The following is a 72,089-nucleotide window of genomic DNA, read 5'->3' as shown; positions in this document are numbered from 1 at the left end:
GTGCTTCATCCAGCCTAGCCTTTCTCATGATGTACTCTGCATATAAGTTAAATAAGCAGGGTGACAATATACAGCCTTGACATACTCCTTTTCCTATTTGGAACCAGTCTGTTGTTCCATGTCCAGTTCTAACTGTTGCTTCCTGACCTGCATACAGGTTTCTCAAGAGGCAAGTCAGGCGGCCAGGTATTCCCATCTCTTTCAGAATTTTCCATGGTTTATTGTGATCCACACAGTCAAAGGCTTTGGCATAGTCAATAAATCAGAAATAGATGTTTTTCTGGAATTCTCTTGCTTTTTTGATGATCCAGTGGATATTGGCAATTTGATCTCTGGTTCCTCTGCATTTTCTAAAACCAGCTTGAACATCTGGAAGTTCACAGTTCATGTATTGCTGAAGCCTGGCTTGGAGAATTTTAAGCATTACTTTACTAGTGTCTGAGATGAGTACAATTGTGTGATAATTTGAGCATTCTTTGTCATTACGTTTTTTGGGATGGGAGTGAAAACTGACCTTTTCCAGTCCTGTGTCCACTGCTGAGTTTTCCAAATTTGCTGGCATATTGAGTGCAGCACTTTCACAGCATCCTCTTAGGATTTGAAACAGTTCAACTGGAATTCTATCACTTCCACTAGCTTTGTTCGTAGTGATGCTTCCTAAGACCCACTTGACTTCACATGCCAGGATGTCTGGCTCTAGGTGAGTGGTCACACCATCGTGATTATATGGGTCGTAAAGATCTTTTTTGTACAGTTCTTCTGTGTATTCTTGCCACCTCTTCTTAATATCTTCTACTTCTGCTAGATCCATACCATTTCTGTCCTTTATTGAGCTCATCTTTGCATGAAATATTCCTTTGGTATCTCTAATTTTCTTGAAGAGATCAGTAGTCTTTCCCATTCTGTTGTTTTCCTCTATTTCTTTGCATTAATCACTGAGGAAGGCTTTCTCATCTCTCCTTGCTATTCTTGGGAACTCTTCATTTAACTGTACATATATTACATATATGGTGGTGCTAGTGTTCCTAAGTCACGTCAGTCGTGTCTGACTCTTTGCAACCTTATTTAATGTAGCCTTCCAGGCTCCTCTACCCATGGGATTCTCCAGGCAAGAATACTAGAGTATGTTGCCATGCCCTTCCCCAGGGGATCTTCCCAATCCAGGGATCGAATCTGCATCTCTTATGTCTCCTGTATCGGCAGGTGGGTTCTATACCATCGGTACCACCTGGGAAGTGGGAGCCTGGCGGGCTATAGTCCATGGGGTTGCAAACAGCTGGACATGACTGAGTAACTAAACACACACATATATATATACACTATAAGTTTACACAAATATATATAAGCATATATATATATATGCCATTATTGGCTAAGTTCCTATCTTTTTAGATATCTAAATTAACTGTTTTATTTAAGAATAATTGACAAACAATACTATGTTAGTTCCATAATAAGGTAATTCAGTATTTCTTTACATCACAAAATGATCATACATGGCAGTTACATCGCAAGCTCAGTGCAACCAATCATAATGGAGTCTAACTTTTCTTGTTCAAATCCTGGCTCTACCCCATCCACCATGTCTAATCATGAAGTTACTTAAAGTATTAATTTTCTCCTCTACAAAATAAGGATGATGACCATACCTGTGTCATGGGATTGTTACAAATCTTCAGTAAGACAATATATACAAAACACTTAGCATATTCTTTGGTGCAAAGTGAGCATTCAATAATGTCATAGATTACTATATACAAATGAAATAAATACACACATCAAGCAACTTAGACAATAGAATTGGTTTCCTTGTAATTAGTTTACTGTATTTCACTAGCCTGTATAATAATTGAATTATTAAAATATAGAGAAAGCAATAGGTCAACACTTTCTTTTCTACTTGTACTGATTTTTCTTTCCAGATCTGCCATAATTCAAGTCATGTTCATGTAAATGCAAGGGGATTTGTAAAGGTCAATAAAGGTGGTGATTCCCAGTTGTTATAGCTCATCAAGACAGACTTAACATCAATGAGAACTGTATTTTGAGATTCCTGTTATCCACAGTGCCTCTGTGTGATGAATCACCACAGATAGGTCCTCATACCTATAAAAGGCATTCATGCAAATGCAACAAAAACAGGTCATTGCTAGATATTTTGGTTTGTAATTCTTCCTCACAAGACTGTGACCTTTCTGAAGATGGCCATATTTATCACAGCCTCTCCCACAGCAAATGGCAGCACATTTGGCTTATCTAGGACTGTTGCTGGGCTTCCCAGGTGGCACAGTGGTAAAGAATGTACCTGCCAATGCAGGAGATGCAAGAGACACAGGTTCCATCCCTGGGTCAGGAAGATTCCCCTAAAGCAGAAAATAGCAACCCACTCCAGTATTCTTGCCTAGAAAATTCCATGGATAGAGGAGTCTGGCAGATCACAGTTCATGGGGTTGCCAAGAATCGGGCATGACTGAGCAACTGAGCACACACACAGAGGACTGTTGCCACAGATAGGGAAGAAGCAAACACCTTCTTATTTTTGAATGTAGGGCATATGACATGTGACTTGAGCAATTTGACTTAATGGCGCAAAACTACGTGGCCTTTGCCTGATTACGAATCTTCAAAGACTATCTCTAACCAAAGAATCACATTCAAAATTTTAATCTGTGTAGGAAATGGAAGATGTATGCAGTCTTTCTGTAAGAAAGTATGTTAGATTCTGAGAACACAAATAGTAGCTACTCAATATTTGTGTTAGGGAACAGTGTCAGTGCCACAGGGCTTAGAAATGTTATCTTATAGAAATTTGTGAGAAAAAATCCAGAACGTTAGAAAAAATAAAAAGCATAGACACTGAGGCCAGTGATGATAGGGACCATCTTCTTGAGAAGTGTTCAAAAAGAAATCGAAGTATTCATTTAATAAAATTTCCATTCAATACGAGTTTCAAGATATTCCCATTTACATAATGAAGATTTTCTTGACCACCCTGGCCACTGATGAACCCATTCTCCACCTTCTAAATTTCTAGAGCAATGGCTGTTTGTGTGCACCTCCTGCCATAGGACGTAGAGTTTAGAGTTCATTATGTTTTCTGTGAAAATTCACCAGTTCCCAATCTTGATTCTAAGCTGAGTCCAACCCTGAGCTCTATACACCTGTGACTGATCATGACTTAAGTAACACTTTGCCATCACACAATTCCTTGCCAAGTGAATACATCATCCACAGTAGGACGCTTGCAGATTAGAGCACTTGATATGTGGAGTTTTCATGTTTCTTCACTTCTTCAGGAGATACTGGACTTTATTGCTATGCAAGAAATTCCCTCAATGTAGGTGAGTCTACATATGCTGAATGCCAGACAAGAGCCACTGAGTTACTTGAGCTGAGTTACCATCTGCCCAGGGGTTACTCTGGGTGGGAGTGTTTCCAGTTTATGTTGTACGTCTGTGTAAAGATACTGGGCCAATCAGAAAGTAGATAATAAAAATAAGTGAAATTTGTAACATAAATATCTAGATAACATATTTTGAATAAACAAATATACCATAAGGAGATTTCAGAAAGACAAATGTGGGTTATTTGAAAATACTAATAAAATTAACAAACCTTTGGTAAGATTAAACAAAAAGTTTGTTTAAAAAAAAAAGAAGATTTTTCATCCTTCCATTCCCAGCCTAGATGGGAGGAACAGGATCTACAAAACCACCTGGAAAAACAAACACAATAGAAACAATATTTGAAACAATGGTTTTCAACACTTTGGACATCAGAAACAAAAGACAGTGATCCCTAAGAGACACAGAAAAAATAAGATAAGGCCTAGGATTGTTTCATATTTGTACCTTGAAAGAGATTCTAAGCCACAGCATGGGAATGGAGAGCACAGGCAGGTCCCCAAATCGAAGAGCTGAAGATAAACATCTGGATAGGGTAAGGTGGCTGGAGTTCACAGGGCAGCATACAAAGAGGGTAGCTGCATAGACAGAGAACTCCAGAGATCTCTAGAGGTTTTTCTTTATGTATTCAATATAGTGAGCAGTGCATATATGTGAGGAAACTACTCAAGTCTGGGGAAAGATCTTCCCCAGCGACTCAGATACAACAATACCTGGCATGCACACAAGACTGGTAGCAGTGTCTGTTACCGCCAGGAAAGCAATATAATTCATTTAGCATTGAATAGAATATTCAGAAATGGGGGTAATTAGCACTAGACTAAACACTACCCTGAAGAAGGCAATGGCACCCCACTCCAGTACCCTTGCCTGGAAAATCCCATGGATGGAGAGCCTGGTAGGCTGCAGTCCACGGAGTCGCTAAGAGTCTGACACGACTGAGCGACTTCACTTTCACTTTTCACTTTCATGCATTGGAGAAGGAAATGGCAACCCACTCCAGTGTTCTTGCCTGGAGAATCCCAGGGACGGCGGAACCTGGTGGGCTGCCACCTATGGGGTCGGACAGAGTCGGACACGACTGAGGTGACTTAGCAGTAGCAAACACTACCCTGGTCCCAACTGATGAATATTAAAATCAATCTGCCTCCAAGTAACTCAACAGCATCCTATTAGAAAAAAATAAAGAATATTTAGAAGAATGCAAGAATATCCAGCATGTTTGGCATCCAATCAAAAACTACCAGACATACAAAGAAGCAAGAAAACGCAAGCCATAATGATGAGAAAAAAAATCAATCAAAAGATTATACATTGCAAAAGGAAAGAACAGTTGACTTGAGAACATAGCAAGAGACACCATCTAAAGTCAAATACAAAGGAAAAAGTTTCTCAAAACAAAAACAAGAAACAGAGCTTCATTAAGTTGTGAGACCACATCAAGTGACCTAACATGTACAAAATTGAAGTCTCCAAAGGGAAGGGTGCTGGAGAAGACTCTTTACAGTCCCTTGGACAGCAAGGAGATCAAATCTGTTAATCCTAAAGGAAATCAACCCTGAATATTCATTGGAAGGGCTGATGCTGAAGCTGAAGCTCCAGTACTTTGGCCACCTGATGCAAACAGCCAACTCACTGGAAGAGACTCTAATGTTGGGAAATATTGAAACCAAAAGGAGAAGGGGGAGGAGAGGATGAGTGGTTAGATAGCGTCACTGGGTCAATGGACATGAATTTGAGCCAACTCTGGGAGATAGTAGAGGACAAAGGAGACTGGCGTGCTGCAATCCGTGGGGTCACAAAAAGCTGGACACAACTTAGTGACAGAACAACAGCAACAGAGACCCTAGCCAGCCACATGTTGACTTCTTAAGTAGACCATCAGGAGTAAGAGATCCACAGCTAAAAAAGTAGAGAATATGTGAATCACACCCAAACTTCACCCAGTGCCTGGCACAAAGTATATGTTAGTGCCTGGCATGATTATTCTATTATTACTCTTATTCCAAGCCATCCTAAATCTTAGTAGCAATTCTCCCCAAAAATTCTTCCAGCTGTACACTCTGCTTCATCTCTGTAGATGGGACACCAGTGTTCTCTCTGTGAAGGGATTGTCACCAGGTCATCACCAGGACCTTTAGAATGTCTTTGAATGGTATCTGAACTGGGCTCAGTTCGTGGCTTCACCACGTAGTAAACATGTCACCTTGGACAAATTACTTAAATTCTCTGGCTTCAGTTTTTTCATCTGTAAAATTAAAATGGTATTTATCTCAGGGTTGTAATGAGGATTAAATTAGTTAGTGTGTGTAAAATGCTTAGAACAGTGCTTACCACATGGTAAACTATAAATTTTAGTTATCATTACCATCAACAATTTAAGATTATTCTATTAACATCCACAATTTTAATATTGCTTCTTGTCATTGTAGAGACTGCCTCCCTTAGAACTGAAGAATTATATGATACAGTTATTTCTTATCTATTATATAACTGGATTTTTAAAATCCAAAGATATAACCTAGTATAGTTGATTGGAGTTTATTTCATGTGTTTTACTTTTCTCGCTGCCCCCTTCATTTCTTATTTTTCTATTATTGTTCACTACAAGTATGATAAAAATTAACCACATCTGTTATTTATCTTTTCATCCTGGGGCAAGGCAAATGTGTATAGTTCCCTCAGCATAACAGGAACCATATGGAGCCCATGGAATTATATGTATTATCAGTTTACAAATTCAAACTTTTCCAAAGATTGTCCACTAGCAGCCCAGGGTTCTTGGGTGCAAGAGTTTGCACTGTGATGTTTATACTCCGCAAACATGTTGGTATAAAACATGCTTGCAGCTGGCGCCTCGTCAGAGTGATGGGGCTTAAAAGTGGTTTCCAGTGGTTCTCAGACTCTGCTGTACATTAGAATTGCTTCAGGGGCTTTAAAATTCCCTCTTCTCAGGCCACACCTCATAGCAGTTAAATTAAAATATGTTGGGTAGAACAGATTGGCAGTGGCATCAGTATTTTTTTTTCTTTTTAATTTTCAAGGTGATTCCAATGTGCAAGTGATTTTGAGAAGCAGTGAGAACTTTAAAAAAAAAAAAAGACTAAATTATTTGGTCACTATAAGGGGAGAGACCAAAACACACTTTAGCTTGATGCCATCCTCCTTAGGCGATGCACATGTCTGGGTAAAAATTTCATCTCAAATCCCAATTAGCATCCCTGAAGTACAGCACCTCCTGAATATCCTTCTCAGAAACAGCAAGCACTGATTGACTAGGCCCAGAGGACACAATCTTGCTCTATTAAAAATAAGAGAGAAAGAGAGAGACTAAGAGAAGAAACTTAATCCATTTGTCCAATTTTCAAGTCCATTGCTCTTCACTCAACAAGTTACATCCGGGGCTTAACACAAGCTCTGCGTCTGTTATGCTTAATCACATACAGTTGGCCGTCAGACGGAGATCAGAAGGTGACATACAAGGTACGTTCCAGGCACCAGCTGGCTCCAATTCAGTGTCCTGGGAAGAGCTATGCTGAACAGTGGGTCACTTTTCAGAGGATGGCCCACTGTACGCCTCTTAGAAGACAATCTGCTTTGATCTCGAACGGCATGGCATGTTCACTCTCATGAAAATCTCTGGGTCCCACAACTCTCTACAATGGGCTCAGTGTCTACAGAATCCTTTCCCTAGTTGTCTTCTTGTTGCAGAGAAACAATGAGGCACTTGAATTTTCTATGAAAAGCTGTGTTGCCATCAAGAACTGGATCCCTCATCTTGATTTTTTTTTTAAATAGAAATAAAATTTCAAACAATAACTCTCCTTTGATATATAAAGTTGTCTTGCTCCGTAGAACTGACCTCTGGTTGGTTTGGGTTAGAGATTTTAGTGATTATACATTATCTGTAAAATGAGAGACAAGGCTCTGAAATGATATAATCTCTGAGACTACTTCTGGTTCTTAAGTTTAAGGTTATCTGATTCTGACCATCTAGAGGTAGCTTCGTATAGTTACAATTAGACAAAGGTTAAAGTACCAATTTTACTATTTATTTTAGGCAAATTACCTATTTTTCTGGACCTAAACTTTTGCACTTCTGAAAGGTGCTTTTCATTATACTTGCCCACTCCCCCCGGATCTAGAGAGTCAGATAGCTAAAAGCATGTATTCTAGAATCAGACTGCATACTCTGCAGCCCGGCCAAGCAGACTCAGCTATGTCATTTTGAATAAGTTATTTAACATCCCCACGCTTTACTTCCTTTCCTTATAAAATTGGAATGTTTACAATCAATATTTCATAAGGTGATCACGGGGATTAAGTATGTTAATGTGTGTTAAACCTAGCACAAAATCTGACAAACAATAAACAATTAAATATAAAAACTATCGCTATCATCATATCATCAGTGTAAAATGAGACCGTATAAATAGCATAATTATAGATACAGGAGACATGTACCCTCCCATCCCCCTCGTCTTCCCTTATTTCCAAGAAGCCTCGGTCCTGAAAGTTTTCTGTTGGAGCCTCAGTCTCAGTTGAGGAAAGAGGGACAAACAGAAAAGAAACTCTTCATACGTCTGGTTCCAATTCCTTTCTTGTTTCTTCCTATTTCTCAGAAACTCTGTATTAGCAAAATAAGTTAGGGAAAAATCTAATCATTTCCTTTCTTTACTTAAACCACTCAATGCCTAATAAAATATTCCTCAGTTTTCCAGAGGTGAAATATAAATTTTCTCTGCAGGGATGAACAAATGGAAATAAATTACCAGATTTTTAATTGACATATAGTTGATTTACAATATTATACTAGTTTCAGGTGTGATTCGATATTTTTAGAGATTATACTCCATTTAAAGTTGTTACAGAATAATGACTTTATTTCCCTGGCTGTACAATATACCCTTGCTGCTTATTTATCCTACATAGTAGTTTGTATCTCTTAATTCCGTACTCCGATCTCCTCCATTCCCATTTCCCTCTTCCTACTGGTAACCACTCGTTTGCTCTCTATATCTGTAAGTCAGTTTGTGTTTTGTTATATACATTCATTTGCTTTATTTTTTAGATTCCAAATATAAGCAAAAACAAAGTATTTACCATTTTCTGTCTGACCTATTCCACTAAGCATAATACCCTCTAAGTCCATCCACATTGTTGCAAATGGCAGAAGTTCATCTTTTATGATAATGAAGTAACATCTAACAGAGTTTTACCAAGCGAACGCACTGGTCATAGCAAACACCCTCTTCCAAGAACACAAGAGATAACTACACATGTCAATATTACCAGATGGTCAATACCAAAATCAGATTTACTATATTCTTTGCAGTTGAAGATGGAGAAGCTCTATACAGACAGCAAAAGCAAGAGTGGGAGCTAACTGTGGTTCAGGTGCTTTTGCAAAATTAAGGCTCAAATTGAAGAAAATAGAGGAAAAAACTAGGCCATTCAGGTATGATCTAAATCAAATATTTTATGATTATACAGTGTAGGTGACCAATAGATTCAAGGGATTAGATCTGGTAGACAGAGTGCCTGAAGAACTATGGACAGAAGTTTGTAACACTGTACAGGAAGTGATGACCAAAACCATCCCCAAGAAAAAAAATGCAAAAAGGCAAAATGGTTGTCTGAGGAGGCCTTACAAATAGCTGAGAATAGAATAGAAGTGAAAGGCAAAGGAGAAAGGGAAAGATATATCCATCTGAATGCAGAGTTCCAAAGAATAGCAAGGAGAGATAAGAAAGGCTTCCTCAGTGATCAGTGCGAAGAAATAGAGAAAAACAATAGAATGGGAAACACTAGAGATCTCTTCAAGAAAATTGGAGATAACCAAGGGATCATTGCATGCAAAGATGGGCACAATAAAGGACATAAACCACAAGGATCCGACAGATGCAGAAGAGATTAAGAAGAGGTGGCAAGAAGACACAGAAGAATTGTATAAAAAAGAAATTAATGACCCAGATAACCACAATGATGTGGTCACTCTCCTAGAACCAGACACCCTGGAATGTGAAGTCAAGTGGGCTTTAGGGAGCATTACCATGAACAGATACAGTGGAGGTGATGGAATTCCAGCTGAACTATTTCAAATCCTAAAAGATGATGCTGTTATAGTGCTGCACTCACTCCAGCAAATTTGGAAAACTCAGCAGTGGCCACAGGACTGGAAAAGTTCGATTTTCTTTCCAATCCCAAAGAAGTGCAATGCCAAAAACTGTTCAAACTACTGTACAATTGTGCTCATTTCACATGCTAGTTAGGTAGTGCTCAAAATCCTTCAAACTAGGCTGCAACAATATGTGAACCAAGAAATTCCAGATGTACAAGCTGGATTTAGAAAAGGCAGAGGAACCAGAGATCAAACTGCCAACATCCAATGGATCATAGAAAAAGAAAGGGAATTAAAAAAAAAAAAATCTACTTCTGCTTCATTGACTATGCTAAAACCTTTGACTGTGGATCACAACAAACTGTGGAAAATTCTTAAAGATATGGGCATACCAGACCACCTTACCTGTCTCCTGAGAAATCTGTATGCAGGTCAAGAAGCAACAGTTAGAACCCGACATGGAGTAACTGATTGGTCCAAAATTGGGAAAGGAGTATGACAAGGCTGTATATTGTTCCCCTGCTAATTTAACTTATATGCAGAGTACATCATGTGAAATGCCTGGCTGAATGAAGCACAAGTTGGAATCAAGATTGCCAGGAGAAATATCAACAACCTCAGATATGCAAATGACACCACTCTTATGGCAGAAAGCAAAGAGGAACTAAAGAGCTTCTTGATGAGAGTGAAAGAGGAGTGAAAAAGCTGGCTTAAAACTCAACATTCAAAAAACTAAGATCATGGCATCTAGTCTCATGACTTTATGGCAAATAGGTGGGGAAAAAGTGGAAACAGTGACAGATTTTATTTTCTCAGGCTCCAAAATTACTGCAGATGGTAACAGCAGCCATGAAATCAAAAGAGGCTTGTTCCTTGGAAGGAAAACTATGACAAACCAAGACAGCATATAAAAAATCAGAGATATCACTTTGCCTACAAAGGTCCATATAGTCAAAGGTTTGGCTTTTCTAATAATTATGTACGGATGTGAGAGTTGGACCATAAAGAAGACTGAGCACTAAGGCTTTCAAAATGTGGTGTTGGAGAAGACCCGTGAGAGTCCCTTGGACAGCAAGGAGATCAAACCAGTCAACCCTAAAAGAAATCAACACTGAATATTCATTGGAAGGGCTGATGCTGAAGTTGAAGCTCCAGTACTTTGGCCACCTAATGCAAAGAGCCAACTCATTGAAAAAGGCCCTGATGCTGGGAAAGACTGAGAGCAAGAGAAGGGGGTGACAGAGGATGAGATGGTTGGATGGCATCACCGACTCAATGGACATGAGTTTGCGCAAACTCAGGGGCATAGTGAAGAACAGGGAAGCCTGGCATGTTGCAGTTAATGGGGTCGAAAAGATTTGGACATGGCTTAGCAACTGAACAAGAGCATCAACAACATTCTATTGTTTCTATGATTCTTCCACATCTTCTTTCTCATCTGTTGATGAGTACTCAGGTTGCTTCTATAAACGGGCTATCGTAATGCTGCTACGAACACTGGAGTGCATGTAATATTTTCAAATTAGGGTTTTCATTTTCTTCAGATATATGCCCAGCAGTGGAACTTCTGTGTCATTGCTGTAGCTCTTTTAGTTTTTGAGGAACCTCCATAATGTTTTGTGGCTGTTCCACATAGTGGCTGCACCAGTTCACAATACCATCAATGTACTAGGGTTTCCTTTTCTCCACATTCTCGCCAACATTGCTATATGTAGACTTTTTGATGTTAGTCATCATTTTGACATTGTAGCTTTGATTTTACATTTCTCTGATGATTGTTGTTGTTCAGTCACTCAGTTGTGTCTGACTCTTTGAGAAAGCTTTATTTACCATTCGTAAGTGAAAGTAACTGAAAGTCATCTTCAGGAGTGAAAGGCTTCAGAAAACATTTAATACATATACTCTTACTTTAAAAATTGCTCAAAGAATGCTGCAACATATTCAAGAATGGGGAAGCGATAATATTTTCTTCAAATACTAGTGGACAATGAAATTAAAAAATCCACAATTTAGACTAGAAAGTTAATGTATATGAGGCATAACACGAATGTCAACAGTATGTCTAAAAATGGAAAACTATTGATGTATTGTAAAAAAAATAGCAATCTTTATCTTAAATCCTAAACAATATCAGTTAAAATGAGAAAGAAAAAGTCTAGAGAAGAAAGAAAAGTATATCAAATGTGTAATCTTTCAGAGAGGAAAGTAAGAGCTCTTATTTTGGTTTTCACACATTTTTGAGATAAAATTTACATAACTTGAAATCATCCATATTAAAGCAACAATTTAGTGGCATTTAATACATTCACAGTATTGTGCAGCTACCACCTCTTAGTTCCAAAGCATCTTCATCATCACAAAAGGGGAATGGGAGCAATTGATTAATGGCTCTGAAGTTTCCTATGTGTATGGGGTTGCCTATTCTGGATATTTCACATAAATGGAATAATATCACACTTTAACTTTTGAAGTTTGCTTTGAAATTTGAAGTATAAAAGATGAACCTAAAACAATATGATTTATACATTAACAATGAAGAGATGGACCAAAATGTTCTAGGCAGAGAAATTCTGTTTTGTCCTCTTAAGCTACCAAATTACCTAGGGAACATTTGCTAGACTACCAGGGAACCATCATCTGTTAAGTAGTTTTATTTGGGGAAACTTTAAAATAATAGGAAGAATTAAAATTAGCCTCTCAATTCTATGTCTACCTGATGTCCAAAAACCTGGACCGACTGAAAAAATCTGATAATTACTTCATGGAAAATTATGGCATCACTCAAGTCAAGTTCTTTATGCAAAAGAACAGAATTAGATATGACTAAAAGAATTTCTTGGTCTTGGATGTCTGGTTAGGAAAACTGCCTTACAAGTGATATCAAAAGTATCCAAGTTCCCTGTCTCTTTCATATGCTAAACAAATAGATTCAGACATCTCCCCTTTTTTTTGAGTGTTTATAGTGTTTCTGTGGTCTAATGTAGACAATCACAATAATTTGTTTGATAGAAAACCTTTTATTCATGAAATTTCAAGTACTTGAGCAGAACAAGCAATCCCAGGTCCCTGAAGTCCCAGTTACATTGAAGGTTTGCAGTTTTCCAGGGGCACTGGGCCTATTCAGATACCATTCTGCCTCCATCCTTTTTTTTTTTCCCTCTCACATTAGAAAATATGCTACAGGACCATGCACCACATATTTGCTTCTGAGAAGTCTTTTTCTACAAAGGAAATGTCCACAGGGGGTCACCTCTTGTTTGAAGCCTTTTCTTATCCTTCCTCCTTCCCCTGCCCCCACATGACTCAGCACTGGCAGCAGAATTAATTACTTTTTGCATTTCAATCTCCATTTTGGGCTTCCTTGGTGGCTCAGACAGTAAATAATCTGCCTGCAATGCAGGAGACCCAGATTCACTGTTTAAACCTCTACCATGGTTTAATACGGTCTATGAGCTTCATGATTTAAGAAGACCTAGATGTGAATTCTAGCTTCTTCCACTAACTGGTTGTGTACATTTGGGTCTCAGTGTGCTCATCTCTAAATTGGACACAACAACCAGAATGATCAGAAAGAATTTGTATGCAAATCAGAGCAGATAGGCTGCAAACAGCAGCCTCCTAGGTAAGTGTATGCAGCCTGTTGTCTATACAGGTTGCTCTAAGGGACGTTGGAAACAGCCCTTTGTAGTGAACATTCCTGATTGGCATGCTGTCTTCAGTCTAGGCTCCAGACAGTTATGCTAGGTACCTTTGGAGAGTCCCAGGGCACAGTGGCCAGGGTCTACATTGGCCAAGTCATAATGTCCATTTGCACCAAACTGCAGAACAAGGAGCATGTGATTGAGGTCCTCTGCAAGGCCAAGTTCCCTGGTCACCAGAAGATGCACATCGCCAAGAAGTGGAGATTTACTAAGTTTAAGGTGGATGAGTTTGAAAACATGGTTGCAGAAAAGTGACTCATCCCAGATGGCTGTGGGGTCAATTACATCCTTAATTGTGGCCCTCTGAATAGTGGGCCCTGAACTCATAAGAGCCTTACCCTCCTTACTCACACCCACCAATAAATCCTACTTTCCTGTCAAAAACAAAAAAAGAAACAGTGCAGATAAAGAACTTAAGACAAACCTGGTGCATAGGAAGTGCTCAGTCCCTGGTAGCAATGAATAGTAGTGATCCCAGTAGTCATCCTTGTTTCAACATCACTGTATAAGTACAATTTGGGCCATATCAATAGATTTTTTACATACACTTGCTCACATGTCTTTCCTCCTAGGTTGCCTAATCCCAGAATGACAGGCCCCTAGCTTGTTTGACCTTGTTTTCCCAGCACCAAGCACAGGAGCTTCATAAAAGTTGATTGAATTTGTGAATGAATTGCTTTTGCCCACGATTACTATTTTCAGTCTTTTTTTTTTTAACTTTCTAGACAACTTATAATCCTCAAACAGTCAACAAATGGCAGTTTAGACTTATTTCCAACTGTCCTTCCCTTGCAAGCTATTTATCCAGTCAGTAACACTGACAGATTTGAAATTCCCCTCTGGCTAAAAAGATAAGCCAAATGAGCTCACAGGGAGAGAAAAGAAGTGCTTGGAAGGAGAGCTTTACTTATGGTTAAGTAAACTCACTCAATCCTTAGGAATGAGAAGGGTTTGTTTAGTATTGTTTCTTCTTATCTGACTTGCAACACTTCAAATTCAGTTAATTTCAAAATTTTATTTGTGCCTATTGATAATATCTCATGGACTCTCAAGGTGATGGAGTGAAGACCCTTACTAGGTTTGATGGAATGTATGAATTTTGTATGTTACACCAACGCATGCTTAAAGGAAGCTTCCATTTGTCGAGGTCCCCACGGCTCCCCTAGAAAGCCTGTATATTAACAACTATAACAAATGTAAGGTATATGATCGCCAGTTGTTTACTAAGTGACAGGCACTTTCTAGATGCTTTACCTATGTTCATAATTCTCAGATTAGTTTCGAGAAACAGACATCAGAGAATCAGTAACACTTTTAGTTGCAGATGAGAAAATATTTGACTTAGTTTAAGCATTAATTTTCCCATACAACAACAAATATGAAGATGGATGGCCAAAGACTCATTCAGCAATTCCATAATGTCACCAAGAGTCCTTCAAGCTCTTTCCAGACATTCCTCCCACCATTTTCAGCACATTGGTTTCATCTTGTGACTGATACCACATGGATTCAAGATGGCTTCCAGTTCTCCAGGCATCATGCCCACCAGTGGCCACCCAAGTGGGAAACAAGGAACAAATTCCTGTTTCCTCTTGAGGCTCTGACTTAAGAATTTCCTTACCACTTCTTTAGGTAGAAGCTTAAATTATTTTTGCTCATCCTAAAAGCACTCACTGGTGAAGTATGGGGTTTTCATTGCCGTCTTCTATCAGAATTTGTCTACTGGGACTGGATCTTCCCTGAGTTTGAGAGATCTCTGCCAGTTACCTGAACCCAAAATCTAGGTTCCATTGACACCAATCCCAAATGGAATAGAAGAGTGGAGAGTTCTGCCAAAATGTGGTCCACTGGAGGAGGGAATGACAAACCACTCCAGTATTCTTGCTGTGAAAACCCCATGAACTGTATAAAAAGGCAGTCTTCAACACCACCACCAAATTAAGAATATTTGAGGCTTGCAAAAAAAAAACAACAGGAAAATCCTTAGGACCAGGGCATTTCTGAAAAAGCAAATAAGGAGAAGAGTAAAGAGAAATAGTATTTTTTTTATATACCTACTATAAGCCAGGAATTGTGTTATTTACTTTGTCTCAATAAGATTTAGAGCAATTGATTTTTCAGAGAAGGGTCCAGAGAGGTTAGGTAATTAGCCCAAGATCACACAGTATTTCAATGTGATACAGTAATTTGAAACCAGGTATTCTAGTTCCACAGCCCATGACCTTTGCATGTAACTGCCCTGATCTTTTGTATAAACACACAAAATGAGATGTCTGGAATAGAAATGTATACCAGGAGGTAGAAAGTCTGAAATCAAGCAAAGGTTTGCTGGAGGAAGGGAAGTAGAGAGTAGGTGGTTGCCCAAGAAGCCCTTCATTCCTCTAATTGCCTGGGTTTATGTTTTCAGATTGCATCAGTTGTCTTACTGCCCACTGATTGGTCCCTCAGAATCATCTCTGCTTCTGACAGTTTCCCATAAATCTGTCCAGATCCAAATTCTTTCTTATTTAAAAGGAGCCACACATTTACAGCCACATGAACAACTTGATGGCCATGGGATGTGTGGGGACTGGTAGAATAACTGAGGTCACCTACACTGTGTAATTACCTACACTCATCTTCTCAGAGATGTCATCTGGATTTGAAAGCGGAAATTAATTTTGAGCTGATGTATGTTACAAATGAATTCTGCAAACCTCTTACTGTCTTATGTAATTCTTACTGCCATATGTAATTCTCTAATACTAGGGATAATATAAGTGATAAAAAGTTCCAAAGAGTAAGCATCAAAGTATCTTTTAAGAAGTTTCAATGGGGATTAAGAACAAGGAGAGATCCATTACTTATCAAAGCTGTGCAGATAAGTAAAGCTTCAGAGGCAGGCAACTTTGGTTTGGTTTGCCCACTCTGCCACTCACTGGCTTAAGATGATCAACTTATTAATCTGACGTCCTTAATTGTCTAAACAAGACTGACAAAACTGACCTCTCCAGTGTTTGTGACCATGAAGTGAGGCAAAATTCAGCACACTGCCTGGCATACGACAGGCCCACACAGTTGTCGCCTTCCTAGTTTCCCTCCTGAATTGGCACATTTCTGCCCACTCAGACCAGGACTAAAAAGCCAGCCTGCCCCAAGGCTGAGAATCAGATGAAGAAAAATGAGTAAAACCAAAGCCCCTTTCAGCATTTGGTAGTCATCAATTAGGAGCCCCTCATGTCATAGGTCAGAGCACGACATTACGGCTAAGGGAAGCCAGTTGGTCTAGAAGTGGAAAAACCGTCCAGCAATTAGGAAAATTTATAGATATTTCTCAAAACTCCTTGAGTCCTGGGCTGGGGAAAAGTGTAGTGGTATGTGTTTTATCAAAGGCTCAAATAAACCCAGGTCCCATCAGAATCACTGCTTAAGAGATGTAAGAAGACAGGGAGAGAATGAAAAGCAATGAAAAGACAATGAAAAGAAATATTTCGCAAGTTTTATTAGTTGGGATGGCGGGCAGACATGCACTCTATTTTTCTGTCTGCTCAGGCAAGCCTCTGCAGACCAGAGGGAGATTCATCCTCCCCTTGTTTGTTTTATCCTCAGCCTCCAAAGGAAAGATTTTAGAGATCTTGCTTTTTCACAGACGTGGATATTGTCTCACTCTGTAATCCAGAAAGCAGATGTTTTCAACTCGCTCTTGGAAATGAGAAGTGAATGTCATTTCTTTTTTCTTTTCTTTCTCTCTTTCTTCATACAGAAATTTTTGCACAATTTAAATATATTCTATGCAGAGAGTATTTCAATTCAGGGCTTCATTTTGGCTTTTTCTTTCCTTGCATAGATTTCCAATTTAGTAGGGATACTGTAACACTTTGGCACAAATAGCAAAAAAAAAAAAAAAAGTTCTTTTCCAGGACGGAATTGTTTGTACTTTGTCTTGATGGTGCCACCTGACCCCCCTGGGAAGGGTTGGATTTCTGCACATCCATCACACCCACAGAGGCCGTGTCAAAGCCCAGCCCAACCTCTCTTTTGCACATGTATGGCCGGTTATTCACTACATGTAGGCTGAAGATGAGAGCCTGAGGTGGAAAAAGTGGATTCCTGCCCAGCCGCTCAGGACACTGACCCTTTTGTGAGCCAACTCTCCTCTCTTGTTCCTGTAACTATGACATTCCATCACTGTTCAGAGTCGTTTCAAGTGTGAGCTTGTAAGGTATCACTTCTTCAAAAATTCTAGCCCATAACCACTAGCTTTCAGATGTGAGGAAAAAGATAAGTGTGTAATAAAGCCAAACATAACAATTAATGCATCAGGATTCCCAAGTGCATTTTGCAATAGCAGATTGTGTTGCAGCTGATGTCAGAGCTGACGTGTTGTTAATCCAATAAAAGTGCACAGGGATTTCTCTAAACCTTGGCTGGGCACACATGAAAATGCTATCAGACCATTTGACATTTTGTTTGAGTTCATTGTTTATCATCTTGAAAGTACTCCAGCTTGATTTATATATATATATCCTTTAGGAAATTCTTCCCTTACCTGTTGAAGTCAGTATTCTATAAATTCTTAAAGGAGAAAAGGTTTAGCTGATCAGAATGAGAAAGGTAAGTAGGTCTGGAAATTCCCTGTGAGGCACCAATGCCAGTGTTTCTTGGTATTGCTTAGGCTAAGAACTTGGATGGAACGGAGGAATGAACCAAACTATTGGGATTTTTTTGTCTCTGAAATCAATGAAGGCATTCTTGGCTATCATATATGATAAAAGCATTGCAAGTGGCTAGATTCCCTTTAGTACCTTTCTCTAATTAAGCCAGTTCTGAAATGTGTATTGTACACAAGCAGAGTACCAGGGATTGCACACTGGTCCCCTTGGGCCCTGTGGTAGGGTGACAGAGAGGGTGTGAGACGGTAGAGCATATGAAGTCAACAGTGTGAGTGTGCTGTCTAAAGGGCAGCCACGACTCCACTCCCATGGGATTCAAGTGTGGCAGCATTTTCTGATTTATTTTTTCCAAGAAAAGTCGAAATCCTGATGCTTAAGTGGAATGGTTAGGGGAAACACTGAAACCATCTGCGCCATACCCAGGCAAGATAGTAGCCACTTGCATGAGCTGTCTTAACAACAGGAGGTCTTGGTAAGGATCATGGGACTAACAAGCTACCACGAACTAGCAGAATTCAGGAAATGTCAAAAGGAGACTGGAGACGCTAATCCATGTGCCCTACCAACCTTCCAGAATCCTCCTTGATGAAATCCATCTTGGCTGAGCAATGCATGAACCAGCAGGAAGGACCTTGTGTTAGAATGATTGGCCATAAAACTCAAGACTGTCAGCCATGTGGCAGAGGAGTCCTCCTGGGTTCCCTTAGCCTGTTACTCCACCCAGGCACCCCTTCTCAATAAAGTCTCTTGCTGTGTCAGTATGTGTGTCTTCTCAGACAATTCATTTCTGAGTGTTAGACAAGACCCCACTCTCTTGGCCTAGAAGGAGTCCCTCTTCCTGCAAAAGAATCTTTAAATGTTGGAAACGAATTCACATTTAAAAAAAAATTCTATGTACCAGTAAAAGCATCTGAGTGTTCAACTCAGCTCGTATGATATCAGTTTTAACCTCTGCAACGATTAGGACTTGGGCTTTTGTCCCATACAGCCCAGCAGTCTGGGGTTCCATGGCTGGGGAGTCACAATGACCTTTCCCTCACGACATCCGAGAGTCTGTCAGTCAGCCTTCTGCATGGAGGATGATCCAATCAGAGGGCTGCTTTCCCACAATCCATCTTGTGGGCCGTCCACCACAGACAACAGGGCATTGACTAATTACATAATTGTTTGTTTCCTGTGAGTGTTGTAGCAAGTTACCACAAATTGAGTAGCTTGAGACAACACAAATTAAGTGTGACAGGGTTCTCACTGGGCTCAATTCATTCGAGACAGGGCCGTGTCCCTGTCTGGAGGCTCTTGAGGAGAATGTGTTTCCCTGCCTTTTCCCGTTGCTTGAGGCTCCCGCCTTCTTTGACTCATGGCCCTTTCATCCATCTGCAAAACCAACAATGACAAGTGGAGTCCTCAGGTTATATCACTTTGACTTTGCTTTCCTCATCACATCTTCTCTGACTCTTAACCCTCTGCCTTCCCTCCATTTCTGAGGATCATTCTGATTATGTTGGGCCCACCTTGCGTGCATGAGTGCTCAGTTGCTCAGTCATGTCTGCCTCTTTGCGACCCCGTGGGCTGTAGCCTGCCAAGCTCCTCTGTCCATGGATTATCTAGGCAAGAATACTGGAGTGAGTTACTATTTCCTCCTTCAGGAGATCTTCCCGACCCAGGGGTTGAACCTGTGTTTCCTATGGCTCCTGCATTGGAGGCACATTCTTTACCACTGAGCCATAATCTTCCTATTTTAAGGTCAACTGACTGGTAATTTTAATGCCCTGAAGGATGAATATGGAACCAAGTGTTCTCAATGTCTGCTTTAAATGTTTGGTTTTCCAGAATGTGTACAATGGCCCTACTCACCTTTCACAACTCCTGTACAGTAAGTCCCCTATATATGAACAAGTTGAATGATTTCTGTTCTGAGAGCAGTCGTAAGTCCAATTTGTTTGCTAGCACAACAAAGTTAGCCTAGGTATTCAACTAGCACAATCAGCTATATAGTACTGTGCTGTAATAGGTTTACTTTTCATACAAATAGTACAGAAAAAGCAAACAAAAAATAAAGAAAACATTTTTAATCTTACAGTACAGTACTTAGAAAAGTATAGTAGTACAATACAATAGCTGGCACACAGGGACTGGCATCAAGTGAACAGGCAAGAAGAGTTACTGCCTGGAGGAGGGAGAGCAGGTGGGAGATTGTAGAACTGAATGATCTTCAGCAATGAGAGATGGAGGGCAAGTTGCAATTTCACTCACTCCTGTTGTTGATGGAACGCAGGTTCGAATCTTTGAACATTCTCAATGTGAGGGTTAGTCCCCCAATGGTTCAGCGATAAAGAATCCGCCTGCAACGCAGGAGACAGGGGAGATACAGGTTCCATCCCTGGGTCAGGAAGATTCCCTGGAGGAAGAAATGGCAACCCACTCCTGTCTTTGGCCAGAAAGTCCCACGGACAGAGGACTTTGGCAGGCTACAGTCTACGGGGTTGAAAAAGAGTCGGACTAGACACAGCAACTGAACACACACACTCACACATACAACCCACTCCTGTCTTTGGCCAGAAAGTCCCACGGACAGAGGACTTTGGCAGGCTACAGTCTACGGGGTTGAAAAAGAGTCGGACTAGACACAGCAACTGAACACACACACTCACACATACACACACATTGGCATGAAGGGGATTTACTGTATATCACAGGGCATTTCAGGATGACATTTATTCAGTTATTTTGCATTTGAATCACAGGAAATTTTCTTCAGTTATATTTGTTTTCCCTACTCTTTTGAGGCTCATACCTCATCACTTAGCAACTTGCTTTCTCCTTTGCATGAAAAAGACAAAAGTTTCAGGTAGTAAATGCTATTTCCTGTCTGCTCACTTTAAATTCCTAAAACCAAAGACTTGGTTTTAATATTTTTGCCTTTTAAAAAAAAATAATTTACTAAACCCTTATTGAATGGCTTCACTATCTATAACACTGTTAGATCTGGTATGGGCAGACTAAGAGGCTATTCCAAAATGAATCAAGTGCCCTCTCATCCTCAATTCCCTTATCAAATGTATCAGTTGAGTAGTAGAGGTGACAAATGAGGAAGGAAGACTGGCTGTTGGAGAACTGAGAGTGCTCCACAGGATATGCAAGTGAGACATGAGTTTCAAAGTGCCAAATGAAATGTTGCTCTTATTATCTGATTTTCTGCCTTACAATACCATTTCAGGGCTATGATGGAAAGGAGAGAATATTTCAAGTTGAGTGGCAAGTTGAAAGCAGGATGGGAGGTCAGAGTCAGCACTGCAGGTGGGGACAAGGGGACAATCAAGGATGGGGCTCCCTTAGATTTCATCTCATTTTGCCTTGTTTTTGGCCAATGCATGCATGCATTTCAGTGGTCCTCAAAACTTTTATCATGATCCTGTGTGCATGTGTGCATGCTAGGTCACTTCAGTCCGACTTTTTGCAACCTTATGGACCATAGCCTGCCAGGCTCCTTTGTCCATGGAGATTCTCCAGGCAAGAATACTAGACTGGGTTGCCATGCCCTTCTCCAGGGGATCTGCACCGAGGGATCAAACCCATGTCTCTTATGTCTCCTGCATTGGCAGACAGGTTCTTTACCACTAGTGCTACCTGGGAAGCCCCTATCATGGTCCTAAATACACGATGAAATACAACTTGTAAAATTCAAGAGACAAACATAGCCTATCAGAATAAAACCACAAAATTATTAACATTGGTTGTCACTTTGCAAATAGCTTATTGTATCAAAATTATTTGAAAAGAAGTTTGTCTTGTCATCTAGGAGAGACTTTGAGAAAGAAATGGATTCTGATTTACCTCGTGTTTCCAAACGAGTCTTGCTAAGCAACTTAGCACCTGTTTAATATGGACATGATTTGAATTCTACTCTGTACCCCTTTGCTTAATATCATAAAAATACATTACTAGGTAAGACTTGGCTCCCATGAATTCCACCACCTTGTGTTCTGCCTGTGATTGTGTGATTATGTATAAAATTAAACTTGATAATCAGCTGACCTTAAGATAAAGGATAGTATCCTGGATTACCCAGGTAAACCCAAGGTAATCTGGCCCCTAAGAGCAGATGGGAAGACAGAAAGATGAAACAGAAGAGACAGAGGAAGAGGAGATGGGCAGCCTGAGAAGACTGATGCCATTTCTGGTTCTGAAGTTTAGGGATCATGTGTAAGAAATGGAGAGAGGGTTTTAGAAACTAAAAGCAGCCCCAGCCAAACGGCAGGAAGGAAACGGGGACCTCAGTCCTACAACCACATGGTACTGAACTTTGTCAACGATATACATGAGCTTAAAAGTGGATTCTTCTCCAAAGCTTCCAGAAGAAACACAACCCTGCTAACATCTCGATTTTAGTCCAATGAGACCAGTGTCAGACTTCTGACTCACAGAACTTGAAGGTAATAAATTTGTCTTATTTTAAGTCACAGTTTATGGTAATTTTTTAATGGCAGCAATAAATAACTGAAGCAAACACCAGTTGTAGCTTCCTCAAAATCCTTTCATAACCATTACACTCTTGGTTTTTTCCTTATCTTAGCAATGGAACAGCTATTGCTCTTTCCCCTCATCCTGCACTCATAACATGAGATTCATAATAATATTAGCCTTATTTCCTTGTCAATATCCTACCTGAAGCAGTTGATTGTAAGTTCCTTGAAAGTAGGGAACAGGTATTAGTCATCTTTATCTCTTGTTTTGTAAGGCTTAGGAGAAGTTGTTCATTTCTACCAAAGAGATATCTGAAACTCACTTGAGGGAGAAGGGGAAATAGGCCCAATCAGAGGAAATGCTTTTCAGTCTGGGATCTACAGTGGGAAATCTGACAGTCAAGTGGGAGTGCTTAGCTCCAATCCACTTAACCCAAAGAAGAACAACTACTATAGGAATGTAGAACAACTACTATAGGAATGTAGACAGCTGAATTCAGGGAGTGAAGACAAGAACAAGCATGTTGGGAGCAGTGTGGGAGAGATTACCTAAAATATCTGCTGGTGGGAGATTCACCTATTGAGCCCTTTGGGATGTGATTGGCTTGACTTGAAGGATCCAGGGCAGTGTGGGTGATATATATTCAGAGAATGATGCTTCTCTAGCTGGCAAGTGATATACATCTCTGGACCACTATTGAGATACAGCTTCCAGCCAAGGTATTATCTCTGGACTTCTAGAGATTTAACTCCACCTACAAAGAATTCTAGAGCTAGATTTATAGTGGGCCTTGCATTACCTTACTTTGTTCCATGATCTAAGTCTAAAACTTCAAAAATAATGTGTCCTACCCACTTCAATCTCCCCCTCCAACTCCCTCCTTCACCCCCGCCCCCCACCTCACATGAGCACTTGATTTTCACTTGGAAAGTTCTATTGTAGAGCCCACCTTCCTTTTGGATCTCAGCTAATTCCAAGGGCCCTTTCGGTTCTTTCTCAGAAATGCAGATCGCCACCTAATCAAACTTTTCAGCTCACCAATTCCAAGTTAGCCTCTCCAGCCAAGTTACCCCTGGAAATGTATTTTAAACTCTTTTTAGCAGAGAGAAATATTTGGATTTTTGCCTATTTTGCAAAGGCTGAGAGTCAAGTTACAGACCCAGAGCTTCTGTTTTTTTAATATTATGTGTCTGTATTATTTAAACATACATGGAAAATAGTATTTTTCCCTAACAAACTAAAGCTTGCTGGCGCCAGCACTGCATTGGTGACTGTGACCATTGTGTGGGTCGTGTCACCAGGATGCAGTCAGAGGCCTCAGTGAAATAGTCTGAGTGCATGGAATGGAGCCAGATTGGGACATGGAATGTGGGCCTTCCCTTTGCTTTTGTGGAAAGGGATAATTAATGACTATACAAAGACTTTCCATTAATTATTCAAATGTGGCATCCTCTGTCTCTGTGCAGGTCCTGGTAGGCTCTCAGATACTGAAATGTTATTCTCCTTATATTGGTGGAGATTCTTTTCAATTAAAGGACTTTTCCTTCCTCTAATCTTTTTTTTTTAACTTTAAAAAACATTCTTAGCTCATGTATCTAAGGCATGTAAGCTTACATGTGTTTTGTGATGTTCCATATTTCAAAAGGAAAAGAGTGAAATCCTTTCAACATATTTTCCAAGCATCTCAACTGAGTAACAGTCTATTTTATCTTCCATGTCTGTGAATAGTTTGCAAGTGAAGGAGTCTGTTACCCCTAAATTTCTTATAGCATCATTAACATAGACTTCACTTGGGAGTTGATTAACATTTGAGCAGCAGCTGAACTGGTTTATAGTTCCACAGTCCAGAGAGGAAAAGTTAGCTTAATAAATTTATAATGTAAAAAAAAAATCAGAGACTTTTTAAAACCAGTTAAGAAAACAAGCTATTCACAATCACTTTAGGTGAATCATTAACATTCTAAGTTCTAATAACAAATTTATTAATTTGCTTCATTAAGCCAGTCATTTCAATTTTCCCTGATAGTAAGCTCCTAAACAAGACCGGGAGCTGACTGTGGTTCAGATCATGAACTCCTTATTGCCAAATTCAGACTTAAATTGAAGAAAGTAGGGAAAACCACTAGACCATTCAGGTATGACCTAAATCAAATCCCTTATGATTATACAGTGGAAGTGAGAAATCGATTTAAGCGACTAGATCTGATAGACAGAGTGCCTGATGAACTCTGGATGGAGGTTTGTGACATTGTACAGGAGACAGTGATCAACTCCATCTCCGAGGAAAAGAAATGCAAAAAAGCAGAATGGCTGTCTGAGGAGGCCTTACAAATAGCTGTGAAAAGAAGAGAAGTGAAAAGCAAAGGAGAAAAGGAAAGATATTCCCATTTGAATGCAGAGTTCCAAAGAATAGCAAGGAGAGATAAGAAAGCTTTCCTCAGCGATCATTGCAAAGAAATAGAGGAAAACAACAGAATGGGAAAGACTAGAGACATCTTCAAGAAAATTAGAGATACCAAGGAAACGTTTCATTCAAAGATGGGCTAGATAAAGGACAGAAATGGTATGGACCTAACAGAAGCAGAAGATATTAAGAAGAGGTGGCAAGAATACACAGAAGAACTGTACAAAAAAGATCTTCATGACCCAGATAATCACAATGGTATGATCACTCACCTAGAGCCAGACATCCTGGCACGTGAACTCAAGTGGGCCTTAGGAAGCATCACTATGAACAAAGCTAGTGGAGGTGATGGAATTCCAGTTGAGCTATTTCAAATCCTGAAAGATGATGCTGAGAAAGTGCTGCACTCAATATGTCAGCAAATTTGGAAAACTCAGCAGTGGCCACAGGACTGGAAAAGGTCAGTTTTCATCCCAATCCCAAAGAAAGGCAATGCCAAAGAATGCCCAAACTACTGCACAATTGCACTCATCTAACACATTGTAAAGTAATGCTCAAAATTCTCCAAGCCAGGCTTCAGCAATGCGTGAACCGTGAACTTCCAGATGTTCAAGCTGGTTTTAGAAAAGGCAGAGGAACCAGAGAGCAAATTGCCAACATCCACTGGATCATCGAAAAAGCAAGAGAGTTCCAGAAAAACATCTATTTCTGCTTTATTGACTATGCCAAAGCTTTTGATTGTGTGGATCACAATAAACTGTGGAAAATTCTGAAAGAGATGGAAATACCAGACCACCTTACCTGCCTCCTGAGGAATCTGTATGCAGGTCAGGAAGCAACAGTTAGAACTGGACACGGAACAAGAGACTGGTTCCAAATAGGAAAAGGAGTATGTCAAGGCTGTATATTGTCACCCTGCTTATTTAACTTATATGCAGAGTACATCATGAGAAACGCTGGACTGGAAGAAGCACAAGCTGGAATCAAGATTGCCAGGAGAAATATCAATGACCTCAGGTATGCAGATGACACCACCCTTATGGCAGAAAGTGAAGAAGAACTAAAAAGCCTCTTGATGAAAGTGAGAGAGGAGAGTGAAAAAGTTGGCCTAAAGCTCAGCATTCAGAAAACTAAGATCATGGCATCTGGTCCTATCACTTCATGGGAAATAGATGGGGAAACAGTGTCAGACTTTATTTTTCTGGGCTCCAAAATCACTGCAGATGGTGATTGCAGCAATGAAATTAAAAGATGCTTACTCCTTGGAAGGAAAGTTATGACCAACCTAGACAGCATATTAAAAAGCAGAGACATTACTGTGCCAACAAAGGTCCGTCTAGGCAAGGCTATGGTTTTTCCAGTAGTCACGTATGGATGTGAGAGTTGGACTAGAAAGAAAACTGAGCGCCGAAGAATTGATGCTTTTGAACTGTGGTGTTGGAGAAGACTCTTGAGAGTCCCTTGGACTGCAAGGAGATCCAACCAGTCCATCCTAAAGGAGATCAGCCCTGGGTGTTCATTGGAAGGACTGATGTTTAAGCTGAAACTCCAATACTTTGGCCACCTCATGTGAAGAGCTGACTCACTGGAAAAGACCTTGATGATGGGAAGGATTGGGGGCAGGAGGAGAAGGTGATGACAGAGGATTAGATGGCTGGATGGCATCACCGACTCAATGGACATGCGTTTGGGTAAACTCTGGAAGTTGGTGATGGACAGGGAGGCCTGCTGCGATTCATGGGTTCACAAAGAGTCAGACACAACTGAGCGACTGAACTGAACTGAGGAAGCTCCTTATTAACATAGTTGAACTTACTATGTTTACCTGAGTTAAGTAAAATTATATATCTTAAATATTTCACCTCAGTAATGATGCTTGACTCCATCTTTTTTCTATTTTTGTTATTTAGTTGCTCGGTCATGTCCAACTCTTTGCAATCCCATGGACTGCAGCACACCAGGCTTCCTTGTCCTTCACTGTCTCCTGGAATTTTCTTTTTTAATTTGAAGTATAATTGACATATAACATTATATCAGTTGCAAGTATATAACATACAGATTCAACATTTGTGCACACTGAAATGATCACCACAATAAGCCTAGTTACCATCTGCCACCATACAAAGTTAAAATTTTGTGTATGTGTGAATAATGAATATTTTTAACATATATTCTTTCAGTTATTTTCAAATATGCACTGCAATATTATCATAATGTACACTATGCTATACATTACATCCCCATGACTTATGTATTTTATAACTGAAAGTTTGTACCTCTTTACCTCCTTTACTCATTTTGTTCCCCACCGAAACCTGCCCGTCTGGCGAGCATCAATCAGTTCTATAAGTCTGGCTTTGTTCTGTTTGTTTGGTTTGGTTTTTAGATTCTACATGTAAGTGAAATCATATGGTATTTGTCTTTCTCTGCTTTATTTCCTTAGTGCAATACTTCTAGGTCCATCCATCCATGTTTCCATAAGTGGCAAAATTTCATTTTTTATGGCTAAGTAATATTGCATTGTGTGTATATAATATTATATATGTATAAACATAGGGGTGCATATATGATTTCAAATTAGTGTTTTTCTTTCTTTGGATTCCACCCGGAAGTGGAATTGCTGGATTGCCTGGTATTTCTCCTTTTAACTTTTTTGAGGAACCTCCATACTATGTCCCATAGTGGCTGTACCAGTATACATTTCCACTAATAGTGCACAAGTGTTCCCTTTTCTCCACATCCACACCAACACTTGTTATTTCTTGCCTTTTTGATTTTAGTCATTCTAACATGTGTGAGGTGATGTCTCTTTGTGATTTTGAATTGCATATCCATGATGATTAGTGATGTTGAACATTTTTAAATGACCTATTGACCATCTGTATGTCATCTTTGAAAAATGTCTATTCAGATCCTCTGCTCATTTTGTAATCAAATTGTTTTCTTTTCACTTTGAATTTTATGAGTACTGTATATATTTTAGATAATAACCACTTATCAGATAAAGGATTTGCAAATATTTTCTCCCATTCAGCAGGTTTTCTTTTTATTTTGTTGATAGTTTGCTGTGCACAAGGTTTTTAGTTTGATGTAGTCCCATTTACTTATTTTTGCCTTTGCTTTTGGAATCAGATATGAAAAATCTTTGCCAAGACCAATGTCAAGGAGTTTACTGCTAATATTTTCTTCCAGGAGTTTTATGATTTCTGGTTTTATATTTAAGTCCTTAATTCATTTTGAACTAATTCTGCACATGGCATAGGATAGAGGTCCAGTTGTATTCTTTTGCCTGGTCTGTCACCAGTTTGCAGAACATAATCTATTGAAGAGACTGTTTTCCCAACTTTATATTCTTGGCTCCTTTGGCTGAGTATCTGGCCATATATGTGAGGATTTATTTGTGGCCTCTCTAGTCTTTTCCATTGAGCCATATGTCTGTTTTTATGACAATACCATACTGTTTCAATTACTATAGATTTGTAACATAGTCTAAAATCAGGGAGCAATGGTGCCTCCAGCTTTGTTAATCTCTCTCAATATTGCTTTGGCTAATTAGAGTCTTCTGTGGTTCTATTCAAAATTTAGTGTTTATTTCTCTGAGAAATGCCGTCGGATTTTGATCAGCATTCCAATGAATGTGCAAATTGCTTTGGGTAATATGGACATTGTAACAATATTGATTCTTGCAATCCATGATCATGGAATATCTTTCTATTTATTTGTGTGTTCTTCAATCTTTTATAATTTTCAGTATACAAGCCTATTATCTCTTTGGTAAAATTTATTCCCACTTATTTTAGTCTTTTTGATAAAATTGTAAATGGATTTCTTAATTTCTCTCTCTGAGTTTGCTGGAAGTGAATATGAGAGATCTTTGTATATAGATTTTGTACCCTTTAACTGTATTTAATTTGTTTATTAGTTCAAACAATGTTTTGGTATAGTCTTTAGGGTTTCCTATGTATAAAATCACATAGTCCACAGAAAGTTTTACTTTGTTGTTGTTGTTGTTGTTTTTCCCCAATTTTGATGGAAACTTTTTCTTTCTTTATTGCTCTGGCTAGGACCTCTAGTACTATGTTGAAAAAAGTGATGACAGTAGGTATCCTGGTCTTGTTTCAAATCTTAAGAGGAAAACTTTCAGTTTTTCATTGTTGAATATGATGTTAACTGTGGACTTATCACATATGGTTTTTAATATGCTGAGGTTCATTTTCTCTATTCCTACTTTGTTGAGAGTTTCTATCCTGAATGGATGTTGAGTTTTCTTAAATGATTTTTCTGCATCTATTGAGATGATCATATGATTTTTCATTCTTCATTTTCTTAATGCTTACTACATTGAGCAAATTATGGATGTTAAATCATTCTTATATCCCTGGAATAAATCCCATTTGATCATGGCATACAACCCTTTTAATGTATTGATGAATTCAGTTTGCTAATATTTTGTTGAGAACTTTTGCATCTAAGTTCATCAGAGATATTGGCCTGAAATTTTCTTTTTTTGTGGTGTCCTTGTCTGGTTATGGTATAAAGTAATGCAGACTGGAAAAGATCACTTTTCATTTCAACCCAAAGAAAGGCAATGGCAAAGAATGCTCAAACTACCACACAGTTGCACTCATCTCACATGCTAGTAAAGTAATGCTCAAAATTTTCCAAGTCAGGCTCCAACAATACATGAACCATAAACTTCCAGATGTTCAAGCTGGTTTTAGAAAAGGCAGAGGAACCAGAGATCAAATTGCCAACATCCACTGGATCATCAAAAAAGCAAGAGAGTTCCAGAAAAACATCTATTTCTGCTTTACTGACTATGCCAAAGCTTTTGACAGTGTGGATCACGATAAACTGTGGAAAATTCTGAAAGAGATGGGAATACCAGACCACCTGACTTGCCTCTTGAGAAATCTGTATGCAGTTCAGGAAGCAACAGTTAGAACTGGACATGGAAAAACAGACTGGTTCTAAATAGGAAAAGGAGTATGTCAAGGCTGTATATTGTCACCCTGCTTATTTAACTTATATGCAGAGTACATCATGAGAAACACTGGGCTGGATGAAGCACAAGCTGGAATCAAGATTGCTGGGAGAAATATCAATAACCTCAGGTATGCAGATGACACCACCCTTATGGCAGAAAGTGAAGAATAACTAAAAAGCCTCTTGATGAAAGTGAAAGAGGAGAGTGAAAAAGTTGGCTTGAAGCTCAACATTCAGAAAACTAAGATCATGGCAACTAGTCCCATCACTTCATGGCAAATAGATGGGGAAACAGTGGAAACAGCATCAGACTATTTTTCTGGGCTCCAAAATCACTGCTGATGGTGATTGCAGCAATGAAATTAAAAGACACTTACTCCTTGGAAGGAAAGTTATGACCAAACTAGACAGCATGTAAAAAGCAGAGACATTACTTTGTCAACAAAGGTCCATCTAGTCAAGGCTATGGTTTTTCCAATAGTCATGTATGGATGTGAGAGTTGGACTATAAAGAAAGCTGAGCACCAAAGAATTGATGCTTTTGAACTGTGGTGTTGGAGAAGACTCTTGAGAGTCCCTTGGACTGCAAGGAGATCCAACCAGTCCATCCTAAAGGAGATCAGTCCTGGGTGTTCATTGGAAGGACTGATGTTGAAGCTGAAACTCCAATACTTTGGCCACCTCATGTGAAGAGCTCACTCATTGGAAAAGACCCTGATGCTGGGAAAGATTGAGGGCAGGAGGAGAAGGGGACGACAGAGGATGAGATGGCTGGATGGCATCACCAACTCGATGGACATGAGTTTGGGTAAACTCCAGGAGTTGGTGATGGACAGGGAGGCCTGGCATGCTGCGGTTCATGGGGTCGCAAGGAGTCGGACACCACTGAGTGAATGAACTGAACTGAACTGAATACTGACTTAGTAAAATAAGTCTGGAAACATTCCCTCTTCCTCAATAATTTGGAAGAGTTTGAGAAGGATAGGTATTAAATCTTTTGAATGTTTGGTAGATTTACCAGCGAAGCCATCTGATCCTGGACTTATTTTGATTGGGAGATTTTTGATTACCGATTCAATCTCCTCACTAGTAATCAACCTATTCAAATCTTCTAATTTTTTTTTAATAATTCAGTCATGGAAGACTGTATGTTTTTTTAAAATGTATCCACGTCTTGTAGATTGTCCAATTTGTTGCTGTATAATTGTTCACAGTAGTCTTTTATGGTCATTTGTATTTTTGTGGTATCATTTGTAATTTCTCTTTTATTTCTGATTTTATTTGAGGCCTCTGTCTTGTTTTCCTGGTGAATCTAGCTAAAGGTTTATCGGTTTTGTTTATCTTTTCAGTGAACCATCTCTTAATTTCATTGGTCTTTTCTATTGTCTTTTTAGCTTCTATTTTAATAATTTTTACTGTTGCTTTCCTTAAGTATTGCAAAGCTTGAGTCCTTGCTTAATTCACCTGTACCCCAACTCCTCACTGACAGCTGAGTTGTGTTTCATAGGATGGCTGTCAAGAAGGGCAGTAGTAAAATTAACTAGCAAAATCTTTCTATGCATGCAGTTCAACCAAAGTTCTCATAAAGTAGTCCTTACTTGCTTCTTCACAAGTAGAGGAAAGTGTTCCTATTTTTTGCCCACGTGCTCCATGCCAGGCTATTCTAAGCACCTTAAATGTATTACCTTATTTCATGCACCTGTGACAAAAGTACAGGTCCTGATAATTTCCTTCTCTATTCAGAAAACCAGGGATTTAGGTTAAGAAACATGTGATTCCGAAGATTATGAATATACCTAAGGGAATCAGTTCCTTAAATCTAAAAAAAACATCCCATAGAATACATTTTTAAAAGAAAAGCAGAAACATTTCACAAGCCCAGCACTTTAGTGGAACTGAATTTATTGTTCAATTTAGGGAAACCTGGATGGCTACAGTCCATGGAGTCGCAAGAGTTGGACACAACTGAGCAACTAACACTTTCACTATCTTATAACTAGTAGTATAAGCAATTGTTGTAGTAAATAGTTTTGAGGAAAATGATAATGGAGTTGAAAATCCTTGTAAACTAAATATTTTGAAGATAGCTCACACGGAGATTAAGAGAGGGGGTTGTTTCTCCTTTCTCTTTTAAGAGCTCCCCAGGGAGAGTCATTTTCTGATGAGTCCCTGTAGGGGGTGGGATGGTGAGTCATTGCTGTGTAAGATCAGCTGGGTTGGTGGTAGCAGTGGGAGAACAGCATTGCTAGAATCTTCTTTAAAAAATCAGTTACATCCAGCCTCTCCCCCCGCCATTCCACTCTTCTAAGCTGAGTAACAAAGATAATACTCCATCACATTCCAGATGTCATTCCGTCTGCCTGGAGAAGTCATCTCAACTTTCACCTCAAGTGTCACAAAGCATTGTTGTCCAGAAGGACTTTCCTGCCTCCTTGAACATGACTTCTCTTGTTTCTGTTCTATTCCCCATCTCCATGTCTACCTCATCAGGGCAGCTGCCTCCATGCACTGGAATCCTTGTTCAGTATGTTTCCTTCTCACTAGATGTCAAATTTTCTAAGGGTCTTCACACTGTCTTTACAGCTTGGCATGCGCACGGCTTTACTAAGTCATTTTGCATGTTTTGGGAATGAATGACACTCACATGAACCCATTATGAGGTCTATAAACCTATGTTTAAGCAATGAAAGTGAAAGACAAAAGGGCAAAAATGTTACCCTCAGGGACTTGATTATTAATTGGCTGTAGAGCTTTGTGTTTCAGGGCCTCCAGCTCCTCATCCATAAAATGTGAGAGTTGAAATAATCAACTCTGGGTAATATTGCCAACAGCTAGAAATAGCTGGAGTCACAGGCCGATCTTCCATCTGGATTCAGTCCAATTTTCCTTATATCACAGTTCCTACCAATGGAATCTTCGTAGCCTAGCTTTGACTTGGTAGCCAAAATCTTAGCGATGTGAATTTCAGGAAGGCCACTGAGCCCTAAATCTCAAATTCAACATTTCTCACTGATTTTGTTTGAAAAGAAATGACCACCAGGAACACTGCAATTCAGATATGAAATCAACAACCTCAGATATGCAGATGATACCACTCTAATGGTAGAAAATAAGAGGGACAAAAAAGCCTCTTGATGAAGGTGAAAGAGGAGAGTAAACACGTTGGCTTGAAACTCAACATTTAAAAAACTAAGATCATGGCATCAAGTCCCATCTCTTCATGGCAAATAGAAGGGGAAAAAGTAGAAGCAGTGACAGATTTTTCTTTTCTTGGGCTCCAAAAATCACTGAGGTGACTGCAGTCATGAAATTAAAAGACTGCTTGGTCCTTGGAAGCAAAGCTATGACAAACCTAAACAGCATATTAAAAAACATATCTCTTTGCTGACAAAGGTCCGTATAGTCAAAGCTATGGTTTTTCCAATAGTCATGTATGGATGTGATACTTGGACCATAAAGAAGGCTGAGTGCTGAAGAATTGATGCTTTCAAATTGCAGTGGTGGAGAAGACTCTTGAGAGTCTCTTGGACTGCAAGGAGATGACATCAGTCAATCCTAAAGGAAATGAACTCAGTATTCATTGGAAGAACTGTTGTTGAAGCTGAAGCTTCAATGCTTTGGCTACCTGATGCTAAGAGCTGACTTATTGGAAAAGACCCTGATGCTGGGAAAGATTGAAAGGAGAAGAGGGCAGCAGAGGATGAGACGGTTGGATAGCATCACTGATTCAATGTATGTGAATTTGAGCAAACTCTGGGAGATAGTGAAGGACAGGGGAGCCTAGGGTGCTGCAGTCCATGTTGTCACAAAGAGCCAGACATGACTTAGTGCCTGAAAAACAACAACAATAACATGTAATGCTGTCTGATAATGAAGACATAGATTGTGTGATACTGAAAGTAATGAAAGGAACTTTCTATCACAAACTGGGGTCATCTGTGCTCCAAAATACTCTTGATATATAAAATGATATTGGTGAATAAATATCCACATTATCCACAGAATACAACTTTTTTTTTTTAGAATATAACTTTTAAGATTTAAATTTTGTTTTAGCAAAGGAAATAATATGTGATCTTAAGAAGAGTCAATAGTTCTTGATAATTAGATTAACATGTTATGTGACAGGTAAAAGAATGAATGAATTCCGCTTATAAATCTAAACACAAAGAACAAAAAAAATGAATTGCAAAAGCAAATGCATTGGATTCAAATAGAATTTCTTTAGACCAATTTTACCTTGCAAATAGCAGGAATAAAAACGTTACTTGAGAGCATATTCAAAGGAAAGGCTTCCTTCCATGTAAAATCAAACCATCTTAAAAATAAGAAGATATTGTAACTATCCCAACTTCAGGCAGATGGAGAGAATTTGTACAGTACACAGCTGTCCTTACATTGCCCTTTTGTTACTATAAAGTACAGTAAAGAGACTGATCCCTGCAGGAATGAGATATGGCCTTTTTTTGTTGAAGAGAGTTGCACTTTCATGATTTCCTACAAAACAGCTGCAAAAATACCTACAGTAGGGCATCTGGAATTCTTAAAAGTGACTTGAGAATTTGTAGCTAATGAAACATTGTGAAATAACACTCACCGTGTTGTAAAAAATACCCTTAACCATTTATTAGCATTCTTTAAGACAAAAATAAAAGATGCCCTAAGCACATTAGCCCAGCTTAATTAGAAGAAAATGCTAAAGTGACAAAGAAATTGTGTAAATAGATGCCTTGCCAGAAACAGACCTTGACATCATAAGACATTTCAATCTCTTTTAACAGTTATGAAGAACAGTGTGGTAAAATCCCACCATGATGGCTGCAGCTTAAACTGTTTGATCAGATTCTGGAGCATCATCAGTAATAACTTACATGTTCTTTAAAAATGTGGTTTCCTGTTGAGACCAAGCACTGTTCCCAGAAAAAAAAAGGAATTCTTTTAAAGATGTTTTTCATTTTTACCTCTCACAAAATAGGACTATCAAAGTGAAAGCAATGGCCTTTCCATGAGAACTTGGGTCAAATAAACCATGTATTGTTCCATCTTAAAATGAAACATCTGGCTGACTTAAGAAGAAAACGAGCTTAATTATTTCTGAGTATCTAGCAGAGAGAGGTTAACTTCAAAATCTGTATGTCTTTCCAAGATGGACATGGAAGGAAAAAAAAAACTATGAAGTTATTTTTGACTCAGGAAAGTAGATCTGGAGGTAATTTAGTGAACACAAATTACCACTGACAAGGGAAGAAATAATTTATTCTCCTGGTGAGTCCTTTTATATGAGTGGGCAGCATGGAGCTGTCAGCAGGGAAAAGGCATTTGGATGGATTTAAAAATAATTTAAACCAAGTCCAATATCCTATAAGATATCTAGGACATCTTATGAAGTTGTGAGACTTCTTGGAGAAGTTTTATTTCTAAACTGAAGCTTGAAGGTGAAACTATGAGATATAAATTCAGGTGGAGGAGAGCTTGGAGATAATATATTTCTTAACAAATTCTTCTCTTTAGCCTCACTTTTGTTTTTTCGTTTTTCCTGGGTCCTCAATCTAATCGTCTCTGCTCACCAGAGTGTTTATGGATGTCTACTTGGAAGTCCTTCCTCAGGTCCACATGCTCCTCCCAATGGCTCCATCCTTCTGTGAACTTTGGCTTCCTTCACTGATGGTCACTACCAGGTATAATCGGCTTGGAAGGGTGTTGTCCTTTCTCTGCTTGAACCATGGCACATGGTTGGGCTAGGATACTGATCAGATACATGTCCATGGTTTCCCTCATTTTCCTATTTCCTCTTTTCCACTTTGGGCATCACTTAAGACTGAAGGGGTGATCAGACTTCCAGAAGGTATAAAGGAAGGAGATGCAAGATAACTACATCCTAGAAGAGAAAAATCGTAACTGTACTCTAAATCCATTTTCTCCCATAGTTTGAAGAGAAAGCACACATAATTGGAAGGAAAAGCATCTTCACAAAGGGTATCCTTGGGGACATACTCAACCTTGGCCCCCTGACTTGCACCTCTCTCAATGATTTCTTCTCCTAATCTCCATGGTGTTAAACTCCACCCACTTCTGGGAAAACCCATCTTCCTTACAGGCCCCTCCTAGGGTCTGTCCTCTTTTCCACCCAGCACTATATTTCCTCCAATTCAGAATGCTCTCTGGCAGGAAGGGGGCACTAGGAGGGAATCATGCTTGCTGGTCTTTGACATTTTAAGTCTTGTAGAATATAGCTGTCTAGCCATCTAGCCCTCTTCACGTGATGGAGGCATGCTGAGTTGAACACTCATACTGACATGTATCGCAAGGACATACCTTAAGCCTCAGAGAGAGTATCTCCTAAACTTACAAGGAATAAGAGGAATAATGATCAGACTGCCTCTCTCACAATGGACTTTCACTTGCCACACAGAGCACCATGACTTCCACCCCTGAATCCCAACTGCCTCCTCCACTGTCCTCTCTACCATCTGCAGAAATGACCATATAGCTTTGGTCAATTCACTCCTTTAACTCTACGCATTTTTATCACCCAATTTGATATTGCCAAATGATTCAAATTCTTATCCAAGAATCATCTCAGTTGGTCCCTTTCCGGGATAAGAAAGCTACAGTAATATCAGGAAATATTTTGTTGAAGATTTCATATCCAGTCATCATTCATCTAATTAGAGAAGTTAAAATTTTGAAAATTGACCAGAACTCATAGGGAGTACTGGGTCTCTGTTCTAAAGACCAAATGTTGGTGGTGCTGAAAAGAACAGCATGTTTTCAATAACCCTCCAAGCAACATTCATGCTTCTGCAAATTGAAGTGATTGGCCTCATTGTTTAGAATATTCTGAGACTCAGGCAAGTCCTGTCCTCAGCGCTGCGACTCTTTCCCTCTTTCTTGGGAAAGGTGTGTGTATGTGAGTAGTAGCAGTAATAGAAGGAGTAGTAACAGTAACGGTAGATGTGTGAGCTGGGGCGGGGTGGGGGTAGGTGTACTCAGGAAAGAGCCACCAAATGCTTTTCATGGCAAAATGGTGTAGGAAAGGAAAATGTCGTGTGGAACCAAGAATGACTATAGAAGATCTCTTGATTCATTACCTACCGTATAGAAAACTTTCAGTACTTTTAGCCCTTTGTCTTCCCAGGAATCAATTGTACAACAAGTTATTTGCTCAGTAATCCCACAAAATTAGGGAATCATAAAATTCACTCACACTAACTACATTTTCTCGCTGTAACCTCTTGGGTTCATGCTCCTGTGTCTGTTTTTTAAACCAGTGTGGGCAGGGCAGAAGGAGTGGGAAAGCCTGTCTGAGAGCTTCAGCCCAGGTGGAGGGAGTAGAGCCTGGAATGAGCTGCTGGAGGTCTCATTTCAATCATGACATGGAGGCAATTACCTGTGCAGATGTGACCCACTCGGTTTACACCAGGTCACTGAGAAATGAGTCTACATTGGTAGGGCTCTTGTTTTCAAGGCTATGCAAACATATCATGTAGGAAAAATGGATAGTTAACCTTTACTTTAAGAATAAACCAATAATAAATTCATAAATTAGAGTTCACTTTGAATCATATTATGAAAGATGAATAAATTATATAACTAAACAAAGACATTTAACTCTATTTCAAAACCTGACATGAGTGGCTCAAAATATTGACTAAGATGAATGCAAAATAACCAGGTGACTTTAATATTCTGCTGGCCTTTGAGTACTCTTTTTTCTTTCAAGGATAAGAACATCACTTCCCAGCCAAGATTTTGAGTTGTTTTGATAGTTCTCTGATCATTCCCAGAACTGTGAAGGAATTCTCAGTTTTAAATCCTCTGAAAAAATACAGGTACTCGTAATCCAATATTTGATTATTCTAATGGGGCATCAGAGGTTTAGGCAGAGTCATGAAATCCAAACAAACAATTGAATGTTGCAACCCACTTAATAAAATTAGTTCCAGGACACACAAATCACTCAGTTGGAAGAGAATCTTCAAGAAGAGGTTATAATTAAAGAGGGTTTCTCATCAAGACAGAGCCTAAGGACTTTGGCTCTGAGGTATATAAGCTTTGCACATTCTTTGAAACTGTCCTCACTGCTTGAAAAGAGAGGGAGAGGGGGAGATGGAGCTAGAGCCAGAGAAATAAAGGAAAGGAGGGAGAGAATTTTAAGGAAACTATGACGCATAAGGGATAAAAAGAAAAAACATCTGCTGGATAATTAGCAAATTCCTTCACAAAGAGAACATTTAAAAGTTTAAAGTTTTCAACACCAACTAGACCACATTGTTTCCAAAATAATGCTTACTATTATTTTCTATTCTAAATTCAGTCAATTCAGGAAATTCTTTAAAGAGGAAAGTAGGGTGGAAAGAAGGGCCCTCTTCAGTAACTACCAATTGAAATCTCAATCTGTTGTGAAGTTTTGGTATCTTGTGTCACGCAAGAGGGGGAAAGAGCCTTAAATATCATTTCCAAGCTAGCTCAATATTCATTTGTCCTCGATTTGAACCAAATTAATTTGATATCCAAATGTGCTGCTTTTTAACCAAGTGCTGTGCTGTGCTCACTCAGTCGTGTCTGACTCTGCAATCCTTAGAACTGCAGCCCTCCAGGCTCCTCTATCCATGGGATTTCTCAGGCAAGAATACTGGAATGGGTTGCCATTTCTTCCTCCAGGGGATCTTCCCAACCCAGGGATCAAACTCAAACCTCCTGTATCTCCTGCACTGCAGGTGGATTCTTTACCTGCTAAGTCATTTGGGAAGCCCAACAAAGCAAGTAAACTATATATTTCAACTCCTTCAGTTGCTGAAGTTGGAAGGGGTGAATTGTATTTTTAGCTGAGCAGACATAAAAGGGAGCTGGAAATGGTTTGGGTCCCATATCCAGTGGGGAAAATGGAGAACTGGTGGCCAATTAGTCTACAAAGTTGGCTGAATTTCAAGAAGAAAAATGGTGGTGAGAAAGGTTGTCATATTTAACATTTTAAAAATAAAAGTATACTGTAAGTGCAGAAGGATAAGGATAGATAAGGAAGTGAAGCTTACTTCCTACCTGAGCAAGGAAATGAAAACAAACTCCAAGTCCTTCAGCCCATCCTCACAGGGCCAGGGCAACAAGGAGGGCTGCAGTCCCCATTGCTAAGGCAATAGGAGAAGCAGGAAATGGAGGGAAGCAGGAAGCGTTCAGGCAACAGCATCTGGAATGACTGTGACCTTACCCATCGCAGTTCCTTGACTGTTTGTTACTCTGTACTTCCACCCCTCCTCTTTCTTTCTCGTCCACTCCTTCCTTCTTTTCATGCTCTTCTCTACTGCATTGGGTCTGCTATATCTTCTAGCCTCTTCCTCTCTGAGGTTAACACAAGGAGGAGGTCTGAATAAAAGCAAGATTCTGGCAGTATCAGGGAAGAGTGGTAAAAGATACTTGTTACTCCAAGCTCTAACTTCCACCTCCCTGAGAAATCAGGTGATTTTAGTCAGTGAAAATCCATGATTTCTTGGCATCCCTCAAAATATCATGATTTATAATATAAGAATTTGCATGCATGTTCTTTGGTAAATAAAATGTGCAAAATTAGTCAGTCAACACAGTTTATTTGGGATTATCCTAACCACTAGCTTATTTGCTCACTTAAATGTCATGAAAAATTACAAAGGGCTCTTCTCATGCCTCCCTTATTCTGTCTGTTCCCATCCTTATCAGTAAATTTATCTGGTGGGTGGACCTCACAGGCTTCATAGATCAATGACCGATGCTATGGAAGTTCTTAATGGCCCATTGGGTTCAATCCTCATGTATTTGTATTGAGGGTGGAAGGAATCATGTGTACCACCCTCCTTTCTGAATATGATCCTAACTTTTCCTGCAAGATAATCAGTATAAATTACAGTTTGAATGAACTTGCTCACATTCTCTGAGAATACACACCAGTAGGCAATCTGATGATACCATCATAGAAAAAGCCCTGACTTTGACACAGTTCAAACAGGAACATTCATAAATGTTTCCATCTCCAAGTATCTTCTTATTATATGCAGACAGAAAATTGATTGCGTCAATTATATTCCACTGACCTGAAAAAAAACTTTTGCTGATCTCAAATTTTTAGACCCTGACTGTGTAACAATCAGTCAATTGTTACCTATGTAACCACTTTGTGCATAGTAAGAACCCACAGAACATTTGTAGAACTGAAAGACCCCCATTCTAGATCTTACTAAAATCTTATATCAAAGGCAATTCATACACATATAAAACAAATTCTGACTAAAAATTATCATAATTATATCTGTCAGGGTCCAATCAGGAAAGCAAACAACTCTAGGTATATAAAATAGAGGAAATTTAATTCCTTCCACAGATGATAAATGGAGATGGGGATGGCAACCCACTCCAGTATTCCTACCTGGAGAATCCTATGGACAGAGGAGCATGGCAGGCTATGGTCCATGCGATCACAAAGAGTCAGACATGACTGAGCAACTAGCACTTTTATACTTTCATAGATGATAGAAGCTAAGAGGCAGAGCCCACAATGGTGGTACAACCCAGAGTCTGGCAAGAGCCAATGTGAGACCCTCTCTGAGGCTGGAGTGATAAAGAGAAAGATCACTGTTATCTTAAAATCCAAAGTCAAGGTCATAGGAGGCAATGAGAATCATAGCAGCCCAGTGGTTCTGCAGACATGGGAGAGACACAGTTCTTTCAGGGGATATTGCCCAAAGCCAAGAAGGAAGGGAAAAATCTTTTGCTTCCTCATTTCTTTCCTCCCTCACTATCTCACCCCAGTGCCTTCCTTTAGCCACATTCTGCTGGAAGACAATTAATGGATATGCCTGAGAAACAGGCCACAGGCGTGAACCTCCAGTGATACAGAGCAGGGCGGAGTAGAAAAAAGGCAGGGAATGAATCAGAGCAAATGGCCCAGATCTGGCACCATGGCGGAGTGTTAGCTTAGTTAATATGAACACCGAATGCAAAATAAACTCAGGAAAAAGTATTGCTCCTGACACATTATACCACGAGTGCTCAGTATATATTTATAGGTCTCACACGTACATCAGGATGACTCAAAGAAGTTATCAACAAGCTTTTATGCAAAATTGGGAACAGGGACATTTGAGATAGCATCCAATAATTATTTCTTTTCAGTTATTTATTTCCAGTGCTGCCTAAACAAGCAAAAAGAGTCACTTGATACATGTGAATTTATTGGGATCATTACCCTGAATCCAAGACAGCTAACTACTTAGTTTTCATTCTCTTTAAGAAAGCAAAGCTTGGCAGGCCTGGAAAACCCACAGTCTACAGGTCGCCCATTTCTCTCCAAGCCTTTTGCCCAGTCTTTTCACCAGTCTATGAGCCTATGGTGTCTGGCTTGTGGCTAGACCACAATTCTGAGGCAGTTGGCAAGTGGGGGCTGTGCCAGGCTGACTTCACCGTGATGATATCAAAGTTGGGGTTGGATTGCCAGTCTCAACAAGCTGATATCAAAGTCAGCCCCCTCCTCCAACATGCTCAGTTTGTCTGCTGGAATAATTGGCCAACATTAAGCTAGAGACTATAAAGACCAAAGGATTATTTAAGACCCCAGTAGACCAGTTTCCCAATACCAACTGTTTCAAGTAAGCATTGTGTATCATGTCACGTACAATGAGGTAGATTTTAGAGTCAGCTAGACCTAGCTCCAAATCTCAGTTCTTTTGCTTACTCACTGTACGGCACTGAGCATCTCAATCTTTCATCGATAAAAAAGGAAGGATGAGGTAGGATTAAGGGCACAATGCACACGTAAGCTCAGTTTTCCATGTAACATACACTTTATGTTCAACCAATGACATGTACTGTAAATGTGAATGTTTAGTAAAAGCTATTCCTTGATAATGGTGATAATCCATGAAGGATATAGTTTTGCAAGGTAGAATATTGGGCAAGCCACTAAAATAAAGTTACAGTGCAAGTAGCCAAATCAAGTGCATATGGATATTTAGTTGATGTGTGCTCTCTCTGTTTGAGACAAAAATGTTCTCTAGGCTGCTTACCTGAAACTTGAGGTCATACTTCCCACACTCATGATGGTGATTCTGACCCATAAAGTCAACAGCCCCTGCAAAGGAACATTCCAAACTGGGTCAATAAATAGGAACTCATAAGCAATACCATTACCCCTGACTTCATTGTGACTGAGAAAAACCAGTCCTAAATCATTTTCATTTTGTATATGTAGATTGTTCTGTACTGACTGTAAGTGTAAACAGAAGCGCTAATATTTGCTGTAGTAAAACTGTGGAGACTAGAAGTTTCAAAGGAGAATACCACTTGCTGAAGCCATCCACACGCTCTATCTGTTCTCTCTCCTCCCTTTGTCTTCCCTTTACCCCTCTGCTCCTCCTACTGGTATTTCTTCCCTCCCATCTGCCCTCTCACCCACAGGGACTGCTCACCATAAGATGAAACACATTTAATTATTCAGAGCAAAGCATCCAACAGGCCATCTAAAAATGTGATACATCTCCAAATAATCATATTAACTATTTTGTTATTTCAAATTTAAGAAATCTGCACATGAGAACTGTCCAAAAACTAGGCAACTGCTTTTCTTTCAGGGGGTATGTTGACATATTCAGCAAATAATTTCCAAAACACTATGTGATGTTTGAAGTTGTTTTTCTAACTAAGACAATGTGTGTGGCTTGAAAAACACATTTGTGTGGTATGTTTTCGTAGACTGGCTTGCCAGGTGACCAGAAATAAAAAGCGTGTCCTTAAAATTCCCTCCTCCAAGGTCTATCTTCCCCAGTCAAGGGGGTTCAGTGCATTCCAGCTTTACATTTTTTGCTCTAACGCCCTGTGTGGCCTTGCTCAGTTTAGATTTGAACCCAGTTCAAAAAAGCACAAGTCCAGGAAAAGATTGTGCAAGAGTTTTGTGTTTACACTGCACTGTACATTCTTAACAATACTGGCTATTTAATCCATAAACATCGATTTAAATTTTATGAGATTACCAATCAGCGTCTCAGAAAATATTACAAATTTAAAAGCAAAAATAGAGAAAATACTAAATAAAGCAATGTTTTCCCAGAAGTTTATGTAAGATAATGAACACAACTGCATTGATCAAGTCAGCGAGGCAAACATTGGTAGGGTGTCTGTTTTGCTGCTGGGTGCTCAGAGGAACATAAAAGTGAGCAGGATTCTAGACCTTCTCTCAGGAAAAATTCTGTTGTAGTACAGAGGGCTTTGTTTTTCCAGACCTTTATCACATCAGACTGTAAATTATCAATTCATTAGAAAATCATTGTGCAGTCTCTCTCTATCCGAGCTTGTAAGGACATTGATCTTGGGGAGTACAATACAACTTAACAAACTGCTTAATTCTACTCCAAATTTTCTTTTGAAGTTTTAAAGATGAATGAGAGAAGAGCATTTTTATTAAATAATTCTTCAAATTTCCTATGTTTATCAGTGGAAATTTTATCACAGTAATGATAAAAGCTAACACTGAGGAAGATCAACTTATGACGTGGCTGCCACTGGCCTAGTTTTAAGCATTTTTACATACAATCATTTCTTTAGTTCTCAGAATAGCCTTTGAGCTGGGGTTCAAGCTATCTGTCACTATGTAACTAACCAGCTTAAATTTAGTGGCATTAAAGAATAACCATTTTTCTATGTTCATAGATTCTGTGGATCAAGAAATCAGATGGGACACAAGAATTCAGACAGGGAGGACTAGGTTTCCGCTCCACAGTGTCTGAGATCTGGGTGAGGAAGACTTAAGCAGTTGGACGGGGCATGACCAGAGAGCTGGGGGCTGGAAGCACCTGATGCTGCTTCCTATACATCTGACACCTGGCCTGGGATGACCAGAAGACTGACTCAGGTGCAACTATGGATTGGGACACCTACTCGTGTAATGTCTCCTTGGAGCCTGAGAGTCCTTACAACACAGCAGACTTGATTTTATTACTTGGCAGCTCTGGACACCAGTGAACAAGGCAGAAGAGAGACACCACTGGTGTGGCTGACCTCGAGTCAGATGTTTATATTTGTGGCCAGTGAGAATAGGACTATGTTTTCAAACTTGGACATCCAGGCTCACAAGTCTGGGCATTTCCCAATAAGAGGAACTATTTTACAGTAGAATTCAACCTAGTGGAAATTTCCACAGTTGCAAGTTGCAAAGAAGAAAGTTTATGTTTTCCTTATAAACACTTACTAAGAATGAACTTTATATATGATGATAAGTAAAAATTAAATAAACAGGAATCAAATACATAGGAATGAAAGCATTGAGGTTGAAAAGAAGAAAGACGATTGAAATGAAAAGGAAAGCAAAGAAAAGGTGTAAATCAAGAGGAAAAGAACAGAATTCACCAAATGAAATGTTTCCCTGAGTTTGTGTGTGCGTATGAGACCAGCGGATCAGTAAGAAAAAACATGAATCGGGGTTTTAGAGAAACAAAAATGCAAAACGGAGAAAAAGAGGGGGTGGGATATTAGTTGGATTATAGCCAGTTTTCCAGCTCCAAACATCTGCAGCCAAGACAAGGAAAGGTGAGGCGCTGTCCTTTGCTGCAACACTTGCCTCCACGGAGGCTGGTTACTCAGGATATTTACATTAAATTAACGTGGCTGGCTATGGCTGTGTTCAGCACTTGGATACGCGGTTAAATAATCAGTGTGGTTTGGCTGCTGGTTTCTTTACTGTGGTTGAATAATTGGTGTTGTCTTGGTTGCTGGCTACTTAAAAAATGTATATGTGCACTTGTTTCTCTTTTTTCTTTTTCTTGAGCAATTTTGACAAGCCCTTGGCAGAAAAGTGGCTGACCAACTTTCAAACTGGTGCTTTTTCTCCTTGTCATTTATGCTTCCCCCAGATGCTTTTTAAGGACTTGAGAATCTTAAAGACTTTTCTTCCTGGGATCTAGACAATGTGCTCTGTGTTAGGAAAGAATTCAGCTCACTTCTTTTGTTTGTAGCAAAGAGATAAGGCTGAGTCTAAGGGCAGAAATGGATGCCTCTTTTCTAGATATGATTCACTAGGTCCTCAGATCCACCATAAGAATCGGGAAAGACAATTACAATTGCCTTTGGATAAAACAACCCTGCCTTGGTGCTGTGCTTAGGCACTTAGTTGTGTCTGACTCTTTGCGACCCCACAGACTGTAGCCTGTCAGGCTCCCCTGTCCATGGAATTCTCCAGGCAAGAATACTGGAGTGGATTGCCATGCCCTCCTGCAGGGGATCTTCCTGACCTAAGAATCAAACCCACAACTCTTATGTCTCCTACATTGGCAGGTAAGTTCTTTACCACTAGTGCCACCTGGGAACCCCAAAACAACCCTATATGCAGGCATGTTTCCCATGTTAGTCATTTGCTAGATCTTTAAAACCTAGAACAGTACTTGATACATAGTAGTTGTCCCAGCTGTGAATGGGACAGGTGATAGAAGCAAGATTCAATGCTGTAAAGAGCAATATTGCATAGGAACCTAAAATGTTAGGTCCATGAATCAAGGCAAATTGGAAGTGGTCAAACAGGAGATGACAAGAGTGAACATCGACATTCTAGGAATCAGTGAACTAAGACGGACTGGAATGGGTGAATTTAACTCAGATGACCATTATATCTACTACTGTGGGCAGGACTCCCTTAGAAGAAATGGAGTAGCCATCATAGTCAACAAAAGAGTCCGAAATGCAGTACTTGGATGCAATCTCAAAAACGACAGAATGATCACTGTTCGTTTCCAAGGCAAACCATTCAATATCACGGTAATTCAAGTCTATGCCCCGACCAGTAACAATGAAGAAGCTGAAGTTGAACATTTCTATGAAAACCTACAAGACCTTTTAGAACTAACACCCAAAAAAGATGTCCTTTTCATTATAGGGGACTGGAATGCAAAAGTAGAAAGTCAAGAAACAACTGGAGTAACAGGCAAATTTGGCCTTGGAGTACAGAATGAAGGAGGGAAAAGGCTAATACAATAGCATTTTGCCAAGAGAACGCACTGGTCATAGCAAACACCCTCTTCCAACAACACAAGAGAAGACTCTACACATGGACATCACCAGATGGTCAACACCAAAATCAGATTGATTATATTCTTTGCAGCTAAAGATGGAAAAGCTATATACAGCCAGCAAAAACAAGACTGGGAGCTGACTGTGGCTCAGATCATGAACTCCTTATTGCCAAATTCAGACTTAAATTGAAGAAAGTGGAGAAAACCACTAGACCATTCAGGCATGACCTTAATCAAATCCCTTATGACTACACAGTGAAAGTGAGAAATAGATTTAAGGGACTAGATCTGATACACAGAGTGCCTGATGAACTATAGATGGAGGTTCAGAATATTGTACAGAAGACAGGAATGAAGACCATCCCCAAGAAAAAGAAATGCAAAAAAGCAAAATGGCTGTCTGAGGAGGCCTTACAAATAGCTGTGAAAAGACGGGAAGTGAAAAGCAAAGGAGAAAAGGAAAGATAAACCCATTGAATGCACAGTTCCAAAGAATAGCAAGGAGAGATAAGAAAGCCTTCCTCAGCAATCAATGCAAAGAAATAGAGGAAAACAACAGAATGGGAAAGACTAGAGACCTCTTCAAGAAAATTAGAGATACCAAGGAAACGTTTCATTCAAAGATGGGCTAGATAAAGGACAGAAATGGTATGGACCTAACAGAAGCAGAAGATATTAAGAAGAGGTGGCAAGAATACACAGAAGAACTGTACAAAAAAGATCTTCATGACCCAGATAATCACAATGGTGTGATCACTCACCTAGAGCCAGACATCCTGGCACGTGAACTCAAGTGGGCCTTAGGAAGCATCACTATGAACAAAGCTAGTGGAGGTGATGGAATTCCAGTTGAGCTATTTCAAATCCTGAAAGATGACGCTGTGAAAGTGCTGCACTCAATATGCCAGCAAATATGGAAAACTCAGCAGTGGCCACAAGCCTGGAAAAGCTCAGTTTTCATTCCAATCCTAAAGAAAGGCAATGCCAAAGAATGCTCAAACTACTGCACAGTTGCACTCATCTCACACGCTAGTAAAGTAATGCTTAAAATTCTCCAAGCCAGGCTTCAGCAATACATGAACCGTGAACTTCCAGAAGTTCAAGCTGGTTTTAGAAAAGGCAGAGGAACCAGAGATCAAATTGCCAACATCTGCTGGATCCTCGAAAAAGCAAGAGAGTTCCAGAAAAACATCTATTTCTGCTTTATTGACTACGCTTTGGCCTTTGACTGTGTGGATCACAATAAACTGTGGAAAATTCTGAAAGAGATGGGAATACCAGACCACCTGACCTGCCTCTTGAGAAACCTGTATGCAGGTCAGGAAGCAACAGTTAGAACTGGACACGGAACAAGAGACTGGTTCCAAATAGGAAAAGGAGTATGTCAAGGCTGTATATTGTCACCCTGCTTATTTAACTTCTATGCAGAGTACATCATGAGAAACGCTGGGCTGGAGGAAGCACAAGCTGGAGTCAAGATTGCTGGGAGAAATATCAATAACCTCAGATATGCAAATGACACCACCCTTATGGCAGAAAGTGAAGAAGAACCAAGAGCCTCTTGATGAATGTGAAAGAGGAGAGTGAAAAAGTTGGCTTAAAGCTCAACATTCAGAAAACTAAGATCATGGCATCTGGTCCCATCACTTCATGCCAGATAGATGGGGAAACAGTGGAAACAATGGCTCACTATATTTTTCTGGGCTCCAAAATCACTGCAGATGGTGATTGCAGCAATGAAATTAAAAGACGCTTACTCCTTGGTAGGAAAGTTATGATGAACCTAGACAGCATATTAAAAAGCAGAGACATTACTTTGCCAACAAAAATCTGCCTAGTCAAGGCTATGGTTTTTCCAGTAGTCGTGCATGGATGTGAGAGTTGGACTGTAAAGAAAGCTGAGTGCCGAAGAATTGATGCTTTTGAACTGTGGTGTTGGAGAAGACTCTTGAGAGTCCCTTTGACTGCAAGGAGATCCAACCAGTCCATCGTAAAGGAGATCAGTCCTGGGTGTTCATTGGAAGGACTGATGTTGAAGCTGAAACTCCAATACTTTGGCCACCTGATGCGAAGAGCTGACTCATTAGAAAAGACCCTGATGCTGGGAAAGATTGAGGGCAGGAGGAGAAGGGGATGACAGTGGATGAGATGGTTGGATGGCATCACCGACTCGATGGACATGGGTTTGGGTGGACTCCAGGAGTTGGTGACGGACAGGGAGGCCTGGCATGGTGCAGTTCTTGGGGTCACAAAGAGTCGGACACAACTGAGCGACTGAACTGAACTGAACTGAGGTGCTCAATATTTGGTAAATAAAGGATAATAACTGTGAAACTTTATAATTGAGGATTGACAGTACTTCTATTCCAGAAAGTTTGGTTCATTTAGTCGTTTTGTTGATTTGCTTAACAGTTGTCAAATTACCACAAGCTGTTCTGCCCTCCGAAACCCACTCCTCCCCAGATGGCTCAATCTTTTCTCATTTTCCAAGACTCAACCCTGACTTCAGGCACATGATGATCAGGGCAATTAATCCTCTTTCAGCAGCAAAGTGGGACAGGAGTGTCAAGAGACAGCACAAGTCAGGGACAAGCCTCCAACTTCCAACAAATTCCAATGATATATGCACATAAGTCATGAATGAAGGCGAAGTCTTTACCTGCTACTCAGAAACCACAGGTTCTCAGGGTCCCAGAGGATAAGGAACCCAAAGGTCCAAGTTTGAAGTCACACACAGAGAGGAAACTAGTGTTTCAGAGTGGGAAGTGGGAAAAAAAGAGAGTTTTTTCAAATACGTCTCATCAGTATTAGGATAAATTCACCTCTACTAAAAGTCTAGAACATGCAGTTTATGTCAATTATTGTGGTTACTCAGATTCAGGATAATTTGAGTAAAATTGGTTGGAAAGTATCAAGTTTCTTAATATTGACTCAGATCTATCTCAGGGCAGAGGGGAGAGTGAATACCTAAGATTTTAAAGGGATTTTGGGAGGATTCTTTAGAATTCGTTCATCTTGCCATTTTAGTAAGGAGTTTTATTTCCCTTTATAAAAGGCATTCTTCAACAACTTTTTTGAGAACTACTAAGACCAAGTATAGGAAAACTCCCAGGAAAGGCAAACCTCTCATCCCCCCCACACTGTGCTGGGTGCTCTGGAAACAAGGTGGGGTGTGGTAACCAAGGTGACAAACTTAGCAGATCACTTCCTGGGCATTCTCAGTTATTAGGTGTTGTCGGATCACTTAACTGCCTTCAACTTAAATGTCGTCAATCTTTACCTTATTAATTTTCTGAAGACATAAATAATAATGTTTGTCTTACACATAATAAGAGAAATTAAAATTAAAGCTACAATGAGGTATAATTTTCATCTATCAGATTGGCAAAGATCCAAATGTTTAATAACATGTTGTGTTGGTGATGATGCAAGCAGACAACATTCCCGTACGCTGGCACAACTTCTATGGAGAATGGCTGACCCATTGAAACAGCACATAAACCAGCTGAAACCGGTTTTGCCTCCTTAAATAGGTTGACTGATTAATCAAAACTTGAATTATTTTAGAGAATAGCACTGCACCTGTGCAGGTTGGAAAACCATGTCTCCAGGATGACCTCAGAACTAAAAACCCCCAGTCCACCTAACTCAAATAGAAATGTTGCCACCAGAGCCCTTTGTGAAGCAAGAAATTGGTCAATATGGAAAATATGACTTCCAACATCAGTCCATACATCAGTTCATAGCTTGTATGAACTGATTCAAGACTAACCAATCAGCCTCCAAGTTTGAAACTCCCCCAACCTTTTAAATTGCACTCTGAACTGTGGATCATGGAGACAGATTTGAGTCCTGCCTCCTGTCTCTTTGCTGGTCAACCTCACAATAAAGCTCTTCGTTTTCTCAAAAGCTGGTGTCCTGGTATTGGCTTCTGTGTACATAGGAGAAGTGAACTTGCTTTGTAACACTATCATAAGTAGAACAGTTGATCTATCACAGCTTAAAATTTACCTCCTCTTTGATGCAGTAATGTCAATTCCTAAAATGTATACTCTGGCTGTATTAAAGTACTTATGAAAAGACAAATATGCAAGGTTACACATTGCTGCATTGAAACCACAAAAGATGAACTTTGTTCATCAGTAAAGGACTGGCTAAATAATGTATGGAACATCAAAAAATGGGATACTATGCACTCATCAAAAGGATAAGCAAGTAACAGGTCAGTGCTTGGAACAGCGTCCAAAATATATTATTAAGTGAAAAAAAGGCAAAGATTGTTATTTTAAAAGATTTATTTTATATACATATGTATTATCTCTGGGGACACATATAAGACTTTGATAACAGTTGTTGTGGGAGGTGAGTCTATGGGTGCAAAGGTGAATGGAGGCTTTCTGGACACGTGAATGTTTTTATACCTTGTATGTTTTGCACTATATACATATATTTCCTATTCAAAAATGCATTTGAATAATAATAAAAACAAACTGGCAAAGAAAACATGGTAAAAGGAGCTTTGGTAATTAAATGTATATCAGTGCATGAAATGAAGCTCTATAGCATAAAGCCACCTATTACAAGCACCCCTAATCAGAAGACTATTGGAACAGAGTGCTGATCCAGGTAAGAACTCAATAGGTGGGTAACTGAATTATATGAAAGATTCTATCAATATAAATGGTTAATCATTTAGGGATATGTGTACAAATTTTGGATTCAAATGGCATGTATGGCCTCACACTATTTTTTCAATAGAAGAAAAAAGAAATACTGGACTTTTCTGGTAGTCTAGTGGTTAAGAATCCTGCCAATGCAGGGGAAACATGTTTGAGCCTTGGTCTGGGAAGATTCCATATGACATAGGGCAACTAAGCCCGTGTGTTCTAACTACTGAACCTGTGCTCTCTCTAGAGCCCAGGAACCACAACTACTGAAGCCTGTATGCCCTGGAGCCTGTGCTGTGCAACAAGAAATGCCACCACAAGAAGCCCATGCACCACAACAAGAGAGTAGCCCCCCTCATTGCAACCAGAGAAAGCCTGTGTGCAGCAACGAAGACCCATTGCAGCTAAAAATAAATAAGATTTTTTTTAAAAGAAAAGCAATACTAACTGTGGAAACTTTAAATAAGCTATAAATGAAAAGATTCAATTTAACATCCACGATTCAATTTAACATCAGTTTTAGGTTAAAACAGAAAGTTTCCAGGGGGTTGTCAGTACAGTCAAACTATTCTGTATAATAATAGTATGATATAGACTGGTCAATATATGACATTATACATTTGTCAAAACCCATAGAATGTACAACACAAACAGTGAACCCTAAGGTAAACTATAGGCTTTAGTTAATCATAAGTGTTGATATTTGTTTATTGATTGTACCAAATGTACCATACTCATAAAACACGTAAATAAAAAGGGGAACAACCCAGGGAGAAGAGGGCAGGAGATATGTGGGAACTTGATACTTTCCAATCAATTTTTCTGTAAACCTAGCAGTGCTTATAAAAATAAGTCTATTAATAATAACAATGATAACAGAACAAAGTAGAAAGTAGGAAGATTCTTTTTAAAAATGCTTCAGCTTTCTGACATATATAATTAAGCATTCCATAAATACCTGTTGGCTTCAAATGAATCAAAGTCAGTAAAAAAGGACAGATAAGTACGAAAGCAGCTTTAAAATGTAGGATGACTATAAACTTATTTGTGATACATTTGATACAGTCCTGGGATTCACATTTCAAAAGAGCCTTAGACAGTTTGTCAACTATCAGTCAATAAGATCATAGATTTTTTCCCCCAAGATACTTTATGATAATTACATATATTTAGCAATAAAGATAGAAGCAATTCTAATGCCTCTCTCCCAAATTCTTTGAGAAACATTAACCACACACTCATAAATTTTATGTTAACTTGTTGATAGATAATTTTGTTGTTGACAAGGTTTTCTTGACGGGGGAGGATGGAATGTGGAGAGGAAGCCTATTGCCTTTGTTTAGACTTTTACCAGGAAAAAAAGCAAAATTTTAAGATAATTGAGAAGCTCTCCCACAAATTATGTTTTAATGTTTAGAGAGCAGTTTATCCATATTTATGACACATTTACAAAAAAGTTTCTTCTTGATATCAATAGTGAAAAACCAGATTTTAAAACAAGGCTTGGCACAGCTTTCAAACATCCTACCATGTCCACTAAAGAATTGGCTCTAATTATTGAAGAACTTAAGATGTCATGGCCAAATGTGCATAAGGTGCTATCTTGGAAAAATTACTCTTTGTAGAAAACTATACTGACCGCACATTCAGAACTCAACTCAACATTCACAAAACTAAGATCATGGTATCTGGTCCCATCACTTCATGGCGAATAGATGGGGAAACAATGGAAACAGTGAGAGACTTTATTTTGGGGGGCTCCAAAATCATTGCAGATGGTGACTGCAGCAATGAAATTAAAGATGCTTGTACCTTGGAACAAAAGCTATGACCAACCTAGAAAGCATATTAAAAAGCAGAGACATTACTTTGCCAACAAAGATCCATCTAGTCAAAGCTATGGTTTTTCCAGTAGTTATGTATGGATGTGAGAGTTGGACTGTAAAGAAAGCTGAGTGCCGAAGAATTGATGCTTTTGAATTGTGGTGTTGGAGAAGACTCTTGAGAGTTCCTTGAACTGCAAGGAGATCCAACCAGTCCATCCTAAAGGAACTCAGTCCTGAATACTCATTGGAAGGACTGATGCTGAAGCTGAAACTCCAATACTTTGGCCATCTGATGTGAAGAATCGACTCATTGGATAACACCCTGATGCTGGGAAAGATTGAAGGCAGGAGGAGAAGGGGACTATAGAGGATGAGATGGCTGGATGGCATCATCAACTTGATGGACATGAGTTTGAGTAAGCTCCAGAAGTTGGTGATGGACAGGGAAACCTGGCGTGCTGCAGTCCATGGGGTCGCAAAGAGTCAGACACAACTGAACTGATTGATACTGACTGCCAACTGCATGCCAGGGAAGGTAAATCAGATTATGCCTCAAATGGTCTATTTGGACTTTAAATTTCTGTTTCATTAATATCTTTCTTTCATAAAGTTTGAAAGTCAAGTTTCGTGAGAATTGAAGTGTCTGCTGATTCAGTGGGATTTCCTCTTGTTGACACCCAGCCAGTATCTTGATCTCACAAAGCAATAGTGTTGGGGTACACTTCCCACCCCTGGAGAACAGCTGCTCTTTTCTGCTCTATGGGGAATCAGAAAATCTTGGTCGTGCTGTCACTTGGCATCCTGTAGCTATTAATGACATTTGTTGAAGAATCAGAAGTTTGTTTCCTACATTTTTATTAATCTTCAGAGAGTGGTAAGCCCTTAAATTCCTACACCTAACAATTTATTTGCCTCTAAAATGAGAGAAAACAGCTAGCATCAACGTATAGCACATAACTTCAACAATTTGTGGTGAAAGACTGGGTTATTTTTCCATCTATCACTTAAAAATAAATAAATAAAAATAAATACAGATGCATGATCTAAACCATAATCTTAAGGTCCCAGTGTCTTTGTGGATATCTTCCTGAAGGGGTGGGGCAAAGTGAGCTCTATCCTCTCTTTACCAAGAGGGTTTTGTAAAGACAATGTGAAATGACAGAAGTTCATTCAAACTTTATTGCAACAAATTAATTGATTGTTTCTATTCAGGGTTGGAAGAATCACTTCATAAGTACAAGCATCACCCGTGTCAGGTTCCCCAGCATACTGTACTGCTGGCAGACATTTATCTGCGCAAGATGAGTGCTTTTGGTCTTCATACACTCTAGCTTGGAAAAGTTCCTATCTGCAGGGAAGATACCATATCACTCAAATGAAATGATACCCACAAAATGGAAGCCCCCAATTTTTATTGGTCAATTCAACACACATAAAATTATCCTTCCAAATTATTATAAAAGAATCCAAATGCTTACTTCTACCTTCTCACAGGGCACGTGGACCAGTGTCGACTTATGGAACACATTGGTGGAGCCCCGGTACAAGGGAAACTTTTCTTCTAATGACACCCTTGGTTTTCCTTCAGGGAGTCTACTTTCTCTCACTCCTAAGGTACATGGGTGCATTACCTAGACCAAATGAGGTTCTAGCACTTTGTCTAGAACTTTTGAGGAAAAAGTAGTTATTTCTATTGAGATTGCTAGGATAAACATACCATTCTTTCTTATGTAGTTTTTTGGGGGGTGTGTGTAGGGTAAGACTGGTTTTAGAAAAGGCAGAGGAACCAGAGATCAAATTGCCAACATCCGCTGGATCATCAGAAAAGCAAGAGAGTTCCAGAAAAACATCTATTTCTGCTTTATTGACTATGCCAAAGCCTTTGACTGTGTGGATCACAATAAACTGTGGAAAATTCTGAAAGAGATGGGAATAACAGACCATCTGACTTGTCTCTTGAGAAACCTGTATGCAGGTCAGGAAGCAACAGTTAGAAGTGGACATGGAACAACAGACTGGTTCCAAATAGGAAAAGGAGTACATCAAGGCTGTATATTGTCACCCTGCTTATTGAACTTATATGCAGAGTACATCATGAGAAATGCTGGGCTGGAAGAAACAAAAGCTGGAATCAAGATTGCCAGGAGAAATATCAATAACCTCAGATATGCAGATGACACCACCCTTATGGCAGAAAGTGAAGAAGAACTAAAGAGCCTCTTGATGAAAGTGAAAGAGGAGAGTGAAAAAGTTGGCTTAAAGCTCAACGTTCAGAAAACTGAGATCATGGCATCTGGTCCCATCACTTCATGCCAGATAGATGGGGAAACAGTGGAAACAGTGTCAGACTTTATTTTTCTGGGCTCCAAAATCACTGCTGATGGTGATTGCAGCAATGAAATTAAAAGACGCTTACTCCTTGGTAGGAAGGTTATGACCAACCTAGATAGCATATTTAAAAGCAGAGACATTACTTTGCCAACAAAGGTCCGTCTAGTCAAGGCTATGGTTTTTCCAGTGGTCATGTATGGATGTGAGAGTTGGACAATGAAGAAAGCTGAGCACCGCAGAATTGATGCTTTTGAACTGTGGTGTTGGAGAAGACTCTTGAGAGTCCCTTGGACTGCAAGGAGATCCAATCAATCCATCCTAAAGGCGATCAATCCTGGGTGTTCATTGGAAGGACTGATGTTGAAGCTGAAACTCCAATACTTTGGCCACCTCATGCGAAGTGTTGACTCATTGGAAAAGACCCTAATGCTGGGTAGGATTGGGGGCAGGAGCAGAAGGGGACGACAGAGGATGAGATGGTTGGATGGCATCATTGACTCGATGGACATGGGTTTGGGTAGACTCCGGGAGTTGGTGATGGACAGAGAGGCCTGGCGTGCTGCAATTCATGGGGTCGCAAAGAGTCGGACACGACTGAGCGACTGAACTGAACTGAACTGTAGGGTAAGATTCTCAGAACTGGGCTGGACCGAGTGGTTGTATTTTACATTTATTTTACATTTTAAAGGTGTAGCTAGATCTGCTTCCAAAAAGAATTTGCATTTCCATCAGCACCATTGATGGTGCATTTCCATCAGAGGTATCCTAAGGAGAACTACTGTTGTTTCCACAAAGTTTAACCTGTGCCCTGGCTGTTAAAGTAATATCTCATTGTTTTCTCACTTCCTTTGATCTCACTACTAATTAATGTAAATATCTTTTCACTTGTTTGTTGACATTTGGATTTACACTTCTATTTGTCTGCTGTTGCTGCTGCTAAGTCGCTAGAACTGTCTATTTACATCTCTCCCCTCTTTTCTCTTAGATTATCTTTTGCTTCTAAGAGCTCTTTGCTTACTAAAAAGATTGGCCTTTTGTGATCTCTGTCATAAACATTCTTTCCAGATCTGTGGTATGTCTATTGACTTTGTCCCTGGTTATCTTTTCCATACACAACTTCTTAATTTTTTATATAGTCAAATATGTATGTTTTTGTTTCATGTCTTCTGATTTTCCAGTCTTGGTTATAAGAGTCTTACTAAACTCTGGGATATATGTCATAGCCTAGATTTTCACATTTGGTTTTTATTTTACTATTTATATTTAAGCTTCTATTTAATTTTTTTTATTTTTACATTTCCTCTTAAATGGATGGCCAGTTTTCCTAGTATCATTTATTTAAGAGACCATACTTTTTCCACTGATTAAATCATATTTAATATTTAAATCATATTTAATATTTTGTGAAATAAATATATGACAAAGGTTATGGTCTAATCAGCACCATATTGCTTTAATTATTAAGGCTGTATCATATGTTATGGTACCTCTCATTTGAGTTTTGTAATTTTCTTAGGTATTTGTAATCAACTTTTCTATATGAATTTTAATATAATTTCATCCAGTTCTAAGAAAATCCCTTTTGAGATTTCAACTGGAATTGCATTAAATTTATATATTATTTAGAAAAATTAGCATTTTATTTGTGAATACTTTATCTATTTATTCAGATCTTATTTTCTCATTGTAATATCTTATAACTACTCATATGCATCCAAAGTCTTCCTTATAAAATTTATTCCTAAGTATTTTATATCTTTTGCACAAATATACATGAATATATTTTTCCAAATTATTATAATTGTAGTGGTGGTGATGACCTTGGGCATTTTCCTAAAGAGTTGCTATTCTGTGTTTAGTTGCTCATGTTCAACTCTCTGAGACCCCATAGACTGTAGCCCACCAGGCTCCTCTGTTCATGGGGATTCTCCAGGCAAGCATACTGGAAAGGGTTGCCATGCCCTCCTCCAGGGGACCTTCCCAACCCAGGGATCGAACCCAGATCTCCCACATTGCAGGCAAATTCTTTACTGCCTGAGCCACCAGGGAAGCTCAAAGAAGTACTGGAAGTCTTTAAGTGGAGTAGTGATTTGGTCTGACTTAGCAGCAGCATGGAAGATTACTTTAGAGTAGTGATTCCAAAATGCTGACTGAAGTTGCAAAAACTTCTGAAGTTTTTCTTGTGTCATAACTTTCTGGTAAAATAAGAAAAAAACAGAACAATGTATTAAGTTTTTTAAAAATCTAAATGCATTCAGTTTAAAAGCTTCTATTCTCAAGTTATTCCCACACTACTTTGGGGGTTTCAAAGTTGTCTTTATTTAATAAAACACTAACGTTAATAATTGGTAGTAAGGATTTTTTTATTTGTTAATATTTGACAGAATTCAAAAGTTGGTATCTTTTTTTCAAAGACAATCCAATTTTTTAAAAAAGTGAACTGATCTATGAAATTCCCACATCTGGGAACCACTTGCAGGATTATTTGACCAGAAATAAACCTTTGTAATTTTTTTCTCAAAATACACACTCTTGGGCCCTTAGGGAAGAATTCAAGTGTAATGGCATTTATATGGGTATATGTATTTTTAAGAAACCTCCCAAATGATTCTGAGACACTTCCCTGGTTAAGAACCTCTGATTTAGAGAAAGAGTTGGGAAACACCTAGTGGTCAGCAATGGTGAAAACCTCTAAGAAGTCAGTGAATACAGAAAGGTTGGATGAGAGAGACTTTTTCTTAAATGAAATCCATAAGACTTGGGATGGTCCTTGAGGGGGTTATAAGGAAAGATGGAGTTTTGGAGAAGGCCTCACATCTTCAGCTGTGGGAATGACCCAACTTTGTTGTGCAAGAATGGGATTCACATCCATATGAGATTCCCATCCTATTTTGTTCCCAAGAATTCATTCTGCTTAAGAAAGCAATGAAGAGAGACAAAGAAGACTTTTAGGAAGAAAGGGGTAGACATTCAGGATGTAACGTAGCATATAGAATTCTAGAGTAGATGTTGTTGGTTTCTACTGGATGTCTGCTACCAAGTATTCACATTCTCTACTTATAAAAACAAAAATAAATTAAAACAGGTGAGTGGGCATCTATGACTTAAGCCTTCAGCTAAGTGGTAAGCATCCTAGACACTCCCCAATGACATATTGCTAAGTCCCTCAAAGGGCAGAGATCTACTTCTCATGGCCTTCTCTCTGCCATATTGCTAAGCACCAACAGGTAGGTGATGCTTAACATTGAACCTTTTTTTTTTTACACCGAATCACACAGCACTCTGGGAATATCATTTTGTATTTTAAGACTTCAGAACTGATTCTTTCAACTTCTCAGGGTCTCTGTTCTCTTTTCTGTAGTATAAGTGGTTTAGAAGTTCTGAAGTTGGCTAATTTAGAAGACAAGCAATAAGTTTCTGATTTTCACACACTAAACCCATCAAATATTTTATTGACTGCATTTGATGGGCCATCAATTGGATGTAGGATGTAAAGAAAAGGGAAGAATCCAGGTAAACCTTTGACCCAAGCAATTGAATATGATGGCAAGTGTATATATGATTAACAATTGGTGAATAACAAACTACCTCAAAATTTAGTGGCTTGAAACAACATCTTCGTTTTTTTCTTATGATTCTTTGGGTTGACCAGGATAAGCTGCGCTGTCCATTCATGGGGCAAGATAGGAACTAGGATGAGGTGAATGAAGTGTCTAGTGTACAGGATGTAAAGGTCACTCTCTCACAGTCCCTGCAGCATCACTATGAAAGCGAACACTTCTGTAAATTTTATATCTGGCTGCTTCAGCTCCCCTCATCCTTGTCCTGACCTTGGGCTGGGGTTTCTCTTATTTGCTTTCCATCACATGACAGCTGCAGCTAGAGTCATCTAAAGATTCCATAGGGCTAGATACCCAAGATGGCCTTTTCACTCACACATCTTGTACCTTCTCATTCACATGGCTGAAAAAGCTGGGAGCTTCCCAGCCATCTCTTTGTCTCTCCACTCATCTTCCCCACATGGCAAGCCTGGCCTTCTTCACAGCATGGTGGTCTGAAAGCAGTCAGATTTCCTACACAGTACTGGCTTCTCCAGAGCAAGCATTCCGAGAGGCCCAGGTAGAAGCTTCAAGGTTTTTTGTGCCCTCACTGGATAGTCCCAAAATGTCAGTCACCAATATTGCATTACGTTGGTCAAAGTCATTAATGTCTGCCCAAGATTTAAGGGAAAACAAATTAGACTCTGCCTCTTGATATAAGTAGCACAGATATAAGAGGATGGAGGACATTGATGGAGATGAATTTTGGAGAACACAAGCCACTGAAAGACCAGGCAATAATCATGTTTTGGGGATGGGAAAACAGAAGTGCTCCTGGAGCAAGCTAAGTTTGTGATGCTCATTAAGCAACCAAGTAAATAAATATACATGGAAATCAGAGAAAGACTGGGATTGAAATGATCAAATCAAGGGATGTAACTCAGCATCTAGGCACTGGATGAGATCACCTAAGGAGTGAGTTTCAAGAGAGAAGGAGCCCCCCAGCCAGTACAATGGGGAACAGGAGAATGCAGCAGCTCAGGAGCCAAACAAAAAACTACTTTGAAGAGAAGGGTTATCATCATGTTAACGTCAGATAGAATGAGAATTGAGAGGTGATCATTGGGTAGAGCAAGATTTCAGTCATCCTTGATGAGAAAAATACTGGGATGAATCTTGATTACAGTGAATTGAGGAGACAGCAGAGAAAGTGAGTAAAAGCAACTTTTACAAAAAGTTTTAATAGAAATGGGGTAGTTACTGAGTGGGGAGTTGTGGTCTAGGAAGGGCTTGTTTTCTTTTAAGACAGAATGAAGTATAGCCTATTGCAAGTGGATGGGCATGATACAGTTGAAAGTGAATTAAGAAAGCAGCAGAAGTAATTACAAAGAACATTCTGAGCAGGTGAGAAGTGACAACACTGAGCCAGACTGGAAAGACAGGAGTTGGTAGCCAGTGAAATGACATTCCAATTAGAGATTCGGAACTGGAAACTTTCAAGGTGACACAGTTATGGTAATGGTTAGGCCTAGGATACAGTTTAGAGCTGTTGCATGAATGTGAGGAAGTCAAGAAACTCAGAGGTCAAGTTTGTCATGAAGAGTAGACTGGAGAGAAACCAGTGAGTCAGATGCTGAAACCATGAGGAAATGTACCCCTGAGGAAATTAAGCCTGAATGCCCAAATGCACCAGGAATGGTTTTATACCATGTCCACTGAGCTGAGATGGAGCTATGTTCCCAGAATGCCTCTCCCCACACGGTTCCCTGTTGGTGTCAGCCATGAGGGGAATTTTGCACCAGATTTGGAAGAAGGAAGTGAAGCAGCAGCACCACATTCTTTGTAGACTCTGTGGCAGCTGGCACCCTTCCTGGCTGATTTAAAGCTCCCCTTGGTTGGGATGTGTCAGCACCTGACCTGAGCTTCCCAAGCTCCCGCCACTCTCTTACTTCGGCTTCTCTGAGGCCTGGACAAAGTGTGTATCAGCTCCAGGTTTGAAGGCACCTCCTTCCCCTACAAGTTACCCCCTGAGGTACCAAGCCTGGAAGTGACGAGGAAGATGCTACTTCCAGTTCACCCCTACCGGTTCCATCTTTCCTCACAAGTTGAAGTCCCAGTTTTCCTTTCCAACCACCTATCTGGCCAACCCCAGTGAATTCAGGCTGAACACCAGACACAGAAACAGCAGACCACACCTCCCACGGCCCAGCTACCACCCTCATGGGAATCCCCCTCTCCATAATAAATCCGTCTGTCTTGCTCACAGATCCTGCTCTGGTCAAGCTCTGGCTGACACAGCATCCACTGTGATGGACCAGCTTCTCCTCTGTGCCCAGGTTGGTACCGTTGCAGAACCAGGTTCATCTGCCTGACATGCGGCAAGGCAAACACTGACATGCCAAGGTTTACAGCAAAGTGTGTATTCACAAGACAGTCAAATGAGGAGACCCAAGAACACCTCTCAAATGTGCCTCTCTGAAGGTGAAGGGTTCAGGGTACTTAAGGGATAAAGCTGAGGTGTGGAGAGCATGGGGAAAGGGGATTGGAAGTAAGAAAAGGGGGAGGAATCATCATTCTACCCAGGCACATCTAAGCTACAGGTGTCTTCATGAGACAAGTGTTTAGAAAATGGCACATTAGTATGTTCTTAGGGTAGAGTTTTCGGTTCTCTGATGTCAAGAGGTCACCAGGCAGACAACTGAGCATGCTCAGTTGATGCTTGGGTGGTCTTAACCGGCTACAGCTCCAACTGTACACAGCTGACTCCAAGTTCCTATACAACAACTTGGGCAAACATCTTCTCGTTTAGACCACATGACACGGGGCCTTCTCAGGTGGTGCTAGTGGTAAAGAACCTGACTGCCAGAGATGTCAAAGACACCGGTTCAATCCCTGGGTCGGGAAGATCACCTGGAGAAAGGCATAGCAACCCACTCCAGTATTCCTTCCTGGAGAATCCCATGGACGGAGGAGCCTGTCAGACTACAGTTCATAGGGTCACACAGAATCGGACAAGACTGAAGCGACTTAGAATGGCACATGACACTTGGAGGACATGTAAGTTTTCTGTAGCAAAAATTAAATTGAGCTTGGTCAGTGAAGGCAGGTTACAGGTTTATTGGATCTAACTGATTATTGATGACCCTCAGTTTCAGTACTGGTTATACACCATACTTGAGGAGGAAATAGCCACTCTACTCATTTTCTGTCTTCTGTGGTTTCCAGGAGCAGTCCTGGTTGAGAGGCGCTGTGAGTGAAGTGAAAGTTGCTCAGTTGTGTCGGACTCTTTGTGACCCCGTGGACTATACAGTCCAGGGGATTCTCCAGGCCAGAACACTGGAGTGGGTAGCCTTTCCCTTCTCCAGGGGATCTTCCCAACCCAGGCATCAAACCCAAGTCTCCCACATTGCAGGCGGATTCTTTACCAGCTGAGAGGCACTGTTGATGGAGAAAAAGTCAGCGGGTGACTACCGGAGTAGCAGACAGCCACTCAAGGAAGCTGAAGGTTTCCAGGGAGGAGGGGAGACAATAGTTTGGAAGTGGGAACAAGGCAGGAACAATAGCCCATGTACTCCATTTCCAGGGCTGGTGGGAAGTGGGTTATGGAAGAAAAATCATCCAGAAATGAAGAACGTTTTTGAGGGAGGCTGCCTCAAAAGGCTAGCTGGGATGTATTTTTCCAGCTTTGTTGAGATATAATTAATGTACAACATCGTCTAAGTTGAAAGCTTACAATTTGACAACTTAATAAACATATAGGCTGTGAAATGCATACCACAATAAGGTTGGTTAACACATCCTTCACCTCACCTAATTACCATTTTGTTGTTGTTGTTAAGGTGAGAATATTAAAGTTCTCCTCTCATAGCAACTTTCAAGTATACAACACAGTGGTGTTAACTACAATCACCATGCTATACATTACATCCCTGGAACTTACTCGTCTCGTAACTGAAAGTTTGTACCCCTTGACCGACATCTCATTTCCCCCAACCCTCAGTCTCTGTTGACCACCATTCTACTCTGTTTCTATGAACTTGGTTAAGACTCCACATATAGGTGAAAACAGACAATATATATCTTTCTCTGTCTGACTTATTTCACTTAGCATAATGCCCTCAAGGGACATTCATTTTGATGCAAATGACAAGATTTCCTTCTTTTTTCTTTCTTTTCCTATGGCTAAATCATGTTCCATTATATATATATATATATATATACACACACACACATATATATATATATATGAAACCATACTTTACTGATCCTTTCTTAGCCTGTTGATGTACACTTAGGTAGGATTCTATCTTGGCTACTGTGAAAAATGCTGCAATGACCATGGGAGTGCAGATATCTTTTCAAGATAGTGATTTCATCTCCTTTGGATAAAGTATTCCAAACTGCAATTGCTGGATCATATGGTAGTTCTATTTTTAATTTTTTGAGGAACCTCCATTCTGGTTTCCATAGTGGTTGCACAGATATATATTCCCAGTAACAGTGCATGAGGGTTCCCTCTCCTCTATATTCTCACCAGCATTTGTTATCTCTTGTCTTTTTGAGGACAGCTATTCTAACAAGTATTAGGTGATATCTCATTGTGGTATGATTTGTATTTCCCCTATCGGTAGTGACATTGAGCATCTTTTCATGTATTTGTTGGTCATTTGTATGTCTTCTTTGGAAAAATGTCTATTCGAGTTCTCGTTCCATTTTTTAATCAAATTGTTTATTTTTTTTTGTTATTGAATGGTATGAGTTCCTGTTATATTTTGCATATTAATCCTTTATCAGATATGGGGTTTGCAAATATTTTCTCCTATTCTGTATGTTCCAGCTGGTTTTAATTAGAGCAAGAAGGTGGAGATTCAGCTCAGAAAGCAGCTTGGGAATATGCAAGATTTTGCTAAGAACAAATTGAGACTCCAGTTGAAGTGGGATTTGAGGGGGTGGGGTGTGGGGGGAAAAGCTCAAGACGGGAATCATGACTTAAGCTTAAGTCAGCTTAAGGGATGTACAGAGTGATATGGGATTAGTGTGTGGGTGATGAGAGAGGGCTTGGAGGTCTGGTGGCTATCAATGAAAACCTGGATGTGAGGCAAGGTGGTACTCAGTCTCTGGGGTCGATGGGGGAGGGGGCTCATTCTTCCTTCTATCTCATCATCATAGCCTCCTTTTCAAAAGTTTGGTCTTTCCAGCTGCTGAAAGCCATGCAGGCCTGAAATGCCATGAGGCAGGAGTGCTGAGGTGACTCCCCCAAGTTCTCAAAGCTCTTTGCCTTTCTGAAATCCCACTGAGCTCTATCAAGGCCAGGATGGGGGCTAGTTTTACCAAAAAAACCAATAAAACATGTGCACCTCTAGAAAGGGTGTTCTCAAACGTTGGTTCCCAAAAGGCAGCAGCAGCTTTCCCTGAGAATTTGTTAGAAATGCCGAGTCTTGCTCCCCACCCCCACCCCAGTCCTACAGCATAAGGAACTCCAGGAGAGAACCCAGCAGTGTGGCTTTAAACTAGGCCACCAGGTGAGTCTCAAGCTCACTAAGGTTTGAGACCTACTATTCTAAAGGAACTCAACAAACCAAACGTCAGTTTAAAATGCAGCTGACTGCCGACCTTGTTCTTATGAGCCTAAAGCCACAGCGCATTAAATGTGAAAGGACTTTTTCAAGGGTCCAATCTGGCCTTGTACCTTACATGTGAAAGGTCCAAGTCATAGAAAGGGAGTGTGACTTGTCCAAGCCCTTCCGGCAGGACGGAGATTACAATTCCAAATAACCAAAACAAAATAAAAACAAGCAAAAAACACCCCAGAATCTTGGAAATGGTTGTTCCAATGGGCCATGCAGTTGCAGACTTAATATATTTAAATATAGATTGCTATTGTTGTTTGTGCGTTCTCCATTATTCAAGTCAGAGCAACGAGGTCTGTCTTACTTCACCCTGGCTTTTTAAGGTTTATTTGGTTTCGTTTTGTTTTGGGGACTTGCTGAAATGCAGCTCCCTAATGCAGACCCTGAGCCTCTGAGGAATGCAGCAGGCTCCGCAGGACAGGAGGTTTTTCTGCAGCCTGATAAGTCTGCAGACGCTGTGCCTCTATTCGAACTTTTGCAATTTCCAACTCACCGGGGCCCGGGGGAGAGGCGGACAGCCGAATGCAATGCATACTGGAGCCCCGGCTGCCTCGGCTTCACCAGAGGAGATTTAGCCTGAAGTTTTGTGACAGATGGAGTTGATAGTCTCTCCACGGAAAGGGGAGGAAAAAAGCGCCAGTTTTTGACAGGCTGCAGACGCCCGGTGCCTCTGGTGGTCGAAGGCTGCGTTGCGCCGCAGTTAAGGTAGTTCGCAAACTCCCGCGCCTAGATCGCAGAGGCTGCTGTAGGCGGCGGTTTCCCTTAAACCGAGGAAGACTGAAACACACGCTTGAATAGAAACCTTGGAGAATGCCAAGTGATCCCCTTCCTCTTGTGCTCTGACTGCGGCCAGAAGGTACTACGCAACATCCCTAAGTATTTTTAATGTATTGTTTTTTTCACCACCGTTTGTTAGAAACTTTCCTTCTTAAAAATATTAATTTGACTTATTGGATTTCTGTCTTGAAAATGACAACAATGCCTGGCTCCAGGGCCATACCTGCCAGATTGGTAAATGGGGACCAGGGTGCTGAGTGGGGGCTGAAAAGGGTGGTAAATATCGATATCCCCCTAGCTAAAGCATTTGCCTCTTTCTTGTGTATGTCTGGATTTTTTTTTTTTTTAAGTTTCAGAGTCCCACATTAATTTCTCTGGGTTCTCTTCTCCGCCCCCCCCCCTCCCGTGATGATCCGGCAAAGATGGGGAACTCGGAAAACAAACTGAATTTTGAATTCAGTCGAAAGCACAGATAAGGGCAAGGCAGAATTAATAGAGGTACCAAATAAATAAATAAAACAGAAGAAGAAGAAAGGGAAAAAAAGAAGAACCAAACAAAAAGGACCGTGGCCAAGCCGGATGCAAACAGCTGCCCCTGAGCCCGGCCCGCTGGTTCCGTGCGCGGGCAAGGGCTCCACATCCGAGCCTCCTTAAGAGTAGGAGGAGCTCCCGGGCCTCTGTCAGGCTCCTTAAGCCGTTCCTTTCAAGCCCTGAATGCCTGAATGTGAGCTGCCCACCACCCTCCCCGCCCTCCCCCACTCCGCAACCCCACTCCAGCGGCTCGTAAAAAAAAAAAAAAGTTTCAACAACAACAGGCGGGACCAATAGCATCTCGAAAAGCCGGGAAAGGGGGCCGAGCAAAGGGCGAAAGAGAGTGGAGAAAGGAGAAAGCGGGCAGGCTCTGAGCGCGCGGGGCCGGGGCTCGGCGAGCCGGAGGAGCGTTGCTAATGTTTTTGTTTGTTTGCTTTTCCATGCATGCATAATGAGGGGGCACCGCGGCACCACGCGGGGGCTCCCGGCCCACTTTTGTATTTAAAGCCTCGCAGCGAGCGAGTCCGCAGCCGGGCTCAGCGGATCCGCTCCCCGGGCTCCTTGTCACCCGAGAAGCCGCCGCCGAGGGAAGCCCGGGAGCTGCCGCTCTCCCGCCGCGCCGAGTTTCCCTTTTTCACCGTGCCGCCCGGAAAGAGCTCCCCGGAGCCGAGGCCGGGGTCGCCGCGGGCGGAGGGGGAGGGGACGCGGGCGGCTGGGCCGCGGGAAGGCGGGCAGCGCCCGGACGCTAGCCAGGAAGCGGCGAGATGCGAGAACCCGCGGCGGCGGCGCGGCGCTGAGTCCGGGAGGAAGGAGCCGCCGCGGCCGCACAACGGATCTGCAGGCGCAGAGCAAAATGCACCCGCGGCGCCGCGCGGTCCCGCAGCCCCGCCGCGGCCCCGCGGCCCGCAACCTCCGAGGGCAGCAGTGAACGCCTCCCGCCACTGTCGGGGGCCGACCGGAGGGGCTCTCCACGGCCGTGCACTTCTAGGAAGCCCCCGCAGCCCAAGCGAGAGCCGACCTTCTGCAAGCAGCGGGGCAACAGCCGGCGGCGCGCATGGATTTATGAAAACACTCATGCAAGAAGTTGGCAGGACTGGGGCAAACTTTTCCGCCGGCTCTGCGTCCGCCGCTCCCCGCGCCTCGTTTCCTTCCCGCTCCTCGCCCGGCGGCCGCCGCTGCCCGCGATGGTCACAGGGCTGCTGGGCGGCGGCGGCGGGGCCCGCAGGGGAACCGTGCCGGGCGCCTGGCTGTGCCTGATGGCGCTGCTGCAGCTGCTGGGCTCGGCGCCGCGGGGCTCGGGGCTGGCGCACGGCCGCCGCCTCATCTGCTGGCAGGCGCTGCTGCAGTGCCAGGGGGAGCCGGAGTGCAGCTACGCCTACAACCAGTACGCCGAGGCGTGCGCGCCGGTGCTGGCGCAGCGCGGCGGGAGCGACGTGCCGGGGGCCGCCGCCGCAGCTGCCGCCTTCCCGGCCTCGGCCGCCTCCTTCTCTTCGCGCTGGCGCTGCCCGAGCCACTGCATCTCGGCCCTCATTCAGCTCAACCACACGCGTCGCGGGCCCGCCTTGGAGGACTGTGACTGTGCGCAGGACGAGAACTGCAAGTCCACCAAGCGCGCCATTGAGCCGTGCCTTCCCCGGACGAGCGGCGGCGGCGCGGGCGGCCCCGGGGCGGGCGCGGGCGGGGTCTTAGGCTGCACCGAGGCCCGGAGGCGCTGTGACCGCGACAGCCGCTGCAACCTGGCGCTCACCCGCTACCTGACCTACTGCGGCAAGCTCTTCAACGGGCTGCGCTGCACCGACGAGTGCCGCACGGTCATCGAGGACATGCTGGCCATGCCCAAGGCGGCACTGCTCAACGACTGCGTGTGCGACGGCCTGGAACGGCCCATCTGCGAGTCGATCAAGGAGAACATGGCCCGCCTGTGCTTCGGCGCCGAACTGGGCAATGGCCCGGGCAGCAGCGGCTCGGACGGGGGCCTGGACGACTACTACGACGAGGAGTACGATGACGAGCAGCGCGCCGGGGGCACGGGCGGCGAGCAGCCGCTGGACGACGATGACGGGGTCCCGCACCCGCCGCGCCCGGGCGGCGGCGCTGCTGCGGCAGGCGGCCGCGGGGACTTGCCCTACGGGCCCGGGCGCAGGAGCAGCGGCGGCGGCTGCCGCTCAGCACCCCGAAGCGCCTGGACCCTGCTCGCCTCCATCTTGCTGTTCCCGCTACTCTTTTAGCCCTCGCGCCCCCCCCGCCGTCGGCCGCGGGAGGGTCGGCGACGGGGCACCTGTGGCTCGGGGACAGAGGGGTGGTCGGGGATTTTTTTCCAAAACGTTTTCTAGGTGGCTTCTGCCTAGCCGATCTCCCGCCCTTGACTTGTCGCACGATCCTCTCCTCCTCTCCGGAGCAGGACTCTTTGGACATCCTTCTCTGCTCCCATTCCAGGCTCCAGAAACTCCCCGCAGAAGCCGGCCTAGCTCCAGACCCCCGGGATGAAACGGACCTGGCAGGGGGACAGACCGTAGTCCTGGACTCCGAAGAGAGGATGATGACCAGTGGGGCCTTAAGAGTTTCAAGGGACTGGGTTTGGAGCGGAAGTTTTGAAGAAGGATTTATATTTGCATAGGGACTGTTTATTAGTATTTCTCCTGGGGTTGGGGGGGGCGGGTGCCGGTATCGACTTTTATTGTGGCCAGTGAGGACATTGCAATCGTAACTGATTCTCGTTTACTCTTGGTTTCTGCGCCCAGAATTGTTTTTGTAAGTTTGGGGGAGGGGGCGGGAGGTGAGGGTGGCGGGCATGAGAAGGGTTAATTTTCCTGAGTTTGGATAGTTTTGAGCCCTTGACTTTAATTTCACTGCCACCACTCATCTCTTAGCACATTGCTTAGGATTAAGGATCCAAAAATGCTATCTAGAGAGTTGCTAGTGGTGTTGAACAATGCAAGTTTTTATTTAAAAGAGCTCTGCACTGCCATTTATGAAAGCCTCTTTATGATGTTTGTTTTGTTGTCATTTTTGTTCTTTACACCAAGAAATTGTATGTACAAGTATGCAGAGAACATATATTGCCTCTGCTTTTATCAGGGCGCTCACCCCTGGTACTTCGTATATAAAATGTATTAAAACTGGGATTTGTTACCAGTTGCTGTATTTTGTATATAGAATTTTTATAAATTGTATGCTTCAGAAATAATTTATTTTTTAAAAAGAAATTAAAAAATTTAAATCCACATCCATGGTACATCTTTCTTGCCTGAAATGTAAAGAATCCATTTGTCACCAGGGATCCAGAACCACCATCAATTGTGAAGTGTGCTCTATCTAGAACAGTTTAAAAATGTACAGTGTATTTTATAGATTGGAAGTTAACGTTCTTATTTTCAAGAGAATTTATGAACATTGTAGAAATGTATAAATGCATTTCCAAACTGCCTTAAACATTGTATTTTTATAGACTTAAAAAAAAAATCCTATGTTTTAAGTAACTGTGGCTTTGTGTATTTTTTTTTTTTTGGTTATTTGATTTTATTAAAATGTGTACATCAGTAAAGAGTTTTAAATAATTAATATGGTGTAGTTACTTTCCAGAGTCACATTGTGGTTAACCCAATAATGGGTGAGAAGCAGGGTGGAGGGGCCACTGGGAATCTATCAACCATCAACTGAAATTAAAATACAGTACAAGACTAGAAATGAGGGCTATTATTTCTGCCTTCAATTTAATGAACAATTAAACATCTGTAAATGAGGCAGCAAAAAGGATATAATTTGACTGGTCTCTATTTTTGGTATTTACATTTGTGGAGAGGCTTGGCATAGTTTGGGGCTAACCCACACATCTCTTTACCCTCCATCCTTTCCACTGGGACCCCCCACCCCCACCCTCTGGGGTCTCCTCTCTGGCTACTAGAAGTCCTTGTCTTCCTACAATCAAACATGCCAATAACATCTGTTACCAATAGGTCTTAGGAAACCTGGGAGACTCAACTTCAAAGTCATTTTCACACTTTGGATGAAAAAGTACAAAATTTTGTTACAAAACATTCAGGCCGGCAAAAGTAAACATACTGGGGAGAGGAACAATTACCAGAACTTGTAATATTGTTGTGAGGAGTTGTTTAGCAGTGGGCTGAAGGCTGGGTTCCTGCCAGAGCTACTGATCTACACTCAAACGCCCTTAGATAAATAATTACACTCTTAAGCTGTGTCGAGTGCTGATACACTTGACCTTGTAAATAGAAATGTTTGCAGTAGGAATAAACTCCGGCATTGGAAAATCTTTTAAACATTAACACAAAAGAGAGCGCTCTGTCCTCTGGGGATTTGAGTCTGAACCTCGCCAAGCTAGGCACTTGCAAGGGGGAAAAAAAGTTTATTTATCTTCTATTCCTGGTGTTTATTTAAAGCTTTTCATTTTAAACTCGGTGATTGGAAGGCAAGTCAGGAGTTTAAAAGTCACCACAAATAAACTTTGTCTGAGGGGTCGACAGATTAGCAAGATCTCGTGTCTCTTTATATGATATTAACATGTGCTGAGAAAACATAACCAGATTTCTCTGCTGCCTGAAGTAATTAACAAAGCTATGCCCCCTTCCAACTTCCTCCCACTCACTCCCACCCCTACACTGGAAGTTTCTTTCGCCTCTAACTCACTTGGCTTCCAGGCATTTCTTAGTGCATCTAAAACCAAGATTCATATATGCATAGCATCAGAAAGCCTGAGATAGTTGTGGTGTCAGGTCAGCCCAGGAGAGTGGTGTGTGGCTAGAACCGGGTCACCTGAATGGTTGAGTAAACATATTGTTAAAATAAAGCTGAAAGCGTTGTTTCTTTGGTAAGTGAACAAAGAGTATTCCAAGAGACTTGTAAATGAAATCAGCTGTCTTTACAAAACCAATAGTTAGCAAATGCTTCTGCATTTGTCCTTAAATATATTTAAATCATCTCCTCCTGTTATTTTAACACATTTTTGACTAAAAGTTAAGTCTTTGTCCCAGTAAAAGGCCTAGTTTTCCTCAGTACTAAGTAAAAGGCATTAGCACTAGAAAAGGCCTGATAATTAACTGCTACAATAAACTCACGACTTGATTTTACAGGGTCCTGTCAAAAGCATCTGCCTGGAGTAAATCAACACAACTCACTCTTGGGGAGGACTCCCGGCTTTCTGCTTTCTTCTTTGGAGAAAGTGAACATTGATCGGTGGTCCATTTTAATTTAAACAGTTCTACACTGGAGCCTAGGAGCCCCCCTCAGCCCTCTGCAGACCTAGTGAATTCCAGAACAGGTTGCTGAGATGTTAGGTTCCTGGATTATAGATTGCCATCTGCTCCTGGGCAGAAAAGATTTTTACAGATGTTGACATCTGTAATATCTCACGCTCTCAGGGGAGCCTTTGGAATTTTGGACATTTGAGAAGGCCAAATGTCTCATGGAGAATGCCTGGAAGTACCATTACTGAAGGCAAGGGAGCCTTGGCTTTTCCAGGATAGTGTTAAAAAGCACCCGACTTCTAACAGAAGTCTTCCAGGGTGAGAGCAACTCCTTTTTGGAGTTCATGGAAAATCTGTGTCCTCCCAGCCGCTCCCATTTCCCTGTTAGCAGGTTTGCATTCTCTGTGACAGTTTATTTGTCTTTGGAGGCACTTCAGTGACAAATGTTTAAGGGAGTGTGGGACAATGGTGGAGAACAAGGGGGCAGTTCATTGAGCTGACAGTGACCATACAGTAAATGGAAGGAGGTTCAGGCTTCACTGCTCACCCAAGCACACGGCAACGCTTTTGTGTATGACCACAATGGACATAACATAAAGTCTCTGTTTATTTTCAACAATATCTAGCAATGTACACAGGCAATACACGTGTGTCAAGTGGGAAATGGCCAGAGGGAACTAAATTCTTGCACTAAGTAGCAGGACATCCCTTAGCGTGGGCAGGGTCCTGACAAATGTCCATAAGGAAGGAAACCACACACTTCAGGGACCATCACGCTCTGACATGTCTGGGGTGCACTGCAGCTCTCCCAGGGGAGTCCACAAGGGTGAAGACAACTCAGAACCAGTAGTCTCTCTGGGTTGAAGAGTCATGAGAAACCATGTAGAGTGGAAGGTTCCTTCCTCACCACTCCAGCATTTGTGCTCCGATTCCTCCCAGCAATGTCGTGTTGTATAAAATGAAAAGAGAGGAACGTGCCCTGAGAACTTTCAAAGACCACAGACTCGGCACTGAAAATCTTCCCACTTTCAACTTTACCTTTGCATGATTAGCTCACAGGTTTCAACAGTGGAAGTTCTCCAACTTCCTCATGTGACCCTTTTTGATCCCGTAAAAAAGAAAAGCACACGGGATTTGGTTTCTGACATCTTACACCAAGGACCTTCGGAAACAGGGTCAGTTGACCCGGTCTCTCCCAGCTCCCCAAAGCAAGGTTGTCGGGAAGCATCTTGTTACAATGCCCATGGCCCAGGAGCAGTTCCAGGAGGCTTGGGCTTCCAGTGGGTCTTGCAGCCTGGTGAGTTAAGTCAAGTCAGAAGTTACTGTATTCTATTGGAGAGATTGCTTCTGCTGGACAGTTGAAAAGCTTCACCCTTGACTATTTGAATGACATAAGTAATGTGCTATTAGCATAAATACCTTCTAAGGCATCCATTTAATCAATTTCTTAAATAACAGAATGATCTACTACAAAATAGTGGACTGTATACACTATATTTTGGCACAAAGATGGTCATTCTCCCACTAGTAACCAGGGGCTCTAAATAAATGATTTCAACAATGTTTTATTAAAGGACGACAAGAGCCCTCCAGCTGCATTAATCGGGGAGAAGTCGAGTGGCACTTTTGTTATGGAAATCTTAAGCACATAATAGCGCTGCCAAACAATGTGCAGCCACTTCATTCTTTCAGCCACGCTGACACCTCTTAAAGAGGAACTGCAGGGAAGGATGTGGGAAAGATTTGCTTTGCAAGAAAGCTTTCAGCTAATATTTTGGAGGGCTACCTCCAAACCCTGTGTAATATGCATGCAATAGAAGCAAGAAAGGC

General features: G+C 41.0%; 2 protein-coding genes and 1 pseudogene across 2 annotated transcripts; 2 read left to right on the top strand and 1 right to left on the bottom strand.

Moving 5' to 3' along the window:
- Positions 1–13,111: 13,111 nt before the first annotated feature.
- Positions 13,112–13,205, top strand: LOC145521821 (small nucleolar RNA SNORA70; annotated as a pseudogene).
- Positions 13,206–18,195: 4,990 nt separating this feature from the next.
- On the bottom strand, positions 18,196–65,078 carry LOC145538740 (uncharacterized). The gene is made up of 4 exons (XM_081571316.1): positions 64,241–65,078; positions 41,765–41,829; positions 19,390–19,482; positions 18,196–19,252 (listed from the first exon to the last, which is right to left on the bottom strand). Exons 1-4 carry the CDS (start codon positions 64,278–64,280, stop codon positions 19,133–19,135), a joined length of 318 nt encoding a protein of 105 aa, XP_081427442.1. The 5' UTR covers positions 64,281–65,078; the 3' UTR covers positions 18,196–19,132.
- A 1,161-nt stretch (positions 65,079–66,239) lies between these two features.
- Positions 66,240–68,616, top strand: GAS1 (growth arrest specific 1). The gene has a single exon (XM_081571301.1). It carries the CDS (start codon positions 66,240–66,242, stop codon positions 67,281–67,283), a length of 1,044 nt encoding a protein of 347 aa, XP_081427427.1. The 3' UTR covers positions 67,284–68,616.
- Positions 68,617–72,089: the final 3,473 nt, after the last annotated feature.

This window comes from Giraffa tippelskirchi, chromosome 1 (genome assembly GCF_054371585.1).
Source record: "Giraffa tippelskirchi isolate mGirTip1 chromosome 1, T2T-mGirTip1v1.2.pri, whole genome shotgun sequence".
Classification (NCBI taxonomy): domain Eukaryota; kingdom Metazoa; phylum Chordata; class Mammalia; order Artiodactyla; family Giraffidae; genus Giraffa; species Giraffa tippelskirchi.
This window is presented reverse-complemented; position numbering and strand designations above follow the sequence as displayed.

Bases quoted from the DNA above. Each gene is read 5' to 3' on its own strand.
- LOC145538740 (XM_081571316.1), bottom strand. From the start codon at position 64,280: ATGCATTGCATTCGGCTGTCCGCCTCTCCCCCGGGCCCCG. The intron at 19,483-41,764 runs GTAAGCAGCCTA...ATTCTTGCCTAG, and splicing joins AGTATGACCTCAAGTTTCAG to ATAATCCATGGACAGAGGAG. The intron at 19,253-19,389 runs GTGGGCCCAACA...TTGGTTTTGCAG, and splicing joins TGAGCACTCATGCACGCAAG to ATGGATGAAAGGGCCATGAG.
- GAS1 (XM_081571301.1), top strand. From the start codon at position 66,240: ATGGTCACAGGGCTGCTGGGCGGCGGCGGCGGGGCCCGCAGGGGAACC.